Source organism: Salvelinus alpinus, chromosome 2, assembly GCF_045679555.1.
Source record: "Salvelinus alpinus chromosome 2, SLU_Salpinus.1, whole genome shotgun sequence".
NCBI lineage: Eukaryota > Metazoa > Chordata > Actinopteri > Salmoniformes > Salmonidae > Salvelinus > Salvelinus alpinus.
In genome coordinates, this window is record NC_092087.1 from 96,621,031 (window position 1) to 96,692,108 (window position 71,078).

Sequence of the window (71,078 nt, forward strand, 5' to 3'; positions counted from 1 at the left end):
CACAGCCCTACTACCATTCATTACCTCAATAATCTGTCAATTACAGGCCTATTACCATTCATTACCTCAATAATCTGTCAATTACAGGCCTACTACCATTCATTACCTCAATAATCTGTCAATTACAGGCCTACTACCATTCATTACCTCAATAATCTGTCAATTACAGGCCTACTACCATTCATTACCTCAATAATCTGTCAATTACAGCCCTACTACCATCATTACCTCAATAATCTGTCAATTACAGGCCTACTACCATTCATTACCTCAATAATCTGTCAATTACAGGCCTACTACCATTCATTACCTCAATAATCTGTCAATCACAGCCCTACTACCATTCATTACCTCAATAATCTGTCAATCACAGCCCTACTACCATTCATTACCTCAATAATCTGTCAATTACAGGCCTATTACCATTCATTACCTCAATAATCTGTCAATTACAGGCCTACTACCATTCATTACCTCAATAATCTGTCAATTACAGCCCTACTACCATTCATTACCTCAATAATCTGTCAATTACAGGTCTACTACCATTCATTACCTAAATAATCAGTCAATTACAGGCCTACTACCATTCATATATAACCTTAATAATCAGTCAATTACAGGCCTACTACCATTCATTACCTAAATATTCTGTCAATTACAGGCCTACTACCATTCATTACCTAAATAATCTGTCAATTACAGGCCTACTACCATTCATTACCTAAATAATCAGTCAATTACAGGCCTACTACCATTCATTACCTAAATAATCTGTCAATTACAGGCCTACTACCATTCATTACCTAAATAATCAGTCAATTACAGGCCTACTACCATTCATATATAACCTTAATAATCAGTCAATTACAGGCCTACTACCATTCATTACCTAAATAATCTGTCAATTACAGGCCTACTACCATTCATTACCTAAATAATCTGTCAATTACAGGCCTACTACCATTCATTACCTAAATAATCTGTCAATTACAGGCCTACTACCATTCATTACCTAAATATTCTGTCAATTACAGGCCTACTACCATTCATTACCTAAATAATCAGTCAATTACAGGCCTAAGCCAATCATGTACAGTATTGTTCCACTTGTCATTTTTTGAACAGCATACAACACAGTTCATATCCTTTTGTAAACAATGTAGCCTACAACAGATTTCAAACTGGCAATAGCCACTCGCTGTGGATGGTATCCCCTCCCCCCCCCCCCCCCACCACACACACACATTCAATGTGATGGCACACGATCAGCAAGTGCTTTGTAGTCTGGCTCATAGTTTGACACAGCAAGTCTGACACTGTGTGAGACGTCTATTAGTTAGACAAGAGCTGTTCTTTGACTTGATCATTTTCATCTGTGAAAAGGCCGTCTCTCACAGAGATGTGTTGATCCAAAGTAGGCCTTCACCTCATGTGCGCAGGATGAAAGGAGGGGAAACTTTTCAGTGTTTACAAGAACCCAAGAGTCACGGTCTCTTGATCTTGCTTTCAACTCTATGTCCTTTTGCAATTCAATTATCTCCATGTCAACTCCGATTGGTAAAGCAAATACTTGCTGAAATTTGGCAGACACCTCCTCAATCTCAATGGGGAGGTAAGGGTTTGAGATAAATGCAACAACCACTCCTATGTCATTGAACTCCTGAAATGCCTGTTGAATTCAGATGCCAGTTTCTCCAGGTGGGAACAGAATTGTTGCTGGAGAAAAGTATCTTTGTTTCCGATGTGTTGCTACATTTTCTCCAGGTTTGGGAAGTGCACCAGCCTTCCATTCCTCAGCTGAGAGACACGCCCACCTTGGCCTTAAAAGGCACTGACAGCGCTGATCATGTTTGCCACGTCTTTGTCTTTTCCCTGAAGCTCATAGTTGAGCTGGTTCCGTTTTGCTGTTATGTCCGTGAGGAAACCTCAGTCTAGCAGCCATGCATCATCAGACAGTTCCTCACGCTCCTCATTTCGTGACTCCAGAAATGATTTGATCTCGGGCAGCAAGTCAACAAATCGCTGCAGTACTTTCCCGCGACTCATCCACTTTACGCAAGCGTGGAGAATCACCATATGCGGCGTCAAACTCATCTAATAAAGATTTAAACAAGCCGTGCTAAAGTCCATTTGCGCGAATTGAATTAACAATCATAACAACAAGTGTCATGACATGAAACAAGTCCACAATTATACTAGCTAGTGCTTGCTGATGGATCACACAGTGTTAGTTCAAAAACTCGGAGAAATCGGGATCACGACCGCACACTGCAACGAAGCCCGAATGCACCCCACGCATTGCTGGTGCCCCGTCTGTAGTGATCTCGCCACCAGCTTATGAATGGGAATGCTGTTATCATGCACATAACGTTTAAACTCGTTGTAAATGTTCTCACCTCTTGTCCTCCCTTTTAATAGTAACAAGGTGATAAAGGCCTCCTTAAAAAAATTATGAATTAATTAAAACATTTATGATTTTTTTCCCTCTGATTTTGAAAACTCCACCCGATCGACTTGGAATGCTTCCAATGTCGACCACGATCGACGGATTGGCGACTCCTGATGTAGAATAAGGCATTTGTGAAAATTCTGAAGTAATATATTCAGCTGGTGTTGCGTGTTGGTAAATTCACCTATTCTGCATCATGCGCACACAGACCAGAGTGCTCTGAAATCGGAGTAGGTTGCCAGAATGACTTCTACGAACCGCAAGAGATATGCTAACTGGATAGCAGTCGTTCAAGTTCAGCATAGCTAGTTAGCAAAGCGATTCAAATGTATTTCTAGCTAACCAAATGACACCTGCATATAGTTGTAGCCACCGAAAAACGATATGAGGGGGGAAAAGTCGGTCACTCACCCACTCCTCCAATGACATGACATCCTCCCAGCAGCTAGCTAATGTTAGGTTCCGTGCTTTTAACATGTTAAATAAATAGATACGCTAGCCTATTAGCCACGTTATGACTGCCTTGTGATCATTGTCATTGCTAGTTTGATTGTATTGATATTCCCAGCCTCGTCCGTTTTTGTCAGAAATATTGAGTTATTGAAACTGAAACGGTGCATTCCGAATGGATGCAGCAAACAATACCAGTCCAGCTGTGATTTACAACCTGATTTCAATATTTTTTGGAATAGCAAGAAATGTATTGGTGAATTACATCGATCATGCATTGAATTGCATTCTTACTGCACGTCATTTAATTGAGTCAAATCGAACCTATTTATAAAACCCCTTATAAAGTTGGTTTTGTAGCATACACTGGGAATTTGATGTTTTAGACTGATATGATTATGTTTGTTTCATATCTGCAACGTAGTTCAAACGCTGTCGGCTCCACTTTAGGGTTAAGCAAATTATTATCAAACCAAAGCCCTAAACAGTAGCTAATCGTTCACAGGGTTGGTGGTGTACAAAAACATCAAACTGGCTCCAGTAGTAGTGCTAACGTTAGTAGCCTTTGCTACCTACCAGGTACAGTAGAAAGGCTAGCTAGCTAACAGGCCAGCGCGTCTCTGTCCAACCTGAACAAGAAGTATACCTCGTGACTTTCGCTTGATGTTCCTTCGATAACGTTGTTCTGAGATCAGTTTTAGAAATTCCCACTATGTTGGAAGACTATTCTAGTTAAGGCTAGCTGCTCATTCTTTGCTTGGTTCCAATTTCTACTATGCCGTCATCACACACAGACTAGACCAGTCGAGTATCGATATATCAATGTTAAACTTCTTCTTCGATGAGGTTTAACGGCGATTGGTATCCAATATGTTGCATTACCGCAACTTACTAGACTGGAGTACAACTCCTTTATACTTTGCTTGATTTTTTACATTTTTTAAATAAGATATTCAAATACCCTACCATCTAACACTACACTCACGAAAAAATCTACAAATGAATAAAATACAAATATTTCTCTCGCACGGGACATTTCTGATCCCCAGCCCCATGGGGACACCTACAATTAACACACCACTACTTTCCCCAATGCTACCCATTCCTTTGTCTCATGCCCGTCTGCACACTTCTCATACCTAGGAACCTCCCTCTTACACACTGCTGCCACATGCCCATAAAGCTTGACACCTGTAACAACATAATGTATTCGGTATAAAAGCTTGCACAGGTTAACTTATATATTCTAACATCACTTTGTCGGACAAAGACTCAACATCAAAACTCAAAAGAACTGACAATTACTCTTCTGTTTCACCACTCTCGCCACCCTGTCTGCCTCGCAGCAAACAACGAGCATCACAAACACCGGGAATCTTCCTCTTCAGTTGGTAAACTTTTACATTTACTGCTACCCCAGTAATCACTCCTTTCAATGGCACCCTTCTCTTGAGAGCAAAACAATTCCCATTTCTTGTCCCCATTCGTTTAACTCCGAGCGCCTTCTCCCTCTGACCAGCAGAAACATAAACAATTATCACAAGACCACTTCTGGTTACCCTCACCGATTTCAAGGCACCCAGCTCTGTTTTCACCCACCCTGAAACCACAAATGGATCAGCAAAAAGGCAAGGGTCCACTTTCTCCAAAAACTTCACGCCTACTGTCATTCTCCAGGTGGGAACAGAATTGTTGCTGGAGAAAAGTATCTTTGTTTCCGATGTGTTGCTACATTTTCTCCAGGTTTGGGAAGTGCACCAGCCTTCCATTCCTCAGCTGAGAGACACACCCACCTTGGCCTTAAAAGGCACTGACAGCGCTGATCATGTTTGCCACGTCTTTGTCTTTTCCCTGAAGCTCATAGTTGAGCTGGTTCAGTTTCGCTGTTATGTCCGTGAGGAAACCTCAGTCTAGCAACTTCAAAAACTTCACTCCTACTGTCATAGACTCATCTTCATCCTGACCCTCGGTTCAAGGGTCGGGCGCCTGAGAACTTCACCACACCCACCACCTCCGATACGTCAACCTCATTCACTTCTAATTATCATCCTGTCTTCAGCTCCCTCTGCTTATACTTTCTACCATTCTTCTTTAACAAACCATCTCCCTTTTCCCGCCATTTTTAACCGACTCAAGCTCACCATCTTCCTCCCTCTCTCTTAGACCTCATCTGTCTCTTTTGTTCCCTGCATTCCTCCTCCTTATTCCAAGTATACGTCTCCTTATGATAATACTGCACTTCTCCTGACATACATCTTGTTCTTGCCTTCTCAAGGGACGCCATTTAATCAGCACGAACCCCTCGGGTTGTAGCGCTCAACAGTGCATCCCACTTATAATGCAGCTGCTTAGTCTTGAAGTTATTCTTTATCAAAAGCTAAAGCTACTTGACTTCCTTCCACCAGCTCTGTACGTGATCCACCATTAGCTGGGACCGCTCTCTCTTTCTCCCCACCAATGGTAAACTCTATGGCTAGAGCAGATATGACTGATGATGCTTCGTGTAATCTCACTTCAGGAGACATTTTTGCTGCATTTAGGATGTTTTCAGGCAAATATAAAGTGTGAAAAAAATGAATTTTGAAGTTCAGAGGAGATTTTCTGTTATTTCATTAGCATTACGAGGCTTAGTTGTCTAAGGATTACTACGTACTTCTTAACATGAAAAAAGGCATGCATAGGTAGAAAAAAAAATCAAAACACTAACATACAGTGGGGCAAAAAAGTATTTAGTCAGCCACCAATTGTGCAAGTTCTCCCACTTAAAAAGATGAGAGAGACCTGTAATTTTCATTATAGGTACACTTCAACTATGACAGACAAAATGAAAAAAAAAAATCCTGAAAATCACATTGTAGGATTTTTAATGAATTTATTTGCAAATTGCGTTTATATTTCCATTCAGTCAGTATTGAGAGTACGGATGTTTTCATTGGGTGAAGATTGGTGACCACAGGAAGTATTCAAACCTGATTGATTGGGTGCATTACTATAATATCTCCTTAAGTGTGCAACCATTCTACTTCCCACAAATCTAAAAGCATTGGATTGGTGGAGACATGGGCTAACGGGAGTTTTTATTTTTTTATTTTAAATACCAATCATTACCTTTCAAATCAGCAGTGGCGATTTTAGCATGTACATCGTGGTGGGGCACTACACAATACAACACAACACTAAACAATACATTAATTGCACTATAACGGTGACAAATGGTGCCCACAAACTGTTAGGGCCTACATAAAGCTGTCCCAACTACAGAGTTCCAACAGCAGTCCCACAACCTTACCACTGCTACACATGGCTATCAGCGGAGCCTTGTCTGGCAGCGAAACATTCACCCTCATTTACTGCCTTTAAAAAAAAACATGGCTGATATGGCTGACTTGCTTAAACAAATGTGGGTTATACTGGCAATTGAGATGTACAAACTATGGCAAAAGCGGACAACGAGTGGATAAGAGACAATCCGTAATTTCAATTAAGACATTACTGAGTGAGCTAGGACAGACGTAGTCAATATACCTATTTGTTCAGCACTTTTGAAATGTACAGCGACAGAATTCAGAACATGGGCCGTTCTTACAGTGTTCTCCCTGTACACAGAAGTCAGAACTGTAGGATAAATAAAGGGGACATATAAGCAGACAATGAAAGCTCTTACAATATTCAATGATTACATTTCTCAAAAACAGGTTATAGGCTACATGTGCACCACCAAGTCAGAACAGTAGGTGAAATTAAGAGGTGAAGATAGACCAAATTAGGGTGAGGCACATAGGCTACTAACAGCTTACTACACAACATACACTTAGTACTACTTTCTTAGCTACAGTATACTGCCCGGTGTAGGGTGCCGTCTTTCGGATGGGACGATAAACGGGTGTCCTGACTTTCTGAGGTCATTAAAGATCCCATGGCACTTGTCGTAAGAGTAGGGGTGTTAACCCCGGTGTCCTGGCTAAATTCCCAATCTGGCCCTCAAACCATCACGGTCACCTAATAATCCCCAGTTTACAATTGGCTCATTCATCCCCGTCCTCTCCCCTGTAACTATTCCCCAGGTCGTTGCTGTAAATGAGAACGTGTTCTCAGTCAACTTACCTGGTAAAATAACGGGGGGGGAAAAAAAATATCTTCCTGGCATATTACATAATTTATGCAGCCGCATACAATACATTTTTGGACTCACTTTGTGCTATGCTCACTTGAACAGGAAGGTGGCGCCGCGGTCCTTCGTGGGCAAATTTTTTCATCAAACTTTGTAATCAAAGTCTGGCATTCTCTGGGCTTATGGTGCTTTCAAAACAACTGGGAACTCGAAGAAAGAAAAAAAGGTTGAATCATGATGACGTCAGAGATCTTTAGGTCGTAGCGCTTGAAAGAGGCCCGAGTTCCCAATTTACAACTCCGAGTTGATGACAGTTCAAAACGTATTTTCCCAGTTGTAGCTCGTTTATCCTGAGTTCCCAGTTGTCTTGAGCTAACTAAATTTAGATTTTGCATTTCTGAGTTAACAGTTGTTTTGAGCGTGGCACAAATCATGCTTAATTGACAGCATGGCCAATGTTGAATGTTTATTAAAAACTAGGAAAAGAGACCCTTAATCTTAGACTTGGGACCCCACAACCACTCCACTGAATAGCAGGCTAATGATTGCTTTGTAATGCTTGCAGTTAGCCACTTATTCCTTCTAAAGCACTCATTGTTGAATTTGCGATTTCCAACTTGTTGTGTAATGTTTATGTCCAATAGCCGATGAGAACCGATACGTTTTATCTATAGTTTCTCTTCATATAACAAGGATTAAAAAGGATTTGCCAGTAGATTGTCGACTTGATACATGATGATGACTGCCAGCTAAGATTTCAAAAGTATGATGTTGACATGATCAGTACAATCAAAGTGGGGAGAACAAGTATTTGATACACTGCCGATTTTTGCAGGTTTTCCTACTTACAAAGCATGTAGAGGTCTGTAATTTTTTATCATAGGTACACTTCAACTGTGAGAGACGGAATCTAAAACAAAAATCCAATGTGAAGACAAAGCATGAAAAGTGCTTGACCTTGTATATTATGAGATGTATTCTTTATTACAGTTTCACGAGTCGTTTCATCATTTTTTAATAACAATAATTATATTTTGTAGAGCACATTTCCCACACTCAATGCACTTATATTAAAACAGATTATATATATATTTTTAAGTGTACTAAACAATTAAGGTGATAAGCTGACATTGTTGAGAAGATACTGGGTTGAATTTATTGATCAATTGAATACATACCTACTATTGTTAAAACATTCTACATTATAACAACATAATTGATAATGGGAGTGCATAAAAGATACACCCCTCAACCCCCCCCCCCCTCTCACTCACCCAAACATCCCCCACTCCACACACAAAGTTCACTATGACATGTTCTATGACATTGAAACAGGTCAGTATGTTGTTTAGCCCATAGAGCCGGTTTCCGAGACAACGCTTAATAATAGTTCAGGGCAGGCCAGCCCCAGAAGAGACCCTTCTCATCGACTGTAAGCCAGAATGTCCTGTGTGTCGTCTTATCTGTGTTATTCTCCAACCCCATTGTCAGGGGTTCTGTTGTCTTTACAGGTCTGTAGGTATGATATCTGATTGGAGGTTAGCTTTACAGTAATGCTATTGGTTAACAACTCAGATTTTGAATTCAAACAGCTCTGACATTATAAAAGGTCTTACATTCATTGCCTCTCTCTTTTTTGGTTCCTGAACTGCTGTGGTGAGATACTCTCTCCATTTCTTTCTCTCTACAATGAGCTATGGGCCATGGTTACTTTGTCTCTCTCTTTCTCTCTCCCATGAGCTATGGGCCATGGTTACTTTGTCTCCCGCTTTCTCTCTCCCATGAGCTATGGGCCATGGTTACTGTCTCCCTCTTTCTCTCTCCCATGAGCTATGGGCCATGGTTACTGTCTCCCTCTTTCTCTCTCCCATGAGCTATGGGCCATGGTTACTGTCTCCCTCTTTCTCTCTCCCATGCGCTATGGGCCATGGTTTCTTTGTCTCCCTCTTTCTCTCTCCCATGAGCTATGGGCCATGGTTTCTTTGTCTCCCTCTTTCTCTCTCCCATGAGCTATGGGCCATGGTTTCTTTGTATCCCTCTTTCTCTCTCCCATGAGCTATGGGCCATGGTTACTTTGTCTCCCTCTTTCTCTCTCTGACCATGCCTAGAAGGATGTCTTGTAACACTAACTATAGTCTCTTGCATATTGGCATTTATCTTATGGAGTCATACATTTATATTTTTGTTGTTGTTGTTGTCTTATTACGAGTCGCATGTGAGGTATATATAATATATGCATATATGATAAATATTACCCCACTACCCTAGCCCTTAACTAAAAAACAAGCTCAATGGAGAATCTCTATTAAATTATTTTTTAAGTTATAATCTGTGTCCGGGAAACCACCCCATAGTGTCCACAGTGTTGAGCAGTGTTTTTCAAACCTCTCCTTGAACACCCCCAGACATTTCAGAACTTTGTTGTATTCCTGAACTAGCTCACCTGGTTCACCTAGTCAAGGGCTTTAGGATTAGTTGACTAGTTGAATCAGGTGTACTAGTTCTGGAATAGATCAAATACACAAAACGTCCCTGAGGAGAGGTTTGACCACCACTGGTTCAGAAAACAGGTCAATAAGGGGGTTTAGTAGTAGAAGGTGCTGTGTGTAGCGGGTAGCCAGTGTTCACATAGAACACTGGTGATGTGGTTTCAGAACTTGGTGTGGCTGAGGAGTCCGGCAGCTGAGTTTTGGACCATTTAGAACTTACAGAAGGTACCGGAACAGATGTCGGAGAGGAGAGGGTTGGAAGAGGACACATTCCTCCTCTGGCGTGGGCTTTCTGGTGACTTTTTAGGTGCCCCGACTGAGCGAAGCTCTTCTCGCATAGATTACAACCATAGGGCTTCTCTCCCGTGTGTGTTCGTTGATGATTTGCCAGGGTGGCTGATTGAGTGAATCTTTCACTACACTGATCGCAGCCATACGGCTTGGCTCCTGTGTGTGTGCGCTGGTGGCTCGTCAGCTGCCCAGACTGAACAAAACTCTTCCCGCACAGATCACAGCTGTAGGGTTTCTCTCCGCTGTGTGTTTTGCGGTGGCTCGCCAGGGCTCCAGCCCGCGTGAAGCTCTTGCCACATTCATCACAGAGGTGAGGCTTCTCTCCAGTGTGAGTCCTCTGGTGGCGTCTCAGGTGGCTAGAGGTAATGAACCTCTTCTCACACTGATCGCAGGCGTAGGGCTTCTCTCCTGTGTGTGTCCTCTGGTGGATCGTCAGAGATCCCGACTGAGCGAACCTCTCCCCACACTGATCACAGCTGTAAGGCTTCTCCCCAGTATGGGTTCTCTGATGATTTGACAGGGTGCCGGATTCAGAGAAGCACTTGCCACACTGCTCGCAGCAGTAAGGCTTCTCACCGGTGTGGGATCTTTGATGGGAGTTTAAGTGGGCCCAGTTAATGAAGCTCTTTCCACATTCGCAGATGAAAGGTTTCTCTCCGCTGTGGGTTTTCTGGTGGAGTCTCAGGGCGCTCGAGTGGGAGAAATTCTTCCCGCAGTCCGAGCAGTGGTAGGGCTTCTCTCCCGTGTGGACTCTCTGGTGGGATTTCAAGTGTGCCGACGTGACGAAACGTTTCGGACACTCCAAACAAGAGAATGGCAGCTCGCCGGTGTGCCTTCGCATGCGGTGTAGCTTCAGGGCGTTCGATTGGCCAAACCTCTTCCCACAGTCGGAGCAGCGGTAGGGCTTTTCACCGGTGTGCGTTCGCATGTGTGATATCAGATAAGATGAGCAGTAGAAACTGTTCTCACACTGCGTACAGTGGTAAGGCTTCTCTCCGGTGTGTGTGTGCTGGTGAACAGTCAAATGACTTTTGTGACTGAAGCTTTTGCCACAGTCTGAGCAGCAGTGGGGTTTCTTCACTGTGCGTTTCGGCTGGCGTTTTTTAACACTCTTCCCTGCTGCCTCAATCAAATCTTCTTCTTCCTCCTCCTCCTCCTCTTCTCCTCCTTTCACCGTTCCACTCAGCCCCGGTGTTTTCCTGCTTTCGAGTCCAAGTGAAGCACTACCCGGGGATTCTTGGAAGGGGGACAGGTGAGGGTTGTTCTGGTAACTATAAAGATTCCCTCCATCCTCTTTACGTTCTGCGTCGCAGCTTCCTGGTGCTCCGTCGTCCACATGCGCTGACGCTGATTGTCTGGAGGCCACACCCCCTGCATCCTGTATCCTTTTGATGTCCTCTTTCAGTTGGAGTAACCATGACATTCCCCGATCCTCAGATTTCATTAAATCCTCATTTTCCCATGTTTCCTCCATGATTTTACGCCGTAGTGCTCGTTGATTCTTTCCTTTCATTTCGGATCCATCCTTGCCACCTATTCCACTGCATTCACAAAGGGAGCGTAAATTGTCCTCTGTTAAAGTCCATAAACTCTCTTCAATTTCATCCATCAACGTTTCTCTTTCACGATTCATATTGTCCTGCTCACGCGGTAACAGAAATGATGAAGTTGTTGAACAGCTGAAATTCGTTCGGTGCTCTCTAGTAAGCTACTCCAAGGTCTTTCACTTGTTGTCCTCTGTTCCTGAAGAATAAAATAATTTGATACTACTTTAATTACCATTAAATAAATACTTTGTCAAGGGCTCAACTGCAGGTGATTGTTAGACAAGATACCCCTTAGAAGTGTGTTGATCTGATAGGTGTTCGGCTGTAGCTAAGCAATATAGCCTAGTAGCTCAACTACTGTACTCCATCACGCCCTTCGAAAGGCCAGGCTGGTGGAATTATTGCTGTATTGCAAACAGACTCCTATCCAATCCTCTCAGTTCTAGCTACATAGCTAAGTGCATAAGGAGCTATGGGTTAATTCGGGATTCAGTGTAGGGTTCGAGCTAGATATCGGTTATAAACGTTGGTAGCTATAGCTAGCCGGACCCATTGTCGGTAGTTATAGCTAGCTGGCTAACGTTAGCTGGATAGCTAGCCAGCCTAGCTAGCAATTATCTCTACGACTATATTGCGTGGCATTAAAATATTATCACCTTATTTTCACTTTGTGGTTCTTCTGTGCGTCCAGATACAGTTGTCTTGTTGATCAAGTTTTAGCGTTTTACATTGTATATTGAGAGAAAAATACAGTTGCAGTCCTGGGGAATCAACGATAAGGCAACAACTTCCTGTTTGTCTGCGCTCTCAGGCCAGAGCAATCGAATGTCGACGTAGATCTCCAGTCATAACATCCGCTAGAGAAGTCGAGGTGAGTAACAGCTAGCTGGCTAGTTAACTAATTTTGTTTTATCGGGCAATTAAATGTACGCAACTATATTGAAAAGGTGCTCACCCAAGCTAGCACTATATACCAGAACGCTAGTTGGCTAATGCTACGAAAAGGACGGGTCAGTTTCGGCGAGAGCTAGCTCAGTTAGCTAATATTGTTAGCTGATATTATCCATCTTGTTTAGCGTCTCTTATCTCCTTGTGTCTATGATAATACAATCACATGTAAACTAGAGCGTGACGGTCAAAAACCTGCATTTGTAACACTATGAATCTTTGAAGCGAGCCGATCTACGCCGCCTGTTTAAAGTGGTGAGGTTAGTGACAGTTGCTGACAATGTAAATGTGCTTTAATCAACAAACAAGACATCCTAATGTGATTTGTCACCTGCCTCTAACAGTGAAATGCTTACTTACAGGGTCCTATAAAAATAGTAGTGACACAAGGAATAAATACAGTGAATAACATTAACATGGCTATATACAGGGAGTATCAGTACCAAGTCGATGTGCAGGGATACCATGTAAATTATGTACATATCGGTAAGGGGGTAAATTGACTAGGCATCAAGATGCATAAGACTGAGCTGTAGCAGCAGCTTATGTGGTGAGTGTGTGTATAGTCAGTGAAAGAGCGTCAGTTATTTTTTTTTGTCAATGAAAGTAGTCCTTATTAGCAGCCTTGACAGTGTCCAGGGCGTCTCCACAGAAGACTGGTTCTAGGTGGAATAAGAGCATTGCTATAAAACAACTGATTTAAATAAATGAATGCCATCACCACTCCCATCCTTCCAGGGCACACCAACCTACACCAGCAAAGGGATCCTCTGACTGAACTGATGGCCAAACATTTATACCCGATGCCACACCCTTAATTAACAATAAGGCACACCTGTGTTAACAGGCCATGAGGCTGTGGTCAAGAGTGCATGCACATTTTTTTTTGCAGGTTTTGGTTCTGCCCTAGCACAAATACTTGAATCAGCTGTGTAGTGCCAGGGCAAAAATCTAAACGTGCCCCCATGGGGGGCCCCAGTACCCAGTTTGGGAAACCCTGTGTTAAATAACCTCACATCTTTGTGTGTATGTGTCATTGAACCCACAGATAATCATGGATCTACACTAGAGTACACAATTACAAGCCCAAAAGCAGAGCAGGATTCAGAAATGGATTTTGGCGAGAACCCCGGGTCTGAGTCGGAATCAGACTACCTTCCTAGTCCCACTGCTCCAGAACCTGAACCCAATGTGACTGTGAAGGAAGAGGAAGAGGGAGATAGTGACATGGCTGATCCAGGTGAGTCCATGTTGCGTGAAGTTGGCCCTAGACACTGATCTTGGGTCAGTTTTGCATTTCTCGCACCAATGAGAGAGGCTTGGGGGAGATTAGGCTAATCCTAGATCTGTACCTATGAGAGAGAGAGGTTAGTCGTGTAAAAAATATAAAGCTGTGAACAAAATGATTATGAATGGAATACTATGAAAAAAAAGAGTTGGATCCAGGACTCATCAAAGATAACAAGATCGCAGTGCTAGAGGCATCACTACAGACACCCTGGTTCGAATCCAGGCTGTATCACAACCAGCCGTGATTGGGAGTCCCATAGGGCGGCGCACAATTGACCCAGCTTGGTCCGGGTTTGGCCGGTGTAGGCCGTCATTGTACATAAGAATTTGTTCTTAACTGACTTGCCTAGTTAAATAAATAAAAAAATTATCAGAGCATTATGTTGCCTTAGGGAGAATCCCAACTAGATGTAGGCCTAACCAGAGCATTATGTTGCCTTAGGGAGAATCCCAACTAGATGTAGGCCTAACCAGAGCATTATGTTGCCTTAGGGAGAATCTCAATTGCGTTTCCTTGATTCCTCGCATCCTCTCTCCTTCTGAAAAATTATCGAATGTAAAGGTCAGAGGGGAGGAACCTCTAAACTCATCCAATGGGTTTTGAGAAAGAAGCAATGAGGACACAAGGAATCAAGCAAATTAAACTGAGATTCTCCCTTACATATTCCCCAACGGTGCATCTCCAGCATTACAGTATTAGCTGGCAATTAATTATATTGGTTTGGTTATTTCAGACCACCGCCCAGGTCCCACCGTGGCAGAAAGACCCAAATTTAATATGATTATCAAAGAAGAGGAGGAGGAAGATGATGAAGCAGAAGCAGAGGAAGATGAAATGGTTTACCCAGGTAAGTCCAAAGGCCTGTTCAGAGGATGTAAGTTCGGATCAGGTAGAAATCTATGATGTCGAACAGAAATGATTGCCTGTCAGATTGAATAAGCAGGGGTATTCAACTCTTACCCTACGAGGTCCGGAGCCTGCTGGTCTTCTGTTCTACCGGATAATTCAGCAGCCCTGGTTAGATGGGGAAAATGAAAACGAGCAGTGGAACTGGCTTCGAGGTCCAGAGTTGACCTTGAGGGGGAATCGGGAATCACGTCAGCTCCTTTCATTCCATTTCTATCTGCACCGTTCAGATTGTTTCATGTTACTGAATCCACCCGTTGTAGGTGGGCCTGTGGGGTGTCGGGAGAAAGTTAGTGTCATAATAATGTTCATATCACAACAACATCATGATCTGTCCGATACAGTGTGATTTGTGACAAAGGAAGGAAGGGTTGCTAGGATACACAATAGTAGGTCTTTGTAGATAGGTGCTCTTTGGTAGAGCGGTTAGATAGGTGCTCTTTGGTAGAGCGGTTAATTGGTCATCAAAGAAACAAGGACCAAGGCACTCTTCATATCATTAAAATGCATTTATTGTTACGGCATGTTCAATAGAACAAAGATTTAAAACCTGGGCTTGTTTCGGCAGCATGGCCATCGTCAGGGAGTACAAAGATACGATGACAGCACAGGAGGTTGGTGCCACCTTAAGTGGGGAGGATGGGCTCGTGGTAATTGCTGGAGCAGAATTAGTGGGATGGTATCAAATAAATCAAACACATGGTTTCTGTGTGTTTGATGCCATTCCATTGGCTCCGTTCCAGCCATTATTATGAGCCGTCCTCCCCTCAGCAGCCTCCACGGAATGACAGTGTGACTTGTCAGTTGTATTTTCCCTTATATTTTCCATGCAATGTTCGTTGAAGTACAAACAGTAAGGTGCTGTCTGCAATTTAAAAAACAGCTGGTGGTAGATTAAGAGTGTTGATCTAGGACCAGGTGCCTCCGGTCCACATAATCTTATTCATTATGATCTAAAAGGCAAAAATTATCCTAGATCAGCGCTGGTACACTGAGACGCTTTGTGAATGCGGGCGCTGATCTGTGATTATCAGACAGTTTGATGGGTTTGGTTTTGGGCTGGAATCCTAACTGGATACCTGGCCGTTTAACTAAAACTAGCTTGCAAATTATCAAGCTTAGTTACTTGAGCAAATTAATCTGCAGAAAAACTGGTGAAGACACAGAACGAGAGATTTGCTCTTCAGAAAAATAGAGAAACCCCTGTGCAGAGCAGTGCGTCTAGATCTAGGTGCTAATTTTGGCGGGAACAACTGGTATTCAACTGGTATTTCACCTCCCATGGTGCAATGCTCTGCCAAGGGCTGCTGGCTGGCTAGCAACACGACTAGCAGGCCCAAACGAACTAGCTACATAGCTAGTCGAAATATATAGCTGTCCTAGCTAAGTCATGAGTGCATTGGTGGGTGATATAATATACTAGCCTTAACAATATAATACTGACAAAAGCACGTACAATGCCTTCAGAAAGTATTCAGACCCCTTGACTTTTTCCAAATTTTGTTAGGTTACAGCCTTATTCAAAAATGTATTAAACTGTTTTTCCCCTCACCAATCAACACACAATACCCCATAATGACAACGCAAAAACAGTTAAACAATTTTAGAAAATAAAATAATGATATCACATTTACATAATTATTCAAACCCTTTACTCAGTACTTTGTTGAAGCACCTTTTGCAGCGATTTACAGCCTTAAACTTCTTACAGCTGAAATCCCGTTAACGGGATCGATTTGACAACAGCCAGTGAAAGTGCAGGGCGCCAAATTCAAACAACAGAAATCTCATAATTAAAATTCCTCAAACATACAAGTATTATACACCATTTTAAAGACAAACTTGTTGTTAATCCCACCACACTGTCCGATTTCAAAAAGGCTTTACGACGAAAGCACACCATCTGATTATGTTAGGTCAGCGCCTAGTCACAGAAAAACACAGCCATTTTCCAGCCAAAGAGAGGATTCACAAAAAGCAGAAATAGAGAAAATTAATCACTAACCTTTGATGATCTTCATCAGATGGCACTCATAGGACTTCATGTTACACAATACATGTATGTTTTGTTCGATAACGTTCATATTTATAACCAAAAATCTCAGTTTACATTGGCGCGTTATGTTCAGTAATGTTTTGCCTCCAAAACATCCGGTGATTTTGCAGAGAGCCACATCAATTTACAGGAATACTCATCATAAACGTTGATAAAAGATACAAGTGTTATGCATAGAATTAAAGATATACTTCTCCTTAATGCAACCGCTGTGTCAGATTTCAAAAAAGCTTTATGGCAAAAGCACACCATGCGATAATCTAAGTACAGCGCTCAGCCACCATACAGATACCCGCCATGTTGTGGAGTCAACAAAAGTCAGAAATAACATTATAAATATTCACTTACCTTTGATGATCTTCATCGGAATACACTCCCAGGAATCCCAGTTCCACAATAAATGTTTGTTTTATTCGATAAAGTCCATCATGTATGTCCAAATACCTCCTTTTCGTTCGAGCGTTTAGTCCAGTAATCCAAATGCACAACGCGCGAGCATTAAGTCCAGACGAAAAATCTAAAAAGTTCTATTACAGTTCGTAGAAACATGTCAAACGATGTATAGAATCAATCAATTTAGGATGTTTTTATCATAAATCTTCAATAATGTTTCAACCGGACAATTCCTTTGTCTTTAGAAATGAAAAGGAACAGGGCTCGTGCTCGAGACTTGGCTCATGACTTTCTGCCAGACACCTGGTTCAAACAGCTCTTATTTGCTCCCCCTTCATAGTAGAAGCCTGAAACAAGGTTCTAAAGACTGTTGACATCTAGTGGAAGCCTTAGGAAGTGCAATCAGACCAAATGTACACTGTATCTTGGATAGGCAAAGACTTGAAAACCTACAAACCTCAGATTTCCCACTTCCTGGTTGGATTTCTTTCTCAGGTTTTTGCCTGCCATATGAGTTCTGTTATACTCACAGATATCATTCAAACAGTTTTAGAAACTTCAGAGTGTTTTCTATCCAAATCTACAAATAAAATGCATATCTTAGCTTCTGGGCCTGAGTAGCAGGCAGTTTACTCTGGGCACGCTTTTCATCCGAATGTGAAAATAGCGCCTCCAGCCATAAGAAGTTAAGTGTTCTTGGGTATGACGCTGTATTTGGGCAGTTCCTCCCATTCTTCTCTGCAGATCTTCTCAAGCTCTCAGGTTGGATGGGGAGCATTGCTGCACAGCTATTTTCAGGTCTCTCCAGAGATGTTCGATCGGATTCAAGTCCGGGCTCTGGCTGGACCATTCAAGGACATTCAGAGACTTGTCTCGAAGCCACTCCTCTGTTGTCTTGGCTATGTGCTTAGGGTTGTTGTCCTATTGGAAGGTGGAACTTCGCCCCAGTCTGAGGTCCTGAGCACTCTGGAGCAGGTTTTCATTAAGCTCTGTACTTATCGCCGTTCATCTTTACCTCTATCCTGACTAGTCTCCCAGTCTCTGCCACTGAAAAACATCCCCATAGCATGATGCTGCCACCACCATGCTTCACCGTAGGGATGGTGCCAGGTTTCCTCCAGACGTGATGCTTGGCATTCAGGCCAAAGAGTTCAATCTTGGTTTCATCAGACCAGAGAATCTTGTTTCTCATGGTCTGAGAGTCTTTATGTGCCTTTTGGCAAACTCCAAGCGAGCTGTCATGTGCCTTTTACTGAGGAGTGGCTTCCGTCTGGCCACTCTACCGTAAAGGCCTGATTGGTGGAGTGCTGCAGAGATGGTTTTCCTTCTGGAAGGTTCCCCCATCTCCACAGAGGAACTATAGAGCTCTGTCAGAGTGGCCCCTCTCCCCCGATTGCTCAGTTTGGCCAGGTGGCCAGCTCTAGGAAGAGTCTTGGTGGTTCCAAACTTCTTCCATTTAAGAATGATTGAGGCTACTGTGTTCTTGGGGACCTTTATTTCTGCAGACATTTTTTGGTACCCTTCCCCAGATCTGTGCCTCGACACAGTCTCGGAGCTCTACGGACAATTCCGTCGACCTCATGATTTGGTTTTTGCTCTGACATGCACTGTCAACTGTAGGACATTATATAGACAGGTGTGTGCCTTTCCAAATCATGTCCAATCAATTGAATTTACCACAGGTGGACTCCAATCAAGTTGTAGAAACATCTCAAGGATGATCAATTGAAACAGGATGCACCTGAGCTCAATTTCGAGTCTCATAGCAAAGGGTCTGAATACTTATGTAAATAATGTATCTCTTTTATTTTTAATAAATTTGCAAAAATGTATAAAACTCTGTTTTCGCTTTGTCACTATGGGGTATTGTGTGTAGATTGCTGAGGTTTTTATTTATTTAATACATTTTAGAATAAGGCTGTAACAACAAAATGTGGAAAAAGTCAAGGGGTCTTGTTGCTACATGTGATGTATTGTCTGTGCCCAATAATGTTTGTACCATGTTTTGTGCTTCTACCACGTTGTGTTGTTGTCATGTTGTGTTGCTGCCATGCTGTGTTGTTGTCTTAGGTCTCTCTTTATGTAGTGTTGTGGTGTCATGATGTGTGTTTTGTATATATATTATTTTTTTAATCCCAGCCTAGGTCCCTGCAGGAGGCCTTTTAGTAGGCAGTCTTTGTAAATAAGAATTTGTTCTTAATTGTAAATAAGAATTTTTTCATAACTGACTGGCTTAGTTGTTAAATCAAGGTAAAATAAATCAATATTGATGACTTGAATGTCCCCCCCAAAAAAATCCACTGGCACTCAGCCAACCAAGGACGGTGAATATAATGTAGACCTACCTGTTACACCTGACCCTTGTTACATTTAGCCACGGTCTTATCTATGGATTCAACTCCATTGGCGAGCGCTAACATGCATAAACCATACCACTGCTAAAAACTTTGGTTCTAAAAATGGTCCATTTTAGGCCTACTCATTTCTTGGATTTGAGAAATTGTAGCCTAGTAACATTAGAAAGCTCAGTGATCCTCCTCTTAACAGTGGCCATCAAAACTGCTTTCAAACGTGTTTTCCCGTGATTGCATGAAGAATGTTCTACACTAACCACGTTTCCCATACACATTTTTTATGCGCGTAAAGTCATATTCATACGGTATGAAAGTCAGTCACGACAGCTCTGATGGAAACTGGAAGTTTTGGTACATTTTTATTTATGCAGACAGATAATTTGTTCGTTCGACATGGTGGGATCTTTTTGTGTCGGTAAAGTTAATTATGCGAGAAATGGTAGTGGGAAACGCCTTTTAATGCGCAAATATTTATATAATAACCATCATATCGATTGTAAACTTGGAGTCACGTGATGATATGGTGTGTGGTCCTCTCACTATGACTCGGGGAAACCATGCAATTTATTAGGCTAGGTAAGTTATGAACAGGGTGGTGAAAGTGCACGGTGATGAGCTTGACGCTCCTTTCCAATAAATATAGAGGGTCTTATACTGGTGAATACTTGACTGCCGTTGGACAAATACAAATATTCTAGCTCTTATCCATAATAATTTCATCTTGTACACTACCCTACTCACACAGTTTACCCGCACTGTATCTAGCTGTTGGCTAGAGCGCACATGCCAATACCAGAGTAGACACATTTGCTATTTAACGCAACAGTTCTTGTTATTATCTACATTTTTCTCTCTTAAACAAGTGGATTATTTACACCCTGTTCACTAATATTGGCACTCTGGGCAAAAAGGGCTTTGAGAAACATTTATTTGCTGTTTATCCTCTTGGTCTTTCATTCAAAATATTCACAAAAATCAAACCTTTAATTGAAGTAAAATAATACAAATTCAAATGTGAAATTAATATTTTGCCCCTGAAACGTGTGCCACAATTATTGGCACCCCTAGAAAATCTTATGAGTAAAATCTAACTGAAGTATATTCCCATTCATATGTTACATTTAAGTTAACCTGAGTGATTAGGAACACTTAAGTGGTAAGCCATGACTTCCTGTTTCACTGGGGTATAAATATGTGGTGACACACAGGCCAAGTTCCCATAGTCATCCACCACTATGTGAAAGATCCGAGAATACAGTAATGATGTGCGACAAAAGGTTGTCAAGCTGAACAAATCAGGAAATGGCTATAAGGAAATAGCTCAACGGTTGAAAATGCCCATTTCCACTATCAGGGCAATAATTAAGAAGTTTAAAGCAACTGGAAATGTTAACAAATCGGCCTGGAAGAGGACGTGTTTCTATATAGACCCCACGCACAGTGAGGAGGATGGTTCGAGTGGCCCAAAAATGTCCAAGGATCCCAGCTGGAGAATTGCAGACCTTAATTGGGTCTTGGGGTCAGAAAGTCTCAAACTACGATCAGACACCACCTACATAACCACAAGTTGTTTGGGAGAGTTGCCATAAAAATGCCTTTGCTGTCATCAAACAACAAACTCAAGCACCTACAATTTGCCAAAGTTACTGGAACTTTCAATGGGACTGAGTTCTATGGTCAGATGAGACCAAAATAGAGCTTTTTGGAAACAAACACCAGATGTGGGTTTGGCTTAGACAGAAAGATAGCCATGCAGAAAAGTACCTCATCCCCACTGTGAAGTATGGTGGTGACTCTTTGATGTTGTGGGCTGTTTTTCTTCCAAAGTCTGAGGACAACTTGTTAGGATACATGATATCATGGACTCCATGTTCCAGCAGATATTAAATCAAAACCTAACTGCCTCTGCTAGGAAGCTTAAACTGGGCCGTGGTTGGATTTTCCAGCAGGACAGTGATCCAAAGCACAACTCAAAATCAAAACAAATTGTTCACTGACGAGAATCAAGGTTTTGCCACGGCCATCCCAGACTCCTGACCTAAACCCCATAGAAAACCTGTGGGATGAGCTACAGAGGAGAGTCCACGAGCGTGGACCTCGACTCTGAAGGATCTGGAGAGATTCTGTATGGAGGAATGGTCTCAGATCCCTTGCCAATCGTTCTTAAACCTTGTTACGCATTATAGGAGAAGACTCCGAGCTGTTATCTTTGCACAGGGAGGTTGCACAAAGTATTGAATGAAATGGTGGCAATAATTGTGGCACACATATTTGAGAATATTTGTTTGATGATAAGAATTTTATTTTTTCTTTCAATTATTTTACTTTAAAAGGTTATTTTGATTGAAAGACCCAAGAGGATAAACAATGAAAACATTTTCACAGCCCGTTTTTCTCATATTTACCAAGGGTGCCAATATTAGTGGAGGGCACTGCCTGTTCACCCCGCTATCATCCAGAAGGCGAGGTCAGTACAGGTGCATCAAAGCAGGGACCGAGAGACTGAAAAACAGCTTCTATCTCAAGGCCATCAGACTGTTAAACAGCCACCACTAACATTGAGTGGCTGCTGCCATACATGTAAAAAATGTATCACTAGCCACTTTAAACAATGCCACTTAATATAATGTTTACATACCCTACATTTCTCATATGTATATACTGTACTCGATACCATCTACTGCATCTTGCCTATGCCGTTCTGTACCATCACTCATTCATATCTTTATATACATATTCTTCATCCCTTTACACTTGTGTGTATAAGGTAGCTGTTGTGAAATTGTTAGGTTAGATTACTCGTTGTTTATTACTGCATTATACTCATCATAAACGTTGATAAAAGATACAAGTGTTATGCATAGAATTAAAGATATACTTCTCCTTAATGCAACCGCTGTGTCAGATTTCAAAAAAGCTTTATGGCAAAAGCACACCATGCGATAATCTAAGTACAGCGCTCAGCCACCATACAGATACCCGCCATGTTGTGGAGTCAACAAAAGTCAGAAATAACATTATAAATATTCACTTACCTTTGATGATCTTCATCGGAATACACTCCCAGGAATCCCAGTTCCACAATAAATGTTTGTTTTATTCGATAAAGTCCATCATGTATGTCCAAATACCTCCTTTTCGTTCGAGCGTTTAGTCCAGTAATCCAAATGCACAACGCGCGAGCATTAAGTCCAGACGAAAAATCTAAAAAGTTCTATTACAGTTCGTAGAAACATGTCAAACGATGTATAGAATCAATCAATTTAGGATGTTTTTATCATAAATCTTCAATAATGTTTCAACCGGACAATTCCTTTGTCTTTAGAAATGAAAAGGAACAGAGCTCGTGCTCGAGACTTGGCTCATGACTTTCTGCCAGACACCTGGTTCAAACAGCTCTTATTTGCTCCCCCTTCATAGTAGAAGCCTGAAACAAGGTTCTAAAGACTGTTGACATCTAGTGGAAGCCTTAGGAAGTGCAATCAGACCAAATGTACACTGTATCTTGGATAGGCAAAGACTTGAAAACCTACAAACCTCAGATTTCCCACTTCCTGGTTGGATTTCTTTCTCAGGTTTTTGCCTGCCATATGAGTTCTGTTATACTCACAGATATCATTCAAACAGTTTTAGAAACTTCAGAGTGTTTTCTATCCAAATCTACAAATAAAATGCATATCTTAGCTTCTGGGCCTGAGTAGCAGGCAGTTTACTCTGGGCACGCTTTTCATCCGAATGTGAAAATAGCGCCTCCAGCCATAAGAAGTTAAGTGTTCTTGGGTATGACGCTGTATTTGGGCAGTTCCTCCCATTCTTCTCTGCAGATCTTCTCAAGCTCTCAGGTTGGATGGGGAGCATTGCTGCACAGCTATTTTCAGGTCTCTCCAGAGATGTTCGATCGGATTCAAGTCCGGGCTCTGGCTGGACCATTCAAGGACATTCAGAGACTTGTCTCGAAGCCACTCCTCTGTTGTCTTGGCTATGTGCTTAGGGTTGTTGTCCTATTGGAAGGTGGAACTTCGCCCCAGTCTGAGGTCCTGAGCACTCTGGAGCAGGTTTTCATTAAGCTCTGTACTTATCGCCGTTCATCTTTACCTCTATCCTGACTAGTCTCCCAGTCTCTGCCACTGAAAAACATCCCCATAGCATGATGCTGCCACCACCATGCTTCACCGTAGGGATGGTGCCAGGTTTCCTCCAGACGTGATGCTTGGCATTCAGGCCAAAGAGTTCAATCTTGGTTTCATCAGACCAGAGAATCTTGTTTCTCATGGTCTGAGAGTCTTTATGTGCCTTTTGGCAAACTCCAAGCGAGCTGTCATGTGCCTTTTACTGAGGAGTGGCTTCCGTCTGGCCACTCTACCGTAAAGGCCTGATTGGTGGAGTGCTGCAGAGATGGTTTTCCTTCTGGAAGGTTCCCCCATCTCCACAGAGGAACTATAGAGCTCTGTCAGAGTGGCCCCTCTCCCCCGATTGCTCAGTTTGGCCAGGTGGCCAGCTCTAGGAAGAGTCTTGGTGGTTCCAAACTTCTTCCATTTAAGAATGATTGAGGCTACTGTGTTCTTGGGGACCTTTATTTCTGCAGACATTTTTTGGTACCCTTCCCCAGATCTGTGCCTCGACACAGTCTCGGAGCTCTACGGACAATTCCGTCGACCTCATGATTTGGTTTTTGCTCTGACATGCACTGTCAACTGTAGGACATTATATAGACAGGTGTGTGCCTTTCCAAATCATGTCCAATCAATTGAATTTACCACAGGTGGACTCCAATCAAGTTGTAGAAACATCTCAAGGATGATCAATTGAAACAGGATGCACCTGAGCTCAATTTCGAGTCTCATAGCAAAGGGTCTGAATACTTATGTAAATAATGTATCTCTTTTATTTTTAATAAATTTGCAAAAATGTATAAAACTCTGTTTTCGCTTTGTCACTATGGGGTATTGTGTGTAGATTGCTGAGGTTTTTATTTATTTAATACATTTTAGAATAAGGCTGTAACAACAAAATGTGGAAAAAGTCAAGGGGTCTTGTTGCTACATGTGATGTATTGTCTGTGCCCAATAATGTTTGTACCATGTTTTGTGCTTCTACCACGTTGTGTTGTTGTCATGTTGTGTTGCTGCCATGCTGTGTTGTTGTCTTAGGTCTCTCTTTATGTAGTGTTGTGGTGTCATGATGTGTGTTTTGTATATATATTATTTTTTTAATCCCAGCCTAGGTCCCTGCAGGAGGCCTTTTAGTAGGCAGTCTTTGTAAATAAGAATTTGTTCTTAATTGTAAATAAGAATTTTTTCATAACTGACTGGCTTAGTTGTTAAATCAAGGTAAAATAAATCAATATTGATGACTTGAATGTCCCCCCCAAAAAAATCCACTGGCACTCAGCCAACCAAGGACGGTGAATATAATGTAGACCTACCTGTTACACCTGACCCTTGTTACATTTAGCCACGGTCTTATCTATGGATTCAACTCCATTGGCGAGCGCTAACATGCATAAACCATACCACTGCTAAAAACTTTGGTTCTAAAAATGGTCCATTTTAGGCCTACTCATTTCTTGGATTTGAGAAATTGTAGCCTAGTAACATTAGAAAGCTCAGTGATCCTCCTCTTAACAGTGGCCATCAAAACTGCTTTCAAACGTGTTTTCCCGTGATTGCATGAAGAATGTTCTACACTAACCACGTTTCCCATACACATTTTTTATGCGCGTAAAGTCATATTCATACGGTATGAAAGTCAGTCACGACAGCTCTGATGGAAACTGGAAGTTTTGGTACATTTTTATTTATGCAGACAGATAATTTGTTCGTTCGACATGGTGGGATCTTTTTGTGTCGGTAAAGTTAATTATGCGAGAAATGGTAGTGGGAAACGCCTTTTAATGCGCAAATATTTATATAATAACCATCATATCGATTGTAAACTTGGAGTCACGTGATGATATGGTGTGTGGTCCTCTCACTATGACTCGGGGAAACCATGCAATTTATTAGGCTAGGTAAGTTATGAACAGGGTGGTGAAAGTGCACGGTGATGAGCTTGACGCTCCTTTCCAATAAATATAGAGGGTCTTATACTGGTGAATACTTGACTGCCGTTGGACAAATACAAATATTCTAGCTCTTATCCATAATAATTTCATCTTGTACACTACCCTACTCACACAGTTTACCCGCACTGTATCTAGCTGTTGGCTAGAGCGCACATGCCAATACCAGAGTAGACACATTTGCTATTTAACGCAACAGTTCTTGTTATTATCTACATTTTTCTCTCTTAAACAAGTGGATTATTTACACCCTGTTCACTAATATTGGCACTCTGGGCAAAAAGGGCTTTGAGAAACATTTATTTGCTGTTTATCCTCTTGGTCTTTCATTCAAAATATTCACAAAAATCAAACCTTTAATTGAAGTAAAATAATACAAATTCAAATGTGAAATTAATATTTTGCCCCTGAAACGTGTGCCACAATTATTGGCACCCCTAGAAAATCTTATGAGTAAAATCTAACTGAAGTATATTCCCATTCATATGTTACATTTAAGTTAACCTGAGTGATTAGGAACACTTAAGTGGTAAGCCATGACTTCCTGTTTCACTGGGGTATAAATATGTGGTGACACACAGGCCAAGTTCCCATAGTCATCCACCACTATGTGAAAGATCCGAGAATACAGTAATGATGTGCGACAAAAGGTTGTCAAGCTGAACAAATCAGGAAATGGCTATAAGGAAATAGCTCAACGGTTGAAAATGCCCATTTCCACTATCAGGGCAATAATTAAGAAGTTTAAAGCAACTGGAAATGTTAACAAATCGGCCTGGAAGAGGACGTGTTTCTATATAGACCCCACGCACAGTGAGGAGGATGGTTCGAGTGGCCCAAAAATGTCCAAGGATCCCAGCTGGAGAATTGCAGACCTTAATTGGGTCTTGGGGTCAGAAAGTCTCAAACTACGATCAGACACCACCTACATAACCACAAGTTGTTTGGGAGAGTTGCCATAAAAATGCCTTTGCTGTCATCAAACAACAAACTCAAGCACCTACAATTTGCCAAAGTTACTGGAACTTTCAATGGGACTGAGTTCTATGGTCAGATGAGACCAAAATAGAGCTTTTTGGAAACAAACACCAGATGTGGGTTTGGCTTAGACAGAAAGATAGCCATGCAGAAAAGTACCTCATCCCCACTGTGAAGTATGGTGGTGACTCTTTGATGTTGTGGGCTGTTTTTCTTCCAAAGTCTGAGGACAACTTGTTAGGATACATGATATCATGGACTCCATGTTCCAGCAGATATTAAATCAAAACCTAACTGCCTCTGCTAGGAAGCTTAAACTGGGCCGTGGTTGGATTTTCCAGCAGGACAGTGATCCAAAGCACAACTCAAAATCAAAACAAATTGTTCACTGACGAGAATCAAGGTTTTGCCACGGCCATCCCAGACTCCTGACCTAAACCCCATAGAAAACCTGTGGGATGAGCTACAGAGGAGAGTCCACGAGCGTGGACCTCGACTCTGAAGGATCTGGAGAGATTCTGTATGGAGGAATGGTCTCAGATCCCTTGCCAATCGTTCTTAAACCTTGTTACGCATTATAGGAGAAGACTCCGAGCTGTTATCTTTGCACAGGGAGGTTGCACAAAGTATTGAATGAAATGGTGGCAATAATTGTGGCACACATATTTGAGAATATTTGTTTGATGATAAGAATTTTATTTTTTCTTTCAATTATTTTACTTTAAAAGGTTATTTTGATTGAAAGACCCAAGAGGATAAACAATGAAAACATTTTCACAGCCCGTTTTTCTCATATTTACCAAGGGTGCCAATATTAGTGGAGGGCACTGCCTGTTCACCCCGCTATCATCCAGAAGGCGAGGTCAGTACAGGTGCATCAAAGCAGGGACCGAGAGACTGAAAAACAGCTTCTATCTCAAGGCCATCAGACTGTTAAACAGCCACCACTAACATTGAGTGGCTGCTGCCATACATGTAAAAAATGTATCACTAGCCACTTTAAACAATGCCACTTAATATAATGTTTACATACCCTACATTTCTCATATGTATATACTGTACTCGATACCATCTACTGCATCTTGCCTATGCCGTTCTGTACCATCACTCATTCATATCTTTATATACATATTCTTCATCCCTTTACACTTGTGTGTATAAGGTAGCTGTTGTGAAATTGTTAGGTTAGATTACTCGTTGTTTATTACTGCATTATACTCATCATAAACGTTGATAAAAGATACAAGTGTTATGCATAGAATTAAAGATATACTTCTCCTTAATGCAACCGCTGTGTCAGATTTCAAAAAAGCTTTATGGCAAAAGCACACCATGCGATAATCTAAGTACAGCGCTCAGCCACCATACAGATACCCGCCATGTTGTGGAGTCAACAAAAGTCAGAAATAACATTATAAATATTCACTTACCTTTGATGATCTTCATCGGAATACACTCCCAGGAATCCCAGTTCCACAATAAATGTTTGTTTTATTCGATAAAGTCCATCATGTATGTCCAAATACCTCCTTTTCGTTCGAGCGTTTAGTCCAGTAATCCAAATGCACAACGCGCGAGCATTAAGTCCAGACGAAAAATCTAAAAAGTTCTATTACAGTTCGTAGAAACATGTCAAACGATGTATAGAATCAATCAATTTAGGATGTTTTTATCATAAATCTTCAATAATGTTTCAACCGGACAATTCCTTTGTCTTTAGAAATGAAAAGGAACAGAGCTCGTGCTCGAGACTTGGCTCATGACTTTCTGCCAGACACCTGGTTCAAACAGCTCTTATTTGCTCCCCCTTCATAGTAGAAGCCTGAAACAAGGTTCTAAAGACTGTTGACATCTAGTGGAAGCCTTAGGAAGTGCAATCAGACCAAATGTACACTGTATCTTGGATAGGCAAAGACTTGAAAACCTACAAACCTCAGATTTCCCACTTCCTGGTTGGATTTCTTTCTCAGGTTTTTGCCTGCCATATGAGTTCTGTTATACTCACAGATATCATTCAAACAGTTTTAGAAACTTCAGAGTGTTTTCTATCCAAATCTACAAATAAAATGCATATCTTAGCTTCTGGGCCTGAGTAGCAGGCAGTTTACTCTGGGCACGCTTTTCATCCGAATGTGAAAATAGCGCCTCCAGCCATAAGAAGTTAAGTGTTCTTGGGTATGACGCTGTATTTGGGCAGTTCCTCCCATTCTTCTCTGCAGATCTTCTCAAGCTCTCAGGTTGGATGGGGAGCATTGCTGCACAGCTATTTTCAGGTCTCTCCAGAGATGTTCGATCGGATTCAAGTCCGGGCTCTGGCTGGACCATTCAAGGACATTCAGAGACTTGTCTCGAAGCCACTCCTCTGTTGTCTTGGCTATGTGCTTAGGGTTGTTGTCCTATTGGAAGGTGGAACTTCGCCCCAGTCTGAGGTCCTGAGCACTCTGGAGCAGGTTTTCATTAAGCTCTGTACTTATCGCCGTTCATCTTTACCTCTATCCTGACTAGTCTCCCAGTCTCTGCCACTGAAAAACATCCCCATAGCATGATGCTGCCACCACCATGCTTCACCGTAGGGATGGTGCCAGGTTTCCTCCAGACGTGATGCTTGGCATTCAGGCCAAAGAGTTCAATCTTGGTTTCATCAGACCAGAGAATCTTGTTTCTCATGGTCTGAGAGTCTTTATGTGCCTTTTGGCAAACTCCAAGCGAGCTGTCATGTGCCTTTTACTGAGGAGTGGCTTCCGTCTGGCCACTCTACCGTAAAGGCCTGATTGGTGGAGTGCTGCAGAGATGGTTTTCCTTCTGGAAGGTTCCCCCATCTCCACAGAGGAACTATAGAGCTCTGTCAGAGTGGCCCCTCTCCCCCGATTGCTCAGTTTGGCCAGGTGGCCAGCTCTAGGAAGAGTCTTGGTGGTTCCAAACTTCTTCCATTTAAGAATGATTGAGGCTACTGTGTTCTTGGGGACCTTTATTTCTGCAGACATTTTTTGGTACCCTTCCCCAGATCTGTGCCTCGACACAGTCTCGGAGCTCTACGGACAATTCCGTCGACCTCATGATTTGGTTTTTGCTCTGACATGCACTGTCAACTGTAGGACATTATATAGACAGGTGTGTGCCTTTCCAAATCATGTCCAATCAATTGAATTTACCACAGGTGGACTCCAATCAAGTTGTAGAAACATCTCAAGGATGATCAATTGAAACAGGATGCACCTGAGCTCAATTTCGAGTCTCATAGCAAAGGGTCTGAATACTTATGTAAATAATGTATCTCTTTTATTTTTAATAAATTTGCAAAAATGTATAAAACTCTGTTTTCGCTTTGTCACTATGGGGTATTGTGTGTAGATTGCTGAGGTTTTTATTTATTTAATACATTTTAGAATAAGGCTGTAACAACAAAATGTGGAAAAAGTCAAGGGGTCTTGTTGCTACATGTGATGTATTGTCTGTGCCCAATAATGTTTGTACCATGTTTTGTGCTTCTACCACGTTGTGTTGTTGTCATGTTGTGTTGCTGCCATGCTGTGTTGTTGTCTTAGGTCTCTCTTTATGTAGTGTTGTGGTGTCATGATGTGTGTTTTGTATATATATTATTTTTTTAATCCCAGCCTAGGTCCCTGCAGGAGGCCTTTTAGTAGGCAGTCTTTGTAAATAAGAATTTGTTCTTAATTGTAAATAAGAATTTTTTCATAACTGACTGGCTTAGTTGTTAAATCAAGGTAAAATAAATCAATATTGATGACTTGAATGTCCCCCCCAAAAAAATCCACTGGCACTCAGCCAACCAAGGACGGTGAATATAATGTAGACCTACCTGTTACACCTGACCCTTGTTACATTTAGCCACGGTCTTATCTATGGATTCAACTCCATTGGCGAGCGCTAACATGCATAAACCATACCACTGCTAAAAACTTTGGTTCTAAAAATGGTCCATTTTAGGCCTACTCATTTCTTGGATTTGAGAAATTGTAGCCTAGTAACATTAGAAAGCTCAGTGATCCTCCTCTTAACAGTGGCCATCAAAACTGCTTTCAAACGTGTTTTCCCGTGATTGCATGAAGAATGTTCTACACTAACCACGTTTCCCATACACATTTTTTATGCGCGTAAAGTCATATTCATACGGTATGAAAGTCAGTCACGACAGCTCTGATGGAAACTGGAAGTTTTGGTACATTTTTATTTATGCAGACAGATAATTTGTTCGTTCGACATGGTGGGATCTTTTTGTGTCGGTAAAGTTAATTATGCGAGAAATGGTAGTGGGAAACGCCTTTTAATGCGCAAATATTTATATAATAACCATCATATCGATTGTAAACTTGGAGTCACGTGATGATATGGTGTGTGGTCCTCTCACTATGACTCGGGGAAACCATGCAATTTATTAGGCTAGGTAAGTTATGAACAGGGTGGTGAAAGTGCACGGTGATGAGCTTGACGCTCCTTTCCAATAAATATAGAGGGTCTTATACTGGTGAATACTTGACTGCCGTTGGACAAATACAAATATTCTAGCTCTTATCCATAATAATTTCATCTTGTACACTACCCTACTCACACAGTTTACCCGCACTGTATCTAGCTGTTGGCTAGAGCGCACATGCCAATACCAGAGTAGACACATTTGCTATTTAACGCAACAGTTCTTGTTATTATCTACATTTTTCTCTCTTAAACAAGTGGATTATTTACACCCTGTTCACTAATATTGGCACTCTGGGCAAAAAGGGCTTTGAGAAACATTTATTTGCTGTTTATCCTCTTGGTCTTTCATTCAAAATATTCACAAAAATCAAACCTTTAATTGAAGTAAAATAATACAAATTCAAATGTGAAATTAATATTTTGCCCCTGAAACGTGTGCCACAATTATTGGCACCCCTAGAAAATCTTATGAGTAAAATCTAACTGAAGTATATTCCCATTCATATGTTACATTTAAGTTAACCTGAGTGATTAGGAACACTTAAGTGGTAAGCCATGACTTCCTGTTTCACTGGGGTATAAATATGTGGTGACACACAGGCCAAGTTCCCATAGTCATCCACCACTATGTGAAAGATCCGAGAATACAGTAATGATGTGCGACAAAAGGTTGTCAAGCTGAACAAATCAGGAAATGGCTATAAGGAAATAGCTCAACGGTTGAAAATGCCCATTTCCACTATCAGGGCAATAATTAAGAAGTTTAAAGCAACTGGAAATGTTAACAAATCGGCCTGGAAGAGGACGTGTTTCTATATAGACCCCACGCACAGTGAGGAGGATGGTTCGAGTGGCCCAAAAATGTCCAAGGATCCCAGCTGGAGAATTGCAGACCTTAATTGGGTCTTGGGGTCAGAAAGTCTCAAACTACGATCAGACACCACCTACATAACCACAAGTTGTTTGGGAGAGTTGCCATAAAAATGCCTTTGCTGTCATCAAACAACAAACTCAAGCACCTACAATTTGCCAAAGTTACTGGAACTTTCAATGGGACTGAGTTCTATGGTCAGATGAGACCAAAATAGAGCTTTTTGGAAACAAACACCAGATGTGGGTTTGGCGTAGACAGAAAGATATCCATGCAGAAAAGTACCTCATCCCCACTGTGAAGTATGGTGGTGACTCTTTGATGTTGTGGGCTGTTTTTCTTCCAAAGTCCGAGGACAACTTGTTAGGATACATAATATCATGGACTCCATGTTCCAGCAGATATTAAATCAAAACCTAACTGCCTCTGCTAGGAAGCTTAAACTGGGCCGTGGTTGGATTTTCCAGCAGGACAGTGATCCAAAGCACAACTCAAAATCAACACAAATTGTTCACTGACAAGAGAATCAAGGTTTTGCCACGGCCATCCCAGTCTCCTGACCTAAACCCCATAGAAAACCTGTGGGATGAGCTACAGAGGAGAGTCCACGAGCGTGGACCTCGACTCTGAAGGATCTGGAGAGATTCTGTATGGAGGAATGGTCTCAGATCCCTTGCCATGTGTTCTTAAACCTTGTTACGCATTATAGGAGAAGACTCCGAGCTGTTATCTTTGCACAGGGAGGTTGCACAAAGTATTGAATGAAATGGTGGCAATAATTGTGGCACACATATTTGAGAATATTTGTTTGATAAGAATTGTATTTTTTCTTTCAATTATTTTACTTTAAAAGGTTATTTTGATTGAAAGACCAAGAGGATAAACAATGAAAACATTTTCACAGCCCTTTTTTCTCATATTTACCAAGGGTGCCAATATTAGTGGAGGGCACTGCCTGTTCACCCCGCTATCATCCAGAAGGCGAGGTCAGTACAGGTGCATCAAAGCAGGGACCGAGAGACTGAAAAACAGCTTCTATCTCAAGGCCATCAGACTGTTAAACAGCCACCACTAACATTGAGTGGCTGCTGCCATACATGTAAAAAATGTATCACTAGCCACTTTAAACAATGCCACTTAATATAATGTTTACATACCCTACATTTCTCATATGTATATACTGTACTCGATACCATCTACTGCATCTTGCCTATGCCGTTCTGTACCATCACTCATTCATATCTTTATATACATATTCTTCATCCCTTTACACTTGTGTGTATAAGGTAGCTGTTGTGAAATTGTTAGGTTAGATTACTCGTTGTTTATTACTGCATTGTCGGAACTAGAATCACAAGCATTTCGCTACACTCGCATTAACATCTGCTAACCATGTGTATGTGACCAATAAAATTTGATTTGATTTGTGTCTCAAGACTTTCCAACTTGTATATTTTTTAAACAATTATAGATCTAACATTGGAATATATCTACAACTTAAAAAATGTACAAAAATTAGATCAACTTACCACAAAATCGTTTTTGTTTAAATATCTCAAAGTTGTGATGACAGAGGACATTTTTTGTTGAGCAAGAGCAGTGGGAAAATCATTTGGTGACATCTTATGGTCTTAATGTGAATTACAGGGGGCGGGGCCAGTTACCCCAGGTGGCCAGTTGTCCCCTGGTACCAAAGGGTCTCCGCTCCAACCCTCTCATTTGGATCATAGGTGGGAACCAGCCCAATTCAACCCTGGGTCATTTTGGAACTAAACCTCCCTTGCACTGCGCTGTTTTGTAACACCTTTTGCTTAGATGTTTTGTTGGGCTGGTCCTCATCTGCTCTGTAAACAAAGTATTCCCATAGTTTGAGTCCGGTGTCAGTTTTGTCAACAAGTTGTGGGCGTGGAGATAACGGTTTGATGTTTTTGTTAGAAGAAGCCATGCTGTTGGCATTCTCTCTCTCCGCTTCTCAAAAGTGGCTTGCGCGGTGTTAGATGTTTCCCCATCGCATGCGCAAGTAGCCTAGCTAGCTACTGAGGCCGTGAGAAGAGAAATTACTAGACTCAACCCTCTCAATCAGTACACACGTGAGACACATGGCAGAAGTAGCGAAAGGTCCAAAAAATCTAGTACCAAACCATTTTTCATATAGTACAGAACCATTTTTTCATGTAGTACAGAAGTTTCTGTACACCGTACAACATTACCCCCCTCTAGGAACAATAAAGTAATAATCTGTGCATAGCCGTGATTGAGTGTCAAAACTCCCGGGACCTCACACGTATGACTCCCCACTCGAGACCAGGGTTTAATCCCCTTTCACTGTTCTCCCCACTGGAGACCAGGGTTTAATCCCCTTTCACTGTTCTCCCCACTGGAGACCAGTGTTTAATCCCCTTTCACTGTTCTCCCCACTCGAGACCAGGGTTTAAACCCCTCTCACTGTTCTCCCCAATGGAGACCAGGGTTTAATCCCCTCTCACTGTTCTCCCCAATGGAGACCAGGGTTTAATCCCCTCTCACTGTTCTCCCCAATGGAGACCAGGGTTTAAACCCCTCTCACTGTTCTCCCCAATGGAGACCAGGGTTTAATCCCCTCTCACTGTTCTCCCCAATGGAGACCAGGGTTTAATCCCCTCTCACTGTTCTCCCCAATGGAGACCAGGGTTTAATCCCCTCTCACTGTTCTCCCCAATGGAGACCAGGGTTTAATCCCCTTTCACTGTTCTCCCCAATGGAGACCAGGGTTTAATCCCCTCTCACTGTTCTCCCCACTGGAGACCAGGGTTTAATCCCCTCTCACTGTTCTCCCCAATGGAGACCAGGGTTTAATCCCCTCTCACTGTTCTCCCCAATGGAGACCAGGGTTTAATCTCCTCTCACTGTTCTCCCCAATGGAGACCAGGGTTTAATCTCCTCTCACTGTTCTCCCCACTGGAGACCAGGGTTTAATCCCCACCCACGACAATCCTTTCTCAGTGTTCTCCCCAGGTGCTTGTCTGTCTCCTCTTGCTGAACGGTCTTCAATAAAAATGAAGTATTTTTCTATTTGTCTGTTTTATTCAATCTGTATAGGAGACAGGATAAAGTCGGACCCAGACTATCTTCCAGAAGTGACCGTGGCAACAGGGCAACCACAACACCAGAAGAAGAAGGCTGCGAAGAAGCTTCATCCATGTCCTGACTGTGGGAAGACATTTGACAGACCATCACACCTAGAGAGACATGAGAATACCCACACCAGAATCAAGAAGCTGGCCCCCGACTACACTTGTTCTTACTGTGGCAAGATCTTCGCTAAACCGTCAAAGCTGGCTCGGCACGAGCGAGGACACACCGGAGAGAAACCGTACTCTTGCTGCAAGTGCGGGAAGTGCTTCGCCGAGCCGGGGCACCGGAAGAGCCATGAGCTGACGCACAATGAAGAGAGACCGTACACCTGCGCCGACTGCGGGATAGGCTTCTTCAACCAGTCCAAGTTGCAACGGCACCAACGCACACACACAGGTGAGAAACCGTACTGCTGCACTGAATGTGGGAAGACCTTTGCTCGGTCAGGAGGCCTAAAGACTCACTGGCTAAGCCACACGGGAGAGAGACCATACCTCTGCTCTGACTGTGGGAAAAGCTTCTTCAGCTCTGGGGACCTGAAAGTCCACCACTTGACCCATACCGGAGAGAAACCACACTGCTGCTCCGTGTGCGGGAAGGGTTTCGCGCAGAGGGGGAACATGAGGGCTCATGAACGGTCTCACTCGGGGGAAAGGCCTTACAGCTGTGCCGACTGCGGGGCCAACTTCGCCCATTCTAACTATTTAAAGATACACCGGCGCATTCACACGGGAGAGAGACCCTTCCCTTGCCCCGTCTGCGGCAAGAGGTTTATTCTATCCGGGCACCTCGGAAGACACCAGAAAACACACATACCCAAAAACAACACTTAGGAGAACACACATATCCAAACACACACGGGACACACTCATGAGCTTACTGAAGTATATTTTATTTGCATATAATCATGAACTACAATGAAACGGATGAAGAACAAAAAATAAAAGACATGGTAAAAGTCCTGAGAGAGCGAGGGTAAGGGATGCTCCCCCGTGAAGCTCCGCCCTCAACACTCCTCTTTCCATACTGTGTCCCAAATGACACCCTGTTCCCTATATGGTGCACTACCGGGTCAAAGGTCAAACCTATATAGAGCAGAGGGTGCCCATTGGCCTGTTCCACTGTTTTAATCTAAACATTGTATAGAATTGATTTGGCAGGTTGTTGTGTGTATGTATATATGTATATATATATGTTGTGTGTCTTTGTCCTGAACGTTTTTGGTGGTTTTCATAATGTGAGAGCAATGGTGAGTAAAGTTTCTAATGTAGTTAGTTACCTGTAAACCACAGTTTCGGCCTCTCCTGGTAGGCAAAGTCTCTTCAGATCATTTAAGCACGACTTTTTCCACATTTTGTTACGTTACAGCCTTATTCTAAAATTGATTAAATTGTTCCCCCCCTCAATCTATACACAATACCCCATAATGACAAAGCAAAAGGCCTGTCTCACAGTCCCTGCTGCTGAAAAACATCACCACAGCTTGATGCTGCCACCACCATGCTTCACCGTAGGGATGGTGCCAGGTTTCCTCCAGACGTGACGCTTGGTTTCATCAGACCAGATAATCTTGTTTTTTATGGTCTGAGAGTCCTTAGGTGCCTTTTGGCAAACTCCAAGTGGGCTGTCATGTGCCTTTTACTGAGGAGTGGCTTCCGTCTGGTCACTCTACCAAAAAGGCCTGATTAGTCTAGTGCTGCAGAGATAGTTGTCCTTCTTGAAGGTTCTCCACAGAGGAACTCTGGATCGGGTTCTTGGTCACCTCCCTGACCAAGGCCCTTCTCCTCCGATTGCTCAGTTTGGCCTGGGCGTCCAGCTCTAGGAAGAGTCTTGGTAGTTCCAAACTTCTTCCATTTAAGAATGATGGAGGCCACTGTGTTCTTGGGGACCGTCAATGCTGCAGGCATTTTTTTGGTACCCTTCCCCAGATCTGTCCCTCGACACAATCCTGTCTCAGAGCTCTATGTACAATTCCTTCAACCTCATGGTTTGGTTTTTGCTCTGACATGCACTATCGACTGTGGGACCTTTATATAGACAGGTGTGTGCCTTTCCAAATCATGTCCAATCATTTGAGTTTACCACAGGTGGACTCCAATCAAGTTGTAGAAACATCTCAAGGATGATAAATGGAAACAGGATGCACCTGAGCTCAATTTGGAGTCTCATAGCAAAGGGTCTGAATAAGGTATTTCAGTTTATTTTTTTCAGATTTTGCAAAAATGCATAAACACTGTTTTTGCTTTGTCATTATGGGGTATTGTGTGTAGATTGGTGAGGAAAAACATGACATTTAATCCATTTTAGAATAAGGCTGTGATGTAACAGAATCTGCATAAAGGAAAAGGGTCTGAATACTTTCTGAATGCACTGTATATTCTGAAAGTAACGCATTGCTAACTATAGTTGTTGTTACTCAAATACAAAGTGTAATTAGTTATGATACCTTGTTACTGATTCAAGTAATAATATTATTGTACCACATGATGTTACTGACAAGTTAACCCACAACCCTGGTGAAATGGACATCAATATGCATACATTAAACGTTTCCAAGAGGAGAGTGGCTGGCTGGTTAAATTGCGACAATGGAAGTTTGGTTTAGAAAGTATTGATTTATGCCGATAGAAAGTGAATGGCTTTCTGGAGGAATAAGACAATTTAATTCAAATGTGACCCTCGTCATAATTCATACTCTTTAGTACATTTTCATATTAGAATATAAAAAAAAAAAATGTACTTCAGGTATCACGACGAGGAAAATTTGTTAGATACGTACATAATTGACCAGTTTGGCAGCAAACACCATTATGAGATCAGGGTCTGTATCCACAAGACATCTCAGAAAAGGTCCTAGGAATCCTGTTAAAACCTGTTAAGACTATTAAACACTCCCAGCTCAGAGGAAGTTTTAGGATGATGTTAGGACACTGACAAACTGAGCCCAGAGTACAAATCAACTCATACATTTCTGCATATTGATCCTTTAACATAAACCCTAGATGCCTTCAATTGCCTCCAATTTATAGGCATATTTTTTGTTTAACAATGTGATGTTGTGCTCCAAAGGGATTACTTGGAACAAATAACATGATTCAATCATCGAAAGAAAAACATGTTTAATTTGCCTAGTGGTTATAAATATTTAGGCATGTCGTGTGAAATTTACAAAACAAAGAAATAGGCCTTGTAAAATCATTGTAAAAAGAGCAAGAAATACTGTTGCATGTAGGTCTAGATTACTTCTGGATTGATCGTATAGAAATATCAAAACATTCTTTGAACAACTCCTAACCACTGTCCCGCTGCCTTTTTCTATTACCAAGACACCTGCTGGTAACTCGTAACTGGTCAGGACAGCTCATGAGGTCTCCTAAATATCTGTCCACTAGGTGGAACTCATGACTAAAGAGGCTTCATGCATAGATTTGATTTTTACCCATAGGAGTAAAATGTCTCTATTCTCAGCACCTACAACACATGTTCTACTCTGATATACATTGTGGATACGGTCCCAGTATTTGGCACTGCACTGTGTATTGTCTTTTGATGTTCTTTCAGTAATTTAAACCTCTTCCCACACTAAGAGCAGATGTTAAGCTTCTCTGCTGAGCTAGCTGATGTTTTTAGGTCTTCTGTATGACTGAAGCACTCCCCACACTGGGAGCAGTGCAAAGGCTTCTCTCCTATGTGAGTTCTCTGGTGAGCCGTTAAAGACATGCTCCGGAACCTATGGCGACAACATAAGTATTTATTAAACCTCCCACTATGGGTTGGATGTGTCAATGTGTAGTTCATACAGGCTTAATCTCTGAGCATAATTATTGTCCTAGTTTGAAAGGAACCGATTTCTCCACATTTTCCCCCACGTGGGCCAGCCCCCTTGCAATTCGAGTTCCAGCCAATGCGCTTCAGTCCCTCGCCATTCGAGTGACAGCTAGCAAGATGCACACACAGCAAAGCAAGAGAGCGAAATTACTTGGTGCACATATGTGACGTACTATGACATTTTTGGGGACCACTTTTGACTCTAGAGCTACTTTCATAACTATTGGCTAAAAAGCTCCAGAACATATCTAAGTTTCATACATCACTGAAACGAAAAACATGCAGAGAGCAATGGTAAGGCTTGTCTCCTGTGCGAGTTAGCTGGTGAGTCTTTAGTTTATGTAACAGGCTGAAGCTCTTCCAACACTGACAGCAGCGGTAAGGCTTCTTTGTGAGTAAGCTGGTGTCTATTTAAGGTTTGTAAAAGAGAAACTCATCCCACAAACAGCAGTGGAAAGGCTTCTCTCCTGTAAGAGTAAGCTTGTGTCTATTTCATTTTCTTACTGTCTGAAAAATCTTTCCAAATTGACCTCACGGGTAAGTCTTCTTTCTTTCGAGACTGTTTTTGTGTGAATCACTGACAATTGACAATGGAAGTCATGCCTTTGGTCACCCTAACAAATAATTAAAGAGACCATAAACTCATCTTTAAAAGGTTGAAGTCTGCTCAAAACAAAAGTGACGTAGGTTAAGCAAGTCGAGTAATGAGTAGGATTCTGGGTTTTCACATGCAAAAGTGATTACTTTTGATAAAAGGCGTAGGTCTGCTTTCCCAATGAAAACTGGTTTGAAAATTAAAACACATTTCATGGAAAAGAGATGTATGTTTCTGAACGATGCATCATGATGCCTTGTTGGCACAGATTACTGTTCGATTGAGGGTGCTCATCTCATACCGCTTTTGCCCCACGGGCCATGCCATAGCTGTGCCAACTTTATTTAAATAAACAACATTCAAACACAACTCCAGAGCATGACTTTGACTCTTCTTTCACCACCATAATTTGTATTTTATAATAGCTACAGTGTTTATAACATGATAGCAATTTCAAAAGATTGTCACCCTATTCAATATACAATATTTAAACGGAAAATTCTTCTTTCACTGCCACTATTTATTACCAGACATCCAGGGTTTATTACAGGATACTCAATGATTATAACATGTTACTCTTGCATCTTCAAAATGTTTGGGGCTCTTTGTTGTGAGTTCCCTAGCATTTCTTCAGAGCTCATGACTGCCTGAAACTCTCCCTACATTAGGAGCAGTGGAAATGCTTCTCTCCTGTGTGAGATAGCTGATGTATCTTCAGAGTTGATAACTGACTAAAAGCATAACCATACTGGGAGCATTGGTTGGCCGGCATTGTAAATAAGAATTTGTTCTTAACTGACTTGCCCAGTTAAATAAAGGTTGGTATGCTTCTTTCTTTTGTGCGTCTGTTGGTGTGATTTGAGGTGACTTGAGATTTGAGGTTGGTGTGAATGTTCTATTGCCATACTGGCTGGAAAGGTTCTTATTCCTTGCTTGCTAGCTAGCAAACTTCGGCTAACTTGCAGTCAAGTCAAACAGTGCAGCCAGAATAACAGCAAAGTAGCTGCATTTGCATTTGTTTAAGCTGTTTGGTTGGGGTAGGCCATCATTGTAAATAAGAATTTGTTCTTAACTGACTTGCCTAGTTAAAAAAAAAAAATATGGTGTGGTCTACAGCTTATCATGAGGTACTATACCTCAGGTGAGCAATAGCTCAAGGCTTCTTTAATATTAGAAATTGCGCACCAGCTGTTATTTACAAATAGACACAGACCCCTTACCAGACGTAGCTTCTCTGTCCTGCCGATGCACTGAATACCCAGCCAGCTCTATAGTATCCGTGTTGTCATTCAGCCACAACTCTGTGAAACATAAGATATTACAGTTTTTAATGTCCTGTTGGTAGGATAGTCTTAATCGTAGATCATCCATTTTATTTTCCAATGATTGCATGTTGGCCAATAGTACGCATGGTGGTGGAGGTTCACTCACTCGCCTACGAATTCTTAGAAGGCAGCCCGACCTCCTACCCCTTTTTCTCTGTCTTTTCCTGGGCCTGGTCTCGAGAAAGCAGTATATCCTTCACGTCGGATTCGTTAAAGAAAAAATGCCCAGAAGCTCTTTTCGGTCATAGGAGATGGTAGCAGCAACATTATCTACAAAATATGTTTTAAAAAGTTACAAACAACGTGAAAAAAAAATAGCGCCATTATAATCGAGTCAACTGAAGTATCGTGCTTTGAGCCCCGGAGTAGGGCACCTGTTAAGGGAGTCATCTCCGGAGTGTCAATGGAAGTTAAGGAGGTTAAGGAGGAAAACCTTTCGACAGGAATCCCAGGTGTGGTTAGTGCCCATCGTTTGACCTGCATGGTGGAAGGAAGAAAGGAAAACATGTCGTTCTATTGTTTTGTTTTTTTACTGATGAGCACTTCCCTACACATGTCAAGCTGAGGTATATGGGGTACGCAGAAACCAAACCATTAGTGTACAACATTTAAAGGATTTGGCCGTGTTTCAAGTGTGTGTAGACGTGTGGAGTATACAGAAGATCGGATTGAAGAACGGCCGTGTTGCAATTGTGGTGGGGTTCATGACCCAGAGTTCCTGGAGTGCCCTGTAAGGAGGGATCAGACATGGATAGGGTCATTCCTACAATGCAGTGCATTTTCTGTCCTCAGGAAATATCACTTATTATTTAGTGTAAAATTAGGATTCCAAAAGACTTTAAATATAAGGTCAGGTGTCCTTTACCTTAAATACACAAAAATGTGGACCTTAAAAGGGAACTTTCTGCATTTGAAAACGTTTTTTCAGTGGATGTAGGTGTTTTTTGCCATGGGTGTTATTAATCAACTTCCACAAGAAATATAAACCTTAAAATAATAACATACTTAAAATCTTTCTTCATTATTTTATAGTCCTAGTTAAATTCTCGCTCATCAATAGTTATTTTATCATAATTATTGTATTTATTATCATTTTACTTAAGATGTTCTATGTGTCCCTGATATCACTTTCTACGCTGTTCGTTTTTTTGTAATTCGCCATTAAAGAAAACAACCCCTTCCTACAGTAACACCACATTCAGGCAGTGTTGTAATTCGCCATTAAAGAAAACAAGCCCTTCCTACAGTAACACCACATTCAGGAAGTGTTGTAATTCTCCTTTAAGAAAGCAAACCCTTCCTAAAATGACACCACATTCAGGAAGTGTTATTATTTCTTTGGTGGGAAAACAATGGTGCAAAACTAAATAAATATAAAAACTCAGTTGTATCTATTTGTCCATGTTTCATGATGTTAGTCTGTACATCCAACTCATTCGTTTTCACCCTGTTACTCCTCAATTATAGAGAAAATTAACCAAATGTTTGATAGAGAAGTTAAAATCCTGTTCAAGTGTTCACCATTATGCTAGCTCAATCTTGCTTACTCACAGTGCTATGGCTAATTTGGGCTCCAAATTTCCAGCCTGTTAGGATTATGCACCTAATAAGTTAAAAAAAATGTATATATATATATATACAGTGGGGAGAACAAGTATTTGATACACTGCCGATTTTGCAGGTTTTCCTACTTACAAAGCATGTAGAGGTCTGTAATTTTTATCATAGGTACACTTCAATTGTGAGAGACGGAAAATCCAAAACTCCAGAAAATCACATTGTATGATTTTTAAGTAATTAATTTGCATTTTATTGAATGACATAAGTATTTGATACATCAGAAAAGCAGAACTTAATATTTGGTACAGAAACCTTTGTTTGCAATTACAGAGATCATATGTTTCCTGTAGTTCTTGACCAGGTTTGCACACACTGCAGCAGGGATTTTGGCCCACTCCTCCATACAGACCTTCTCCAGATCCTTCAGGTTTCGGGGCTGTCGCTGGGCAATACGGACTTTCAGCTCCCTCCAAAGATTTGCTATTGGGTTCAGGTCTGGAGACTGGCTAGGCCACTCCAGGACCTTGAGATGCTTCTTACGGAGCCACTCCTTAGTTGCCCTGGCTGTGTGTTTCGGCTCGTTGTCATGCTGGAAGACCCAGCCACGACCCATCTTCAATGCTCTTACGAGGGAAGGAGGTTGTTGGCCAAGATCTCACGATACATGGCCCCATCCATCCTCTCCTCACTACGGTGCAGTCGTCCTGTCCCCTTTGCAGAAAAGCATCCCCAAAGAATGATGTTTCCACCTCCATGCTTCACAGTTGGGATGGTGTTCTTGGGGTTGTATTCATCCTTCTTCTTCCTCCAAACACGGTGAGTGGAGTTTAGACCAAAAAGCTCTATTTTTGTGTCATCAGACCAAAATGACCTTCTCCCATTCCTCCTCTGGATCATCCAGATGGTCATTGGCAAACTTCAGACGGGCCTGGACATACGCTGGCTTGAGCAGGGGGACCTTGCGTGCGTTGCAGGATTTTAATCCATGACGGCGTAGTGTGTTACTAATGGTTTTCTTTGAGACTGTGGTCCCAGCTCTCTTCAGGTCATTGACCAGGTCCTGCCGTGTAGTTCTGGGCTGATCCCTCACCTTCCTCATGATCATTGATGCCCCACGAGGTGAGATCTTGCATGGAGCCCCAGACCGAGGGTGATTGACCGTCATCTTGAACTTCTTCCATTTTCTAATAATTGCGCCAACAGTTGTTGCCTTCTCACCAAGCTGCTTGCCTATTGTCCTGTAGCCCATCCCAGCCTTGTGCAGGTCTACAATTTTATCCCTGATGTCCTTACACAGCTCTCTGGTCTTGGCCATTGTGGAGAGGTTGGAGTCTGTTTGATTGAGTGTGTGGACAGGTGTCTTTTATACAGGTAACGAGTTCAAACAGGTGCAGTTAATACAGGTAATGAGTGGAGAACAGGAGGGCTTCTTAAAGAAAAACTAACAGGTCTGTGAGAGCCGGAATTCTTACTGGTTGGTAGGTGATCAAATACTTATGTCATGCAATAAAATGCAAATTAATTACTTAAAAATCATACAATGTGATTTTCTGGATTTTTGTTTTAGATTCCGTCTCTCACAGTTGAAGTGTACCTATGATAAAAATTACAGACCTCTACATGCTTTGTAAGTAGGAAAACCTGCAAAATCGGCAGTGTATCAAATACTTGTTCTCCCCACTGTATATATTCTATGAGGTCAAAAAGGAACCATATTGTAGGAATGATCCGATTTATTGATTTTAACAGATAAAGCAACGATCATGTTGAGTGATTTTTGGGTAGTCAGTATGATTTTATCCATATCAATTTTGAGATATTTATTTTCATCCTGTTTGTGGCAAAAACACACCTTTTTGCATGCAGTTCGTCATCAAACCCGAAGAAGAAGCTTTTAATCATGGTTATCGCTATCGATACTCGACTACTCTGGTTTGTGTGTGATGAAGTTGGAAGTAACAGACTAGGAAGAGTTAGCTATCTAGATAAGTCTTCAAGCTTAGCTGGATATTCTACTTTACTTTCAAACTACAACGGAAAACTGACATTAGAATTACGTTGTCAAAGGAACATCAAACAAAAGTCAGGAGATATAACGTTATTTATTTCCCACGTGGACAGAAACGTGCTAACTAGCTAACGTTACTGTAGCCTTTCTACTGTATCAGGTAGGTAACAAAGGTTACGGTCACAGTTATACTGGAGCCGAGTTTATGTTTTTGTACAACACATTATTAACCCCTTTTACGATTAGCTAATGTTCAGGGCTTTCATTTGATAATAACTTGTTTAATTCCCGGTTTGTGAGGTGGCGACAAACACCCGAAAAGTATTGTTGAACGTTGCTAGCTAACGTAGATAACTATCCAAGTAACTTTAGAAGATTGGAAAATTCTCTATTTAAACTTTTACGATGAACCGAATAACATTTTCATGTCGACATTACATTGTTGAACGCTATGTTATTAAATCTGCCAAAAGCATAAAGGCTGGTTACAGTCCGTCTATGACATGTCTGTGTAGACAGTTGTCGTAGCAACATCATGAACATTCTATTGTCGTCCGACATCAAACTTGTCGTTCTGAAAAAGTGTAAACACAAAACGACAGCCTCTGCATGACATCAGCAGCCCTGTGCTCCAAATAACATACTCTCTCTATTTTAACACCAGTAAAACCATCCGTTTAAAAACACATTCAGTAAATGTCAGCCAGGTTCGTTACTTGCTAGCTAGCTGGCGAGCCAGTTTAAATAATGACCAGAGTATATCCAAAGACTTGTATAACAAATTAAGTGATAATGCCAGAGAAGCCCGTGTTTGGAGGATATATTGTCACAGGTGTCTTCGAGGGCTGGCAAATCATGCCAATACATCCTCCAAAAACTGGCTTTGTTGTACCTTTTTTTTAATTGACCTTTCTTTGTAAATATCCATAAAAATGATGCCAGTTGATTCATGATTTCGACTGGCTGAGAAAAGCTACATGTCTGTCTCCTCCAGACTCCCGACCCCCTACACATTGCAACATATTGAAATAACGCATTTGTTATAAAACATTTTTTTATTAGTGTTCTGACAATATAACCATATGCAATTACAGTAGCACACGTCTTAGACTGATGGACTGTGCCATCCTCACGGTCTCCACAATGGATCAGTCCATTCAGACAGGAGCCAATCAGAAAGGTGTCTTGTACACCATGATTTTTTTTTGTTTTTTTTTGCTACTGCTCAACTAAAGAAATCTCTGTTGACCAACAGCCAAACAATGGACCAGTCGACTAAATGGGGTCAGCACTAATGTGTTCTAATCTTTCATTTTATTTTCATTACAGGTCATCTAACTGGACTATATCTGTCTTGACATTGACTTCATTGTTGTTGTTGCCACGTGAGCAGGACAATATGAGTGGAGAGAGGGAAACGTTGATGGATGAAATGGAACAGAGTTTATACACTTTAACCAAGGACAATTTACGCTGCCTGTGTGAACGCAGTGGAATAGATGGCAAGGATGGCTCCATTGTTCAAGGAAAGAATCCCCATCACTCATTGTGCCGTAAAATCCTGGAGGAACTTGGGAAAAATTTAGATTCAATGGAATCGGAGGAGCAGAGAATGTCTTGGTTACTCCAACTGAAAGAGGACATCAGAAAGATACAGGAGGATGGTAGTGATGCACCTTTGAGTCCCAGCCAATCCATTGATGATGATGCTGTAGACTGTGATGAAGATGAGAACCAGAAGGACATGGATTGGTTACCTAGCAAAAGGCTGGAGGCGGAGCTCATGAGTCCCAGCCAATCCTTTGATGACAATGCTGCAGACTGCGATGAAGAATGGGATGAGGAGGACAGGGATTTGTTGCGTAGCAAAGGGCTGGAGGTGGAGCCAGCTCCAGAGCAGAGGGAGAAGAGAGTGAGTGGGGCCCCCTCTCTGTCCTCTCCTGGTAATGCCTTACTGCTGGGTCTGAAGAGGGTGTCTGTGCGGCTGGTCGACTGCAGGAAAACACCAGGGTTGAGAGGAACTGCTGGAGGAGGAGACGAGGAGGAAGGAGACGTGATTCATCAAAGTAAGTGCAGCAGGATACCTTTTGTTTTGGTTCTAAGGACCATTGTGAAGTGTTGTTGTTGTTATCTAACATTACAGTGCAGTCCAGTGGCCTCTGATATCAACGTTTTGTAAGTGGCATCAACACCTTTGTGTGTAACATTGTAGAATCGTTAACAGAGGACAGTGACAAATCCAATCAATGTATGTTTCACATGCGCCGAATACAACAGGTATTACTGTGAAATGCTTTTACAGGTTTTACATTAAATGCCTTCATTGTAGAATCGTAAAACTTAGAGGACAGCGACGTGTAATGCACTCCCCCTGCCCTCTAACATCACTCCATTACCTCTCCCTCTAACATCACTCCATAGCTCTCTCTGCCTCTGCCCCTTCTCTCTGTCTATCCTCTCTCACATCACTCCATTACCTCTCTTTAACATCACTCCATTACCTCTCTCTTTTCCTCTGCCCCATCCTCCCTTTCTCAATAACTCCATTACCTCTATTTTTGCCTCTGCCCATCTCTCTGTCTTCCTCCCTTTCTCAATAACTCCATTACCTCTATTTTTGCCTCTGCCCATCTCTCTGTCTATCCTCCCTCACTTTTGCTCCATTGTCTCCCACTTTTTATATCTCTACTGTGACTGTGTCTGCCCTCCCTTTCTGCCACTGCACCCCCCCCCCCCCCCTCCTGGTAAGGCACCTGGACTACTGTTCAGAGAGATTAACTTCATCACTACTTGTTTTTGTAAGAATGTTTGACGTGCTGAATGCACCGAGGTGTCTGTTTTAGTCCAGAACAGACTATGGGAGGCGCACAGTACTACATAAAGCCATGACTACATGGGGCTTCAATATGTTTCATTGAAATGTACAGCTGTGTGTCGTCCGCATAGCAGTGAAAGTTGACAATGTGTTTCCGAATGACATCACCAGGAAGTAGAATATATAGTGAAAAATAGTGGTCCTAAAACGGAACCTTGAGGAACAACGAAACTATCAATTATTTCCGACAACCAATCAAGAACTTGTCTATGTAGACCAATTAGGGTTTCCAATCTCTCCAAAATAATCTGGTGATCGATGGTGTCAAAAGCGGCAATAAGGTCTAGGAGCACGAGGCCAGATGCAGAGCCTTGTACAGGCTTCCTTCTTTTCACCCTGTCATTTAGGTTAGTATTGTGGAGTAACTACAATGTTGTTGATCCATCCTCAGTTTACTCCTATCACAGCCATTCAAGTTTTTGTTTTAAATTCACCATTGGTCTCATGGTGAAATCCCTAAGCGGTTTCCTTCCTCTCCAGCAACCACGTTAGGAAGGACACCTGTATATTTGTCAGTGGTGTAAAGTACTTAAGTATCACTTCAAAGTATTTATACTTACGTCGTTTTTTGGGGTATCTGTACTTTACTATTTTATATTTTTGACAACTTACTTTTACTTCACTACATTCCTAAAGAAAATAATGTACTTTTTACTCCTTACATTTTCCCTGACACCCAAAAGTACTTGTTACATTTTGAATGCTTAGTAGGACAGGAAATGGTCCAATTCACACATCCCTGGTCATACCTACTGCCTCTGATCTGGCGGACTCACTAAACACAAATGCATCGTTTGTAAATTGTCTGAGTGTTGGTGTGTGCCCCTGGCTATCTGTAAAAAAAACAACAACATTGTGCCGTCTGGTTTGCTTAATATAAGGAATTTAAAATGATTCATACTTTTACTCTTGATACTTAAGTATATATGAAACAAAATACTTTTTGACTTTTACTCAAGTAGTAATTTACTGCGTGACTTTTACTTGAGTCATTTTCTATTAAGGTATCTTTACTTTTACTCAAGTATGACAATTGGGTACTTTTTCCACCACTGATATTTGTAGTGACTGGGTGTATTGATACACCCCATCCAAAGTGGAATTAATAACTTCACCAGGCTCAAGGGGATATTCAATTACTGGTATTATTTATAAATTTTTATTCCTAAACTTATTTAGGCCTGCCATAACAAATTGGTTGAATACTTATTGACTGAGGACATTTTAAGCTTTTCATTTAAAATTAATTTGTAAAAAACTCTAAAAAGATATCTCCACTTTGACATTATGGGGTATTGTGTGTAAATTCATGCTGTAACACAAAATATGTGGAAAAGATAAAGGGTGTGAATACTTTCTGAAGGCACTTTCTGAAGATATTCAGACCCCTCAACTTTTTCCACATTTCGTTAGGTTACAGCCTTATTCTGAAATTGATTAAATCGTTTTGCCCCTCAATCTACACACCATACCCCATAATGACATCACAATACCCCACAATGACAAAGCAAAACAGCTTATTAGAAATGTTTGCTTATATATATATATATATATATTAAAAATAAACACATTTACATAGGTATTCAGACCCTTTATTCAGTACTTTGTTGAAGCACCTTTGGCAGTGATTACAGCCTCGAGTCTTCTTGAGTATGACAACACAAGCTTTTCACACCTGTATTTCGGGAGTTTCTCCCATTCTTCTCTGCTTGAGGTTGGATAGGGAGCGCTGCTGCACAGCTATTTTCAGGTCTCTCCAGAGATGTTAGATCGGGTCCAAGTCCGGGCTCTGGCTGGGCCACTCAAGGACATTCAGAGAATTGTCCTGAAGCCACTCCTGCATTGTCTTGGCTGTGTGCTTAGGGTCGTTGTCCTGTTGTAAGGTGAACCTTCACCCCAGTCTGAGGTCCTGAGCGCTCTGGAGCAGGTTGTCATCAAGGATCTCTCTGTACTTTGCCTTGATCCTGACTAGTCTCCCAGTCCCTGCCGCTGAAAAACATCCCCACAGCATGATGCTGCCACCACCATGCTTTACTGTGGGATGGTGCCAGGTTTCCTCCAGACTTGGCATTCAGGCCAAAGAGTTTCATCAGACCAGATAATCTTGTTTCTCATGGTCTGAGAGTCTTTAGGTGCCTTTTGGCAAACTCCAAGCGAGCTGTCATGTGCCTTTTTACTGAGGAGTGCTGTAGAGATGGTTGTCCTTCTGGAATGTTCTCCCATTTCCACAGAGGAACTCTAGCACTCTGTCAGTGACCATTGGGTTCTTGGTCACCTCCCTGACTCCCTGCCCCGATTACTCAGTTTAGTCAGGCGTCCAGCTCTAAGAAGTGTCTTGAAGGTTCCAAACTTCTTCTATTTAAGAATGATGGAGGCCACTGTGTTCTTGGGGACCTTAAATGCTGCAGACATTTTTTGGTACCCTTCCCCAGACCTGTGCCTCCACACAATTCTGTCTCGGAGCTCTACGGACAATTCCTTCGACCTCATGGCTTGGTTTTTGCTCTGACGTGCACTGTCAACTGTGGGACCTTATGTAGACCGATGTGTGCCTTTCCAAATCATGTCCAATCAATTGGATTTACCACAAGTGGACTCCAAGTTGTAGAAACAGCTCAAGGATGATCATTGGAAACAGGATGCACCTGAGCTCAATTTCAAGTCTCATAGCAAAAAGTCTGAATACTTAGGTAAATAATGTATCTGTTTTTATTTTTAATAAAAGTGCAAAAATGTCAACCTGTTTTCGCTTGGTCATTATGGGGTATTGTGTGTAGATTGCTGAGGATTGTTTATTTATTGAATCCATTTTAGAATAATGCTGTACCGTAACAAAAAGTCAAGGGGTCTGAATATTTCCAGAAGTCACTGTAATACCTCAATATGATGTCACTTGGACAAACTGTATTCACTGTTTGTTTGTCTCTTTCACACAGGAGAGAGACGTGGCAACCATGGATCTTCTGGGGAGCCTCAACAACAACCTCATGCCGACAACACAGACTGGAGTCTCCCCACATCAAAACACCTCAATAAACAACCGCAGAGACATGCAGGGAAGAAACCTCACCACTGCTATGACTGCGGAAATACTTTCAGTGTTTTATCAGGCTTGAAAATCCATCAATGCACCCACACTGAAAATAAACCATTCCAATGCTCCAAGTGTGGGAAAGGTTTTGCAAAGAACCACTATCGAAAAATACATGAGAAAACGGTACATGAGCCTCCCACAGAAAGGTCTTACCACTGCTCTGACTGCGGGAAGAGCTACAGTTTTTTATCAACCTTCAAAAATCATCAAAGGATACACACCGGAGAGAAACCATTTCAATGCTCCAAGTGCAAGAAAAGTTTTGCTCAGAAATCCACTTTAAAAGCACACTCGCAAACACACATGCCTGCCGCAGAAAGGCCTTACCAATGCTCCTACTGCGAGAAGAAGTTTTGTATTTTAGCATCCTTTAATTTCCATATGAGAATGCATACTGAAGAAAAACCATTCCAATGTTCCGTCTGCGGTATGCGGTTCATTCAAGCCTACTTACTGAAATCACACAAGTTTAAACACAAGCCCACCGAAGAAAAGCCCTTCAGCTGCTCAGAATGTGGGGCGGGTTTTGCCACTAAAGGTAGTCTCAAATTTCACCAGCTGATGCACAACCCGAGAGAGAGACCTTACCGCTGTTCTGAGTGTGGTCATTGTTTCTCTCATCCAATATATCTGAAGAAACACCAGAAGAGACACAGTAAAGACAAGTCCATTGTCTGTGAGCTATGCGGGAAGACCTTCAACCATCCAAGCAACTTCAGAACGCACATGAAGATACACCAAGGAGTGAAACCGTACCACTGCTCCGACTGTGGCAGGAGCTTCATATTCCACCAAGGTTTAACAACACACCAGCGTGTGCACACCGGAGAGCTGCCTTATGTCTGCGATCAATGTGGGAGGAGGTTTTCTCAGTCCAATTCTTTGGTGGCTCACCAGCGAACACACACCGGGGAGAAACCTTACCCATGCTTTGTCTGTGGGAAGAGCTTCAGTCGGTCACAAAACCTGGCTGCACACAAGAGAACTCATACTGGAGAGAAGCCTCACGCCTGTGATCAGTGTGGGAAGAGGTTTTCCCGAACCGACGCACTGGCTGTACACAAGCGCACTCACACTGGAGAGAAGCCTTACAGCTGTGATATATGCAGGGAGACATTCACCTATTTAGTAGCCATGTTGAAACATAAGAAGGGACATGGTCATCCTGCAGGTGATGTACTCTGTGCTGAATGGCCTCAGGACGATTCCAGCTCTGTCTATGAATAGAGAAGAACTTGTTTAACTTGCAGAAGACATCAATTTGTTGTTATACATACAATCTAACCCCCGGAGAGAGAGAGAGAGAGACACACAAACACTCACACACATGCAGAAAAACCCAGAGGGCGGTAGGTAGCCTAGCGGTTAAGAGCGTTCGACCAGTAACCGAAAGATCGCTCATTCGAATCCCTGAGTCTGCAAATGGTAGAAGAAAATCTGCTGTTCTGCCCTTGAGCCCAGTTAGCCCCCAACAACAACTGCTCCCTGGGCACATATGAAGTGGATTAAGGCAGCCCCCCGCACCTCTGTGATTCAGAGGGTTTAGATGCGGAAGGTTGAAGGCATTTAGTTGTGCAACTGGCTAGTTATCCCTAATTTCCTTTCCACCCAGAGGAATTGGGAGCACAGAGTGGTTTTTGAGAGTGGTTACTATGATTTTTGAGAGTGGTTACTGTGGTTTTTGAAAGCAAGGATTGTGGCTTTAAATAGTCTGAAATCATAGTGTTGTATGCATACACACCTGACAGGTGTAGGATCAGGTTCCTCTCCCCCAAATCCTATCTTTTAGCATTAGTGGGGAAAATGCTAAACTGACACAAGATCAGCATCTAGGAGCAACTTCACCCTACACTTGCCTCTTCCCTGGGGGCTGTTCCAGATAGCAGATTCATTGAGGTACTGTCCTAAATATTCTCAACTATCATAATTTTTTTGACAAATATAGACTTGGAATTGGCATAGTAGTAGTAGTAGTAGTAGTACATATACAGGAAGGAGTGGCTTCCGTCTGGCTACTCTACCATAAAGGAGTGCTGCAGAGATGGTTGTTCTTCTGGAAGGTTCTCCCATTGGCACAGAGGAACTCTGGAGCTCTGTCAGCGTGACCATCAGGTTCTTGGTCACTTCCGAGACCAAGGCCCTTCTGCCCAGACCTCAGTTTGTTCGGGCAGCCAGCTCTAGGAAGTGTCTTGGTGGTTCCAAACTTCTTCCATTTAAGAATGATGGAGGCCACTGTGTTCTTGGGGATCTTCAATGCTGCAGACATTTTTTGGTACCCTTCCCCAGATCTGTGCCTCCACACAATCCTGTCTCGGAGCTCTTGGACAATTCCTTCAACCTCATGGCTTGGTTTTTGCTCTGACATACACTGTCAACTGTGGGACCTTCAATAGGTAGGTGTGTGCCTTTCCAAATCATGTCCAATCAATTGATTTTACCACAGGTGGACTCCAATCAAGTTGTAGAAACATCTCAAGGATGATAACTGGAAAGAGTCTCATAGCAGTGGGTCTGAATACTTATGTAAATAAGGTATATCTGCTTTTTTATTATTTTTATACATTTGCAAAAATTTGTAAAACCTGTTTTCGCTTTGTCATTATGGGGTATTGTGTGTAGGTTGATGAGGAAAATATTTTATTTAATCCATTTTAGAATAAGGCTGTGACGTAACCAATGTGAAAAAATCAAGGGGTCTGAATACTTTCTGAAGGCACTGTACATTCACACACAATTAAACAATGAAAGCACATGGCAAAAGCTGGCTCCTAATTACTGATAACAATTATTTGATGAGCAAGCTTTTTATTTTTGTTTTTATGTTGCTTAAACATACCTAGTATTACATTAACATTATGGACATTGTGACTGAAATAATTTCAAATACTTTATCTGGGATTGATTGAGTTTGACTGGCATATGTATAGTTGTAAAATAAGATAAGGACTGCAAGGGATTATGGATGTGTAAGTAGGTGACAAGATTGGCTCCGATGTTCAAGGAAAGAATCACCATCGCTCATTGCGCTGTAAAATCCTGGAAGAATTTGGGGAAAATGCAGATTCAATGGAATCAGAGGAGCAGGGAATGTGTTGTTTCCATAGCGCTTACCACAATCGGGCTTGCATTGAACTGTTCTGTACTTAACTCCCTGTGACGTCAACTAGTCAAAATGTAAAACCTGTTGTTTAACAAATACAATAGGGCCTTCAAAAAGTTGGTGCTGACTTATCAGCTCAGTATTCGGTACTAAAACATTTACTTGGATCTACTCCAATTCTGGACATTGTTCCACGTCATGGAAACAGATTATTGTTTTAGATGACATTGCCTTCTTATTTAAATCACTGGTATATTCAAACTATCAAATTAAATAATAATAATTGGAAATGGTCAAAAACGTATCTTATATACATTTTCCCACTGTGTTCCTTACAGCCTGTTTAAGTTCAGTAAGTACCACTCACTTTCACTGGGGGCTTATCTGTTTGTCCACAGGAAGCTTATCTTTAACCCAAACACCAGATGGCAGCATCTAGTTTAATATCAGTCCCAACGCTCAATCCCTCTGTTTGTCATGTGACCTTCTATTGGAATTTACTTCTTCAAATTACTAAGATACTGCATTATTAGAGTGCTATCTGAAAGCAACTAATATTACCATTCACTTTGTTACTTTCACTAGTCTCCATATATTTTTCCTTCAACTAGGACGTAATTTTTCTTCAACTAGGACGTAATTTTTCCTTCAACTTTTAACGTAACGTAGTCAACACTGCTACCTAGCCAGCTTCGCTACCTTCCGCTTCGCTCCTCAGGTAGTATCACATTTTCACATTCTCATTTCATTTCATTACAGTACAACGGTTTGATTTGTTTAATCTTAGCTAGCTACTTAGCCGTCTTTGTATCAAAGATAATTGCGTAGCTAGCCAGCTATTCTTCGTTCTTTTAACGTAACTTTTAACGTAACGTAGTCAACACTGCTACCTAGCCAGCTAGCCACCGAACAGCAACACTGTAGTAACTATTACATTCAACGGAACGACTCGATTAGTGCAGTGTTAGCTAGCTACATATTGTCTTTGCTGTCTTTGTTTCTAAGATAACTGCGTAGTTTAGACTAATTCGGTTAGCTAGCCAGCTATTTTTCGTCCTTTTAACGTAACGTAACGTAGTCAACACTGCTCGCTAGCCAGCTAGCCACCGAATAGCAACACTGTAGAAACTATTACATTCAACGGATCAACGGAACGATTGATTAGTGTAGTGTTAGCTAGCTACATAGTTGTCTTTGCTGTCCTTGTATCTAAGACAATTGTGTAGTTTATACTAATTAACGAGCCAGTTACCGAGGTTACATAGCTAGCTACCGAGGTTACCTAGCCAGCGACACTCTCAAACAAAGTCAACAACGCAGCCACTGCTAGCTAGCCCACTTCCGCAGTACTGTATCATTTTAATAATTTTGGTCAATAAGATTTCTGCAACGCAAGCTTAACTTTCTGAACATTCGAGACGTGTAGTTCACGTGTCATTCCAATCTCCTTTGCATTAGCGTAGCCTCTTCTGTAGCCTGTCAACTATGTGTCTGTCTATCCCTGTTCTCTCCTCTCTGCACAGACCATACAAACGCTTCACACCGCGTGGCCGCGGCCACCCTAACCTGGTGGTCCCAGCGCGCACCACCCACGTGGAGTCCCAGGTCTCCGGCAGCCTCTGGAACTGCCGATCTGCGGCCAACAAGGCAAGGCAGAGTTCATCTCAGCCTATGCTTCCCTCCAGTCCCTCGACTTCTTGGCACTGACGGAAACATGGATCACCACAGATAACACTGCTACTCCTACTGCTCTCTCCTCGTCTGCCCACGTGTTCTCGCACACCCCGAGAGCTTCTGGTCAGCGGGGTGGAGGCACCGGGATCCTCATCTCTCCCAAGTGGTCTTTCTCCCTTTCTCCCCTTACCCATCTGTCTATCGCCTCCTTTGAATTCCATGCTGTCACAGTTACCAGCCCTTTCAAGCTTAACATCCTTATCATTTATCGCCCTCCAGGTTCCCTTGGAGAGTTCATCAATGAGCTTGATGCCCTGATAAGCTCCTTTCCTGAGGACGGCTCACCTCTCACAGTTCTGGGTGACTTTAACCTCCCCACGTCTACCTTTGACTCATTCCTCTCTGCCTCCTTCTTTCCACTCCTCTCCTCTTTTGACCTCACCCTCTCACCTTCCCCCCTACTCACAAGGCAGGCAATACGCTCGACCTCATCTTTACTAGATGCTGTTCTTCCACTAACCTCATTGCAACTCCCCTCCAAGTCTCCGACCACTACCTTGTATCCTTTTCCCTCTCGCTCTCATCCATCACTTCCCACACTGCCCCTACTCGGATGGTATCGCGCCGTCCCAACCTTCGCTCTCTCTCCCCCGCTACTCTCTCCTCTTCCATCCTATCATCTCTTCCCTCTGCTCAAACCTTCTCCAACCTATCTCCTGATTCTGCCTCCTCAACCCTCCTCTCCTCCCTTTCTGCATCCTTTGACTCTCTATGTCCCCTATCCTCCAGGCCGGCTCGGTCCTCCCCTCCTGCTCCGTGGCTCGACGACTCATTGCGAGCTCACAGAACAGGGCTCCGGGCAGCCGAGCGGAAATGGAGGAAAACTCGCCTCCCTGCGGACCTGGCATCCTTTCACTCCCTCCTCTCTACATTTTCCTCTTCTGTCTCTGCTGCTAAAGCCACTTTCTACCACTCTAAATTCCAAGCATCTGCCTCTAACCCTAGGAAGCTCTTTGCCACCTTCTCCTCCCTCCTGAATCCTCCTCCCCCTCCTCCCCCCTCCTCCCTCTCTGCAGATGACTTCGTCAACCATTTTGAAAAGAAGGTCGACGACATCCGATCCTCGTTTGCTAAGTCAAACGACACCGCTGGTTCTGCTCACACTGCCCTACCCTGTGCTCTGACCTCTTTCTCCCCTCTCTCTCCAGATGAAATCTCGCGTCTTGTGACGGCCGGCCGCCCAACAACCTGCCCGCTTGACCCTATCCCCTCCTCTCTTCTCCAGACCATTTCCGGAGACCTTCTCCCTTACCTCACCTCGCTCATCAACTCATCCTTGACCGCTGGCTACGTCCCTTCCGTCTTCAAGAGAGCGAGAGTTGCACCCCTGCTGAAAAAACCTACACTCGATCCCTCCGATGTCAACAACTACAGACCAGTATCCCTTCTTTCTTTTCTCTCCAAAACTCTCGAACGTGCCGTCCTTGGCCAGCTCTCCCGCTATCTCTCTCAGAATGACCTTCTTGATCCAAATCAGTCAGGTTTCAAGACTAGTCACTCAACTGAGACTGCTCTTCTCTGTATCACGGAGGCGCTCCGCACTGCTAAAGCTAACTCTCTCTCCTCTGCTCTCATCCTCCTAGACCTATCGGCTGCCTTCGATACTGTGAACCATCAGATCCTCCTCTCCACCCTCTCCGAGTTGGGCATCTCCGGCGCGGCCCACGCTTGGATTGCGTCCTACCTGACAGGTCGCTCCTACCAGGTGGCGTGGCGAGAATCTGTCTCCTCACCACGTGCTCTCACCACTGGTGTCCCCCAGGGCTCTGTTCTAGGCCCTCTCCTATTCTCGCTATACACCAAGTCACTTGGCTCTGTCATAACCTCACATGGTCTCTCCTATCATTGCTATGCAGACGACACACAATTAATCTTCTCCTTTCCCCCTTCTGATGACCAGGTGGCGAATCGCATCTCTGCATGTCTGGCAGACATATCAGTGTGGATGACGGACCACCACCTCAAGCTGAACCTCGGCAAGACGGAGCTGCTCTTCCTCCCGGGGAAGGACTGCCCGTTCCATGATCTCGCCATCACGGTTGACAACCCCATTGTGTCCTCCTCCCAGAGCGCTAAGAACCTTGGCGTGATCCTGGACAACACCCTGTCGTTCTCAACTAACATCAAGGCGGTGGCCCGTTCCTGTAGGTTCATGCTCTACAACATCCGCAGAGTACGACCCTGCCTCACACAGGAAGCGGCGCAGGTCCTAATCCAGGCACTTGTCATCTCCCGTCTGGATTACTGCAACTCGCTGTTGGCTGGGCTCCCTGCCTGTGCCATTAAACCCCTACAACTCATCCAGAACGCCGCAGCCCGTCTGGTGTTCAACCTTCCCAAGTTCTCTCACGTCACCCCGCTCCTCCGCTCTCTCCACTGGCTTCCAGTTGAAGCTCGCATCCGCTACAAGACCATGGTGCTTGCCTACGGAGCTGTGAGGGGAACGGCACCTCAGTACCTTCAGGCTCTGATCAGGCCCTACACCCAAACAAGGGCACTGCGTTCATCCACCTCTGGCCTGCTCGCCTCCCTACCACTGAGGAAGTACAGTTCCCGCTCAGCCCAGTCAAAACTGTTCGCTGCTCTGGCACCCCAATGGTGGAACAAACTCCCTCACGACGCCAGGACAGCGGAGTCAATCACCACCTTCCGGAGACACCTGAAACCCCACCTCTTCAAGGAATACCTAGGATAGGATAAAGTAATCCTTCTGACCCCCCCCCCCCCCCTTAAAAGATTTAGATGCACTATTGTAAAGTGGTTGTTCCACTGGATGTCATAAGGTGAATGCACCAATTTGTAAGTCGCTCTGGATAAGAGCGTCTGCTAAATGACTTAAATGTAAATGTAGGACCCTCCCTTTCTTCCCAATAGGAAAGACCCTCTCAATCACTACTGCTAATGCACATAGATCACACTCAAACTATGTTCTGCTTTTACCCCTATTGTAAGGTTTAAAAACAAACAAAACAAACATGATAACTTTCTCCTTATTGGAAGGCATTGTTTGCATTTTAGTCTAACCTAACAATATTACTTTCTGCTTCGCACTCATTAAATGTCTTATTTTGAGATTGATATGTAATGTACCGGAATTATAAATACACCAGCCAATTCAGAAGGGGAGATGTAAACTTTGCAGGGAGCTTCCTTTTTAAGGTAACTCTCGAGACTAGAGTTTCTTTCTGGGATCAACAGTTATTATAACTGGGCTAGCACTGCCTATCAGTCCACTGTCATTGGAGTGCTCTGTTCATAATGAGTCTGGCACCTGAGACAGAATAGACTGGGAAAAAGTCCCCACTCCTCCTGGGGGAGGGGTTCAATTTGCCTGCTTACTCATTGGTTTAATATCTCATCGTTTGGGATATCAACAAAAACTCCACCTGGGGTACAATAAATTGTAGCATTAAGTTTAGTTAACAAGTCTATACCTAACAAGTTACAGTTGGGTGGGTGAATACAGAAAAGCATTTTCAACATTCTTTGAGCTTATGGAATAGGGCATAGGTTTTGTTTCACAATGTATTACTGGGGTGGAGGAAATAACATTAATGCCTCTGATTTAATGTGGCAATGATATTTTGCGTTGGAAGCTGTTTTAAAAGCACAGAAAATGCACAAGTCTTTGAGTCTTTTTCCCCAGACCCTGTAGACAGTCATACTCGTTAGAAAACGTTCCATTCCATCAGTCCTCTTGGTTATGAGGGCCCAGCAGGGCTCTCCTCTGATGACAATCTACATCTGGGCCACTACTCAGGGCCTGCTTTGGTCCCTTTGGCTCAGGACTGTGTGTAACCTGCGTCTCATACTCACCAGTGCCAATGGAAGCACCTTTACCGATGTCAGGCATGTTTCACCAATTCGTTTAATCAATTTTATACTCTTCTCTGATGCATCAGCCGTTGCCTGCAAAGCAATGATGTCATTAGTGGAAGCAGGAACAGCTGGCATCTGTAGGAGGAGAGTAGAAGATGAAGCAGCCATTTTACCTGTGCAGTCAGCCTTAGCGTTCCCCAGAGAAAGGTTAACGTTAGAGGAAGAATGTGCCTGACTTGATTATAGAAACAGAGGGCAGCTGGACAGACTGTAAGAGAGACGAAACAAGATTACTGTGTGCAATCTGTTTTCTATACGAGGCCAAAAACCCTCTATTCTTCCACAATGTTTAAAAAATAATGCACTATACCAAATGCATATGTCAGTGTAAATGTTAACAGAGCTGTCCTTGGCCAAAATACACAAGCTCTAGTCAAGCCAAATAGTTCTGCTGCCTGTGCAATCGACCAAAGAAATTAAGTCGGGATTGTCTAACGGGGGTGTCTCTCGAGTCCAACCTATGGCTACAGTCATGGTCTTCACCGGCATCTGCTGTAGGGAGAAGAGTTGAAGGGTTAAGAATTGTACATCATTTCAGAGTAACATGGGACATTGTCAACAGAATGTTCTGATAGTCTTGCAGGTGTCAAATTAGCCGTTTTTGCCTGTGTAATAATTGTGTGCACGGCATGAGGTACATGTACGGTCAGAGGGGACATTGCCACAATATCAGAACATGGTAAAACAGTCCAGACCACAACTTCACTCGTCTCCATCTTTCTCCCATAAATACAGCCCTGCAGCGGTTGAACTAATGAATTGCCTCTAATCTATCTTTGGAGAGGGCGCGACCCTCAGAAGCAATGTCATGACCCAAATATTTAACGCCGCTCCGGCATAATTGCATTTTGATAGATTACAAAAATAGATTACAGACAAATAAAGCTTTCCCTAAACCTGTTATGCCCTCTCAAAAAATAGATTAGATGCAATTAAAGTAAATACTTAACCAACAATGCTGTTTTAAGAAAAAGAAGTGTTAAGGGCTTGTAAGTAAGCATTTCGCTGTAAGGTCTACAACTGTTGTATTCGGCGCATGTGAAAATAAAATTAGATTTGATGAAACTGGGGGAAACTTTGACAAAAAATCAACAATGCCCAAGCGTCCTCGTGACATATCAACATACTGAACCAAAATACTCCCTCCAGGAGCAACAGAAGAAAAGAAGATAAAACAAAGGAAGCATGAGCTAAATCAACAACCACTACCTGGAAGCACCTGGGATAACATGCTAACGGTGTTAGGCACCAACTACCTGGAGGCACCTGGGATAACATGCTAACAGTGTTAGGCACCTGGGATAACATGCTAACAGTGTTAGGCACCAACTACCTGGAGGCACCTGGGATAACATGCTAACAGTGTTAGGCACCAACTACCTGGAGGCACCTGGGATAACATGCTAACAGTGTTAGGCACCAACTACCTGGAGGCACCTGGGATAACATGCTAACAGTGTTAGGCACCAACTACCTGGAGGCACCTGGGATAACATGCTAACAGTGTTAGGCACCAACTACCTGGAGGCACCTGGGATAACATGCTAACAGTGTTAGGCACCAACTACCTGGAGGCACCTGGGATAACATGCTAACAGTGTTAGGCACCAATTAACTGGAGGCACCTGGGATAAAATGGTAAGTGTTAGGCACCAGGGGTGCTCTAGCATTTACAGCATCGTTTACTATTCTAAGGTCTTGCACAAAACGCTAATCACCAGATGATTTCCTAACAGGTAAAATTGGTGTGTTACAGGGCAAATTTGGGCAGGGAACCACAACACCTCTTTCAACTAACGCACTAGGAATGGGAATGATACCCTTTTCAGCTTCTTTGCTAAGAGGGCACTGAGCTTCGGTCTGTGGGTGCTTTTTGGAACGACCACAACGGGTGCAGCTCCTTTCATGCGTCCAATGTCGGGCTTTGATTGAGCCCACCGTTCTTCAGGTATATCTGTTAGCCAATCAATGTGTGAATTATCTTGTAATAACACAGGCATGCTTTCAACAGGAATTTGTTGTTTTCTTGTTATTGTCATTGCAGTAGCCCAATATGGGGAGTAGAAAGTTGCTGTTGAAGCTGACCACTTTCCCTCTTCTTCCAAGGCCACCCAATCAGTTGCTTCCATCACTTTCTTCATCCGATCATCCACATCTTTCCATTGTGTTCCAGGAGCCTTTGATAAGCTACAGTGGGGAACAGAGCCAGGGAGTTCATACAGACTCATCTTAGTATCCGTCAGCAACACTCCAGCTGCTACGAAGTCTCCTCCTCCTAATATCCCATTCATGGTTATCTCAACTTTCTCTTTTTGTATTGACCATTTCTGTTGGTATTCAGGGTCCTTTTCGAATGAGGGAACAGCAGCAGTACAATGTAGGTATTCAGACACTTCCCAGTTAGGAATGCAACGGGGAAGAGAGCGATTGCTCTCTCAGCTGTCACTCAACATGTTGGTCATTCAGGTGCCAAGCATAGTGTTAGGTTCTAATTTTTTGAGTAAATAACTCGACGGACACTAGAGAAGCTTAACCAAGTTTAATTCTTCCCAAAGGGTCGACACAGCTTTATTCAGACATCACATGTTTCCACCACCACAAGTATATATACTCCAATTTAGACACGCCTCCTTCTCTCCAATCCTTACATCTGTTATGGTCTGACAGGAAGACCAAGTGATAGGATAATAAACCATTGTTTCTCCCTTAAGGGAAACTGACCTGACCTCAATTGAGGCCTAATCCAAAGATCTCCACCAACACATTCCACAGCCATTTGTCTCCTACAGATAACCATTAACTTCTGATGTAAAAACCAGTCTCCTTCACTCCTTTATATACTATGCTTCTGAGTATAACAATGTCTGTAGTATAGCAAATATATGTTCAAAGTTTCACCCCGAATCCAACAATAGTAACGGGAAGATTCCATTTTCTCTCGATCCCAATGACAATCCTTCTTCAGTACAGGCAACAGAAATTCATTTGACATCCAATTTGTTCGTAATAAATTCACTGGGCAGGCAGAGGAGTATAGGAATCGGTGTTTCCATTTGCCCTTTCCCCACTCCACGTCCAGGGGAAAGGTAAAAAAAAAACATTCTTCAGAGGGAATTGCAGATGCTGCAACTGTGTGCGTTGTTTTCTTTGGGGGGAGACAAACGGGGCAAATATTTTCAACACTGAGACCGCGGCCCCAGTGTCCACCAAATATGGAATTCTATGTTTAGAAACAAGAAATGTCAATAAGGGGGATTTGGGTTGACAAGGGGGTCAATGTTTTGGGTTGACACGGGGGTCAATGTTTTAGGTTGACAAGGGGGTCAATGTTTTAGGTTGACAAGGGGGTCAATGTTTTGGGTTGACAAGGGGGTCAATGTTTTGGGTTGACAAGGGGGTCAATGTTTTGGGTTGACAAGGGGGTCAATGTTTTGGGTTGACAAGGGGGTCAATGTTTTAGGTTGACAAGGTGGTCAATGATTTAGGTTGACAAGGTGGTCAATGTTTTAGGTTGACAAGGTGGTCAATTGTAGCATTTGATAGGTTTCTTCTGGTTTTTCGTCATTGAATAAAACATTATTTTTTTTCTTCTGTTTTCGCCTCCTATGTTTCGTAGCCCCCTCGTCCACCCCCTCCTCCAAATGGGTTGTCCACCTCCATGCCAACAGGTGGGGACGGCTACTCTCCCTGGCCTTCTCCTGCTCCAGGACAGTGTCTTGAGAAATGCCCAGCTCCAGTCTCTCCCTCTGTCAGCTCCAGCAGAGGCCCCTTGGCATCTATCTCTTCCTCTGCATCTTCTTCTTCACTTTCTCTCTGCTCGTCTGCTCTGGTCCTTGCCTTTGCTAGTTGCTTTCTGTCTTTTGCTCCAGCTCCTCCAAGAGCTCCTAATCCCACGCGCCTCCATCTGGCACAGGCCCACCCCCAAGTGGGTTATGAGGGTGTGGGAGCCCACCATCTCCGACTGCTGGTGGAGGATCTGGCAGTGGCGAATACAAAGGGGGGCCCCATGAAAGGGTTCCCCAGAGAGAAAGGCCAGCCAGGCTGCTTCTTCTTTTGTCCTTCTTTCTTCTCTCCCACTTCCTGAAATTGTCTCACTTTAACTTTCTTGTATTTTCTTTCAAGTTGGCCTCTCACGGACTCCAGTTTTTCTGTGCTAAGTGTCCCATCAACAGGGAAATCTCCATCTTTTACAGTCTTGTGTTTGGTTCCGTACCCCCCCTACCAATTTGTTCTGTTGCCATTAGACTACATGGCCCTTTTGATTCCTAGCACGGATCCTCCATCCTACTCTTACTATTTCCCTTTCCCATACTAAACCCTTTGTTGAACTCATTAAAAAAAACTCCACCTTAACATGTCATATCACACTCACACAACTCTCACACCGGGACTAAACCCCGTTCAGTATATTAGTCAGTCCCACAATCACACAATACTCACGTCCACATTCATTCAGTACTATTCCCAATCACACTCTGTAATCTCCTTTATTACTTTGTATGCATCGTCAACGATTCTCTTGTCGTTACATTCCTATGCATATATACACTACCGTTCAAAAGTTTGGGGTCACTTAGAAATGTCCTTGTTTTTGAAAGAAAAACACTTTTTTTGTCCATTAAAATAACATCAAATTGATCAGAAATACAGTGTAGACATTGTTAATGTTGTAAATGACTATTGTAGCTGGAGATGGCTGATTTTTCATTATGGAATATCTACATAGGCGTACAGAGGCCCATTATCAGCAACCATCACTTCTGTGTTCCAATGGCACGTTGTGTTAGCTAATCCAAGTTTATCATTTTAAAAGGCTAATTGATCATTAGAAAACCCTTTTGCAATTATTTTAGCACAGCTGAAAACTGTTGTTCTGATTAAAGAAGCAATAAAACTGGCCTTTAGATTAGTTGAGTTATCTGGAACATCAGCATTTGTGGGTTCGATTACAGGCTCAAAATGGCCAGAAACGAAGAACTTTCTTCTGAAACTCGTCAGTCTATTCTTGTTCTGAGAAATTAAGGCTATTCCATGCGCGAAATTGCCAAGAAACTGAAGATCTTGTACAACGCTGTGTACTACTCCCTTCACAGAACAGCACAAACTGTCTCTAACCAGAATAGAAAGAGGAGTGGGAGGCCCCGGTGCACAACTGAGCAAGAGGACAAGTACATTAGAGTGTCTAGTTTGAGAAACAGACGCCTCACAAGTCCTCAACTGGCAGCTTAATGAAATAGTACCCGCAAAACACCAGTCTCAACGTCAACAGTGGAGAGGCGACTCCGGGATCCTGGGCTTCTAGGCAGAGTTGCAAAGAAAAAGCCATATCTCAGACTGGCCAATAAAAAGAAAAGATTAAGATGGGCAAAAGAACACAGACACTGGAGGAACTCTGCCCAGAAGGCCAGCATCCCGTAGTCGCCTCTTTACCGTCGACATTGAGACTGGATTTTTGCGGATACTATTTAATGAAGCTGCCTGTTGAGGACTGTTGAGGTGTCTGTTTCCCCCAAAAATCTGCCATTTCCAGCTACAATGGTAATTTACAACATTAATAATGTCTACACTGTATTTCTGATCAATGTGGTGTTATTTTAAACACCGGTGTTCCTCACATCGGCTGCAAAGAGCGTGATCACACAGTCGTCCGGAACAACTGATGCTCTCATGCACGTTTCAGTGTTACTTGCATAGAAGTTATTTAGCTCTTCTGGTAGGAACGTGTCACTGGGCAGCTCTCGGCTGTGCTTCCCTTTGTAGTCTGTAATAGTTTGCAAGCCCTGCCACATCCAACAAGTGTCGGAGCCAGTGTAGTACGAGTCGATCTTAGTCCTGCATTGACGCTTTGCCTGTTTGATGGTTTGTCGGAGGGCATAGCGGGATATCTTATAAGCTTCCGGGTTAGAGTCTCGCTCCTTGAAAGCGGCAGCTCTACCCTTTAGCTCAGTGCAAATGTTGCCTGTAATCCTTGGCTTCTGGTTGGGGTATGTACGTACAGTCACTGTGGAGACGACGTCCTCGATGCTCTTATTGATAAAGCCAGTGACTAATGTGGTGTACTCCTCGATGCCATCAGAAGAATTCCGGAACATATTCCAGTCTGTGCTAGCAAAGCAGTCAGATGAAGCATTTATAGACCCAGTCACTGGTGCTTCCTGCTTTAACTTTTGATTGTAAGCAGGAATCAGGAGGATAAAATTATTGACAACTTCGTCAGGAAACATAAGGAAACAAATACTGTATTCACAGTTCTTGCATTCACACACAGTGAAGGATAAAACACTTATAAAACCAGAGATTCTCTGTACAGCCACAGGTAGCTAGCTGAACTTGGGGGTTAATTAACACTGCAAGCCTGTGCTAGCTGAGACTCTTAGAGGGACAGGCTTTTTTACAGGTAAATAAAACAGAAATTAATATACAACTGTTGTTTCCGATCAACAAAAATGTTGTAATTCATGTTGTATTGTACTGGAATTTATGACAAAAATATATAATTCAATGGGTTAAAAAAATATATATTTTACCTTTATTTAACTAGGCAAGTCAGTTAAGAACAAATTCTTATTTTCAATGACGGCCTAGGAACAGTGGGTTAACTGCCTTGTTCAGGGACAGAACGACAGAGTTTTACCTTGTCAGCTCGGGGATTCGATCTAGCAACCTTTACTGGTCCAATGCTCTAACCACTACCTGCCACCCCCCAATTAAGAAACAATATTTATAGGATTCTGATTGCGGTGACAAAATCCTACAAGACTTATCAAAAACATAAGATCCAATTGAATTACTTTGGATTCCTAATAGGAAAAAAGTAGCCTAATAGGATTCCAATAGGATTCTGATAGGGGTGACACAAAATCCTATAGAATTGTGAGAATCCAATTGGAAAAATCACTAATCCTATACGATATTTTGACTAAGGCAATTGAATACATTCCTACTATTGTTAAAACATAATCTACATTAACCCTATTTAATTAATAATAGGAGAATATGAAAGAAGATAGTGCTGAACAACTTGAACTTCCCTAAACAGTTTTTATGATTCCTGATAAATCATCAAAATAAATAAATCACAACACGTTTTTGGACTCATTCAGTCGTTTTTACCTAATTAAGTAGAATTCTATTGGAAATTAATGTTGAAAGTTCCATTTATATTCCTCGAACATACTTTGAAAATTATGCTCTGTTGGTGCTTCCCATTGACAATAACTTTTGATAAATTGTCCAATGTCAAAACACAGTTTTGAAGTGTCTCAGACGCTCCAGCAGGTGAAGAAGCTAGGTGTGGAGGGCCTGAGCTGGCGTGGTTACACGTGGTCAGCGGTTGTGAGGCTGGTTGAACATACTGCCAAATTCTCTAAAACGACGTTGGAGGATGGTGGAGAAATTAACATTAAATTCTCTGGCATTAGCTCTAGTGGACATTCCTGCAGTTAGCATGCCAATTGCACGCTCCCTCAAAACTTTAGATATCTGTGGCATTGTGTTGTGACACAACTGCACATTTTAGAGTGGCCTTTTATTGTCACCAGCACAAGGTTCACCTGTGTAATGATCATGCTGTTTAATCAGCTTATTGATATGCCACACCTGTCAGGAAGATGGATTATCTTGGCAAAGAAGAAATGCTCACTTACAGGGATGTAAACAAATTGTGCACAATATTTGAAATTAGCTTTTTGTGTCTGTAAAATGTATGGGATATTTTATTTCAGCTCATGAAACATGGGACCAACACTACTACATGTTGCGTTTATATTTTTGTTCAGTACAGCTGTCAGGTAAAAGTAGATGATAGCAGACAACAGGATCAATGCTTGATTGCTCTCTGCGCCCAGTTTTAAATGGTTGGACAGTAGAAACCCGGGTGAGAGAAGTTATTGGGATGTATTGTCCATCACAATAAGATCCTACTAGGTCCTGGGGCCTGTTGCACAAAACTAGGATAAGGGATTAAGCCAGGATATCTTGGTGATCCTGGCTCAATTGATCCGTAATCCGGTTGCACTAAAGATGGATAGGGGGCAGGAGGATATGTTATGGTATAAATTACCATGGAGATTTATTCTGTGGAGCTAGCCTGCTCCAGACCAGGCTAAATTCCAGGATCTATTTAATCTCATCCCTAATGTCAGTCAGCAGTCACCACAAATGGAAACCAATAGTTATTTCACTGCTCACTATACATTGTTATCACATATAACTAGACCCACTGTTATTTAAACGTTTGTGATCATTAATTTCAATGATTTTGGATAAAAAATGATTTTTAGATGATGTTGCTATCATTAGATAATTTACAGTTTCCCATAGACTATAAGGCTATATATAAAATGATAGAATATTAGGGCCACAGAGGGGAAAAAAACACAAGTCATAATATTGTAACCAGTTGTTTTAAAGGAGGACAGTTGTTAAAATGACAGATGTGGGGCATTTCGTGAAATTGTACTTCAGTATGGTTTCATAAACAAAGACATGCTGATGTGCCAGAATATTAAGTATCACATTGTCATAAGTATCAAAACTGTAAAAACAATATGTAGCTTTTCTGCAGAAAGAACCAGCCTCATAAATTTATGACTTTATCCTTTTTCTTCAGTGTGGCCCTAGTACTCTGTCATATAAACAAATACACATTCCATATGAATATAAAAACACAATGTGTAACATTATGTTCCTTTATTGAATAAGGACAAAACAAAGCAGGTAAACCATCAGCTCCTTTCGAAACTGAAGTCACAGTGACTCTACAAGATGGAAAGCACAGAATCCAAGCATATTATACAAAATGATACATACACATTCAAAGGTCTGTATATAACACACCCTGCATGTCTGCACACTAAAATAAATGCAGGACAAATCCATACACATCAACTGAACAGACAAATGAATGGATGCAGTAGCCTCCCTGCAGCCTTGTATTACACACAGTATACCGCACAAACATCATAAGAGGCCAAATTCGTCAAAAAACGAACCCAAAAAAAACCAAATTCCTCTGCCACCGCAGGACATATTTAACCAAAATTGAAAGCACACATACTAACTAAAATAATTCAACACATATTGGTCCCTCAGCAGCCGACCACTGTCGTCATCAGGGAAGATTGCCGGATTGTCCCAGTCCATGGCTGGTGGCACTCTGGGGGCCCTCTCCTTCCTCAGGCAGGCCACATTGTGGAGGACAGCACAAGCCACAGTAATATCACATGCCCTAACAGGGCTGACCCTTAATTTGTGAAGGCAGTGAAAGCGTGCCTTCAGGAGGCCAAAGGTCATTTCAACTCTGGCCCTGGTCCTGGCATGGGCATGGTTGTAGGCCTGCTGTGCTTCCTGGGGGTCTGTGAAAGGTGTCAGGAGAAAAGGCTGGCAGCCATACCCCCTGTCTCCCAGCAACACACCAGAGAATTCACCTGTCAACACAAAATCTCATCATTACTACCTCATAAACACAGTGATATTCTTGACACAGCCATGATGGTTATAAATAGGGGTTGTGTGGCTTACCTTGTGATAGGCACTGATAGATTTCAGAGGCCCGAAAGATTCTGGAGTCATGGACTGAGCCAGGCCATTTTGCCACAACATTGCTGATCACACAGTCAGCATTGCAGACCATCTGAAATCATAAGATGAGGAATATTACACCAATCAATGCACATCACTGGCAATGCAGAGTGTTCGTCAATGGACAATATCAAAAAGTTATGTTCACCTGAACATTAATGCTGTGAAAGGATTTCCTATTCACAAAATCGGCCTCATGGGCACCTGAGGGGGCTTTTATCCTTATGTGTGTGCAGTCCACTGCACCAATGACATTGGGGAAACCTGTCACACAAAGTAATGAGTATCCTACTATGTGTTAACAGTTGTCCTGTAATTTGTAGATCCTCTTACCTGCAATCCTATAGAACTCCTCTTTGATGTCACAGAGTCTTCTGTGGCCAGGGAAGGAGATGAAGACATCTGCTAATGCTTTGATAGCCAGACACACACTCCTTATTGTGCGGCAAATTGTGGCCTTGTTCAGCTGTTCTGCATCCCCCACTGAGTACAGGAAGGCTCCACTAGCAAAAAAGCGCAAGGCCACACAAACCATTTGCTCCACACTCAGTGCATGGCTCCGTGCAGTGCGGTGCTTAATCCTGGGACCCAGTAGTCTGCATAGATACCTGATGCCATCTGCAGAAAATCTGTATCTTTCATATAGATGGTCATCAGGGAAGGCCAGTGGGTCCAACCGGTCCCTGAAGACCCTTTCTCGCCTGAAGGCTCTCCTCAGCACAAGTGCTTCTTCATCCACCACATCTCGCACGAATGGGCATGCCATTGTCAGAGCAGAAAGGAACACACAATTTTGGGCCTTCATACCAAGGCTAGTGGCCACACCTGGTGTGTGGCCACTAGCCTTCATACCAAGGCTAGTGGCCACACCTGGTGCTGGGGGGGTGGGCAAAAGAGGGCGATGCCTTATAACGATGACTTGGTTGTACTGATTGCTGGGAAAATAAAAAAAACCTTAGAAAGATGCCACCGTCCTGTGTGCTCACAATAAGAGCTCATATGTCATGGCTCACTTGACTTTACGAGAATATACCTAATTTTTATTTTGAGCTGTGTCATCTTCTTGGAGCTGGGGGAGGAAAGAAAAATAATGATTAATACATTTGTGTTACAGTTAGCATACAGTGTACATTGAAGGCATATCTCACCTCCCTCTCAAGTTTTTTTATTTCAAGGTCCAGTTTCCTAATTGTCCTCTTTTTTATTTCGGACTCCAGTGCAAGATTTTCCATCTTTTTCTTCTTGTACTGAATGTCTATGTCTGCCAGTTCTATTTGGCGCCGGAGGTGGTTGCCATACAACTTTCTGATAGCTTGTGAGCTCTGTGAACACAATACAATTAGCGCAGCTGGAATTTGGCAGGATGTGGTGTCCTTTTATTAATACGCACTATGTTGCCAGGCTGGTTTTCCCACTGTATAGCATCTGGGTCCTGTAAAAGAAATTAGATTTTTTGATTTTGATGAGGACTCCTCACCATTGTAGAGTAAATAGTACTTTCACAGTCTTAACATGATACCTCATGCCTTCTGGAATCCAGAGAGATGGTCTCCTCCTCATCATCGTCTCCATCATGTGCTGTTGCTGCTGCACTGGGGCCTTCACCCTATCACATTTAATCGGATTCATATTGAAGCTAGTAGACAAGACATGCCAGGCCTACAGTATGCCTTTGATGGAGTACTCACTGGATCAGCATCGTCTGGTGCTTGTGCTGGTGGCTCTAACAGGAACACAGTGCTGCCAGACACTGCAAGGCAATAGGTAAACCAAAGTCAGACAGTCCAAATTGATTCAATATGAATGTGGTTGTATCCCATGTAGAGATGGAAGGACATACCTTGAATGAAGCGGGTGGCATCTTGGGAGGAACCTATGCTCGTCTCTTTCCCCCCAGGGATCCCCTCTAAGACGGGCCTGCCTTTATTTAGCTCCAAGGCCATGTCCTCTGCTGGGGTAAGGTCAGCCTTTGGTGACCCACCACCCGTGCCTTGTCTGTGGGTATTCTTTTTCACTGCTAAAACAGTACAGACAATGTGTGAGCAGGCACCTTCTGGGTACAATATATGCTTGTGCTTTGTTAAATATTAGTCAGGGACCATACCATTCTGCAGAATGTTCTTGTATTTGATTTTGACCTGCTGCCATGTCCGTTTTGGCCCGTTCATGTTTAATCTACACACACACACACACACACACATTTAATGGAGTCACACTGCAAAAAATTACTTGGTATTTTTGTCTTGTTTTCAGTAAAAATATCAAAAAATTTATCATAGCTTTATACAGTGTGATGGAGTTACTTTACACAATTTCACTCATATCTGCAGTGCATTTCAATTAAAAATTTAACCGTTTCATAATTACAGTACAACTGCATTTTTGGAGATGTGAATTAAATATTTGAATTGTAATTGTGATGTTTCAGCGGAGCGGTGAGTGTGTAATTGTGCACTACTTACACATTCAGGCGGTCTGCAATACTTTGCCACGCTTTTTCTCTTTGCTTTATCACTGTGGCGGTGTTGCCTTTCTTCTTAATTATATCTTTTACCTCCTCGTATGCCTCCATGAGGATTTGTGCTTCCGACGGGGAAAAGTACGCGGCTCTAGTTGCCATGGTAAATCAGTTAATCTGTGATCTGTGGCGGGGTCTATTTGAGTGAGCCGTGAGCGCGCACCTATCCAGGATTGGTTTCACCTGGCTTAATGAATCCGTGTCTGCTCATCCTGGCTTGGTCTTTGTGCA

At 42.5% G+C, this 71,078-nt stretch overlaps 5 protein-coding genes and 1 pseudogene across 6 annotated transcripts in view; 2 read left to right on the forward strand and 4 right to left on the reverse strand.

The window, feature by feature from the left end:
- Positions 1–3,680, reverse strand: part of LOC139568328 (zinc finger protein 665-like) — a 102,744-nt pseudogene extending 99,064 nt beyond the window's left edge.
- Positions 3,681–7,970: 4,290 nt separating this feature from the next.
- On the reverse strand, positions 7,971–12,135 carry LOC139568339 (zinc finger protein ZFP2-like). The gene is made up of 2 exons (XM_071390098.1): positions 11,997–12,135; positions 7,971–11,536 (listed from the first exon to the last, which is right to left on the reverse strand). The coding sequence occupies exon 2, from the start codon at positions 11,424–11,426 to the stop codon at positions 9,585–9,587; it is 1,842 nt and encodes a 613-aa protein (XP_071246199.1). The 5' UTR covers positions 11,427–11,536; positions 11,997–12,135; the 3' UTR covers positions 7,971–9,584.
- On the forward strand, positions 12,114–38,043 carry LOC139568342 (zinc finger protein 436-like). The gene is made up of 4 exons (XM_071390102.1): positions 12,114–12,211; positions 13,337–13,528; positions 14,313–14,426; positions 34,714–38,043. Exons 2-4 carry the CDS (start codon positions 13,399–13,401, stop codon positions 35,580–35,582), a joined length of 1,113 nt encoding a protein of 370 aa, XP_071246203.1. The 5' UTR covers positions 12,114–12,211; positions 13,337–13,398; the 3' UTR covers positions 35,583–38,043.
- Positions 38,044–43,895: 5,852 nt separating this feature from the next.
- LOC139568337 (zinc finger and SCAN domain-containing protein 2-like) lies at positions 43,896–53,651 on the forward strand. The gene is made up of 3 exons (XM_071390096.1): positions 43,896–44,225; positions 45,395–46,131; positions 49,877–53,651. Exons 2-3 carry the CDS (start codon positions 45,465–45,467, stop codon positions 51,259–51,261), a joined length of 2,052 nt encoding a protein of 683 aa, XP_071246197.1. The 5' UTR covers positions 43,896–44,225; positions 45,395–45,464; the 3' UTR covers positions 51,262–53,651.
- Positions 53,652–67,402: 13,751 nt separating this feature from the next.
- On the reverse strand, positions 67,403–69,125 carry LOC139568344 (putative nuclease HARBI1). 2 transcript variants are annotated; one of them, XR_011673582.1, is made up of 3 exons: positions 68,478–68,638; positions 68,270–68,381; positions 67,403–68,175 (listed from the first exon to the last, which is right to left on the reverse strand). XR_011673582.1 is itself a non-coding variant. In XM_071390104.1 (3 exons), the coding sequence occupies exons 1-3, from the start codon at positions 68,729–68,731 to the stop codon at positions 67,805–67,807; spliced, it is 552 nt and encodes a 183-aa protein (XP_071246205.1). In that variant the 5' UTR covers positions 68,732–69,125; the 3' UTR covers positions 67,403–67,804. The 2 variants fall into 2 exon arrangements, 1 of the variants encoding a protein (XP_071246205.1); XM_071390104.1 differs by lacking the exon at positions 68,478–68,638 and adding an exon at positions 68,663–69,125.
- An 85-nt stretch (positions 69,126–69,210) lies between these two features.
- The window catches only part of LOC139568343 (uncharacterized), a 1,962-nt gene continuing 94 nt past the window's right edge, over positions 69,211–71,078 (reverse strand). The window contains exons 1-8 of the mRNA XM_071390103.1: positions 70,434–71,078; positions 70,170–70,346; positions 70,018–70,079; positions 69,849–69,935; positions 69,720–69,761; positions 69,478–69,651; positions 69,363–69,398; positions 69,211–69,264 (exon numbers count right to left, since the gene is read on the reverse strand). The exon at positions 70,434–71,078 is cut by the window's right edge and continues 94 nt beyond it. Of these exons, the coding sequence (XP_071246204.1) occupies positions 69,363–69,398; positions 69,478–69,651; positions 69,720–69,761; positions 69,849–69,935; positions 70,018–70,079; positions 70,170–70,346; positions 70,434–70,530 (675 nt within the window). The 5' untranslated portion in view covers positions 70,531–71,078 and the 3' untranslated portion in view covers positions 69,211–69,264. The remainder of the gene's footprint in view (positions 69,265–69,362; positions 69,399–69,477; positions 69,652–69,719; positions 69,762–69,848; positions 69,936–70,017; positions 70,080–70,169; positions 70,347–70,433) is intronic.

Bases quoted from the DNA above. Each gene is read 5' to 3' on its own strand.
- LOC139568344 (XM_071390104.1), bottom strand. From the start codon at position 68,731: ATGTCTTCATCTCCTTCCCTGGCCACAGAAGACTCTGTGACATCAAAG. The intron at 68,382-68,662 runs GTAAGAGGATCT...TTATGATTTCAG, and splicing joins GGAGTTCTATAGGATTGCAG to ATGGTCTGCAATGCTGACTG. The intron at 68,176-68,269 runs GTAAGCCACACA...TTGTGTTGACAG, and splicing joins CTATCAGTGCCTATCACAAG to GTGAATTCTCTGGTGTGTTG.
- LOC139568342 (XM_071390102.1), top strand. From the start codon at position 13,399: ATGGATTTTGGCGAGAACCCCGGGTCTGAGTCGGAATCAGACTACCTT. The intron at 13,529-14,312 runs GTGAGTCCATGT...TGGTTATTTCAG, and splicing joins TAGTGACATGGCTGATCCAG to ACCACCGCCCAGGTCCCACC. The intron at 14,427-34,713 runs GTAAGTCCAAAG...CAATCTGTATAG, and splicing joins AGATGAAATGGTTTACCCAG to GAGACAGGATAAAGTCGGAC.
- LOC139568339 (XM_071390098.1), bottom strand. From the start codon at position 11,426: ATGAATCGTGAAAGAGAAACGTTGATGGATGAAATTGAAGAGAGTTTA.
- LOC139568337 (XM_071390096.1), top strand. From the start codon at position 45,465: ATGAGTGGAGAGAGGGAAACGTTGATGGATGAAATGGAACAGAGTTTA. The intron at 46,132-49,876 runs GTAAGTGCAGCA...TCTTTCACACAG, and splicing joins AGGAGACGTGATTCATCAAA to GAGAGAGACGTGGCAACCAT.